The 72,089-nt window shown below is 29.0% G+C and overlaps 2 protein-coding genes and 1 pseudogene across 2 annotated transcripts; 2 read left to right on the top strand and 1 right to left on the bottom strand.

Annotated features, from left to right (window-relative positions):
* Positions 1-15,353: 15,353 nt before the first annotated feature.
* LOC145936927 (acyl-CoA Delta-9 desaturase-like) lies at positions 15,354-64,616 on the top strand. Its single transcript, XM_083039591.1, has 6 exons — positions 15,354-15,591; positions 62,271-62,450; positions 63,354-63,484; positions 63,570-63,775; positions 63,887-64,066; positions 64,193-64,616. The coding sequence occupies exons 2-6, from the start codon at positions 62,294-62,296 to the stop codon at positions 64,524-64,526; spliced, it is 1,008 nt and encodes a 335-aa protein (XP_082895717.1). The 5' UTR covers positions 15,354-15,591; positions 62,271-62,293; the 3' UTR covers positions 64,527-64,616.
* On the bottom strand, positions 26,087-33,232 carry LOC145937443 (uncharacterized). Its single transcript, XM_083040461.1, has 2 exons — positions 32,757-33,232; positions 26,087-26,291 (listed from the first exon to the last, which is right to left on the bottom strand). Exons 1-2 carry the CDS (start codon positions 33,230-33,232, stop codon positions 26,087-26,089), a joined length of 681 nt encoding a protein of 226 aa, XP_082896587.1.
* Positions 59,563-60,031, top strand: LOC145937493 (protein GVQW3-like; annotated as a pseudogene).
* Positions 64,617-72,089: the final 7,473 nt, after the last annotated feature.

Genomic DNA, 72,089 nt, shown 5'->3' with positions numbered 1-72,089 from the left:
TTTTGATCGAAATTTTATCTCTCTTGCTCTCTCCCTCTCTCTCTTTCTAACTAACAAAATGGAACTTAGAAATTTAAAATTTTGGGCGAATCTATAGATTAAGTAGTTTCAAAACTTAGCTAATCTGATTGCTTAAAGTATCAAAGTAGTTGTTAGATTGAAATGAAAATTGAAATGGAAAGTAGAAAAAGAATTTTGACAAATATTCAATTTTTACTTTGTATCTTAAATAGGCGCAATAAATAAACAGTAGTTTTATTACTTGGAGATTAATTGGAAGGGCTTTCGACAAAATTAGCAAAATGTTAGCTAGAGATTGAAAATTGAAATAAAAAGCAGGAAAAAAATTTTCATTCGGAACTAAGTTAAGTTAGGTGTACACGTGGAGAAGATCGAATATCTGAAGGATTTGAGAATACTGAATAAAGAGAGAGAAAGAGAGATAATACACTCCGCAAAATAATTAAGGGACCAAAGAAAATTGTCTAAAAAATAGACAAATTTTAAATAGCTGTAACTTTGTTTAAAAAAATGAGAATTTAAATTCTAAAAAAGGGTTTCAAAGCTTGAAATCTCTACTTTCGAAACGTCACAGCTGTTTTTCATTTTTTTAAATTCTGGTAATTTTTATATACAGAAAACAACAAACTTAACGAAATGGAAAATTTTCTTCCCACTTTGTAGACGTGTCGCATGCACAAAAAAATTTGAAAAAATTTTTTGACTTTTGTACGTCAAAGCCTAAAGTTTTCCCTGCAAAATCGTTTTTTAAAATTCAAATTTCGATTTTTCCTTCCCAAGTTATTGAGAATTGAAGAGAAAGTGGTCATTTTCATTTTGATCATTCATAACTCCGTTAAAAATCATCGTACAGCAATTTTAAAATTGGATTCTTAAAGCTGAATTTTTGCTCTATAGTATGATATAGTGGCCGAATTTTTTTTAACACGTGAACTTTTTTACAAATAGGTGAAAATAACGAAAAAATTCGCGAGTTTTCTCTGTTTTGTTTAAATTTCGAAAAAAATTACGCAAGGTGACTAAAATAATTTTTATGGACGCAAATTTTTGTGCCTTTTAGTACCTCAAATTTGATGAAAAATCACAGACTTGCTGTGATAATTTCTTTATAGTGATCCGTATGTTCAAAATGATCGATGCATACAATATGTTAAAAAAACTTGATTTGCTTTGATAAAAAATTAAAAAAGTAAAATCTGTGGCAGAAAAATCTTTTCTCCACTTTCTAACATAATTTTTTAACTTGCCTCAACATAAAATTTAGAAAATTTAAAGTTGCATTCATTTCCAAAATTACCACCGACATCAGCTTCACTCAAAGTTCACCATGTAGAGGTTGTACGATTGGATTTGCGCTTTGTATTAAAATTTGCCTATTTTTTAAACAATTTTCTTTGATCCCTTAATTATTTTGCGGAGTGTAGAATAGGCGATAAGAGAAATCAAATATCAAATAAAACTTAATTTTGCTATTAAGGCTCCTGGGTGCTCATCGCGGCCATATTGGATTGTGACGTCAGAGGCGAGAAAGCACACGCTGAAAATTCTTAGATGCCATTTTTTAATGAAAAAATATTTCGATTAAACAGCACTTCAGATGGCTTTAGCACACTCTTAAAAAACCCCGAAAATTAACCTTTTCCCTTTATAATCAATCAACATCTGTAAAATGATCGAGATATCAGACTTTGACATGCGGAATGACTGCGCATGTGCAAAGACCAGACGGACTGGGCTTCATAATATTACATTTTACAGCTGTTGATTGATTATAAAGGGGAAAGGATAGTTTTCGGAGTTTTTTAAGAGTGTGCTAAAGCCATCTGAAGTGCTGTTTCATCGAAATATTTTTTTATTTCGAAATGGCATCTAAGAAATTTTAGCGTGTGTTTTCTCGCCTCTGACGTCACGATTTCGACATGGTCGGCAAGGAGCCAGGAGCCTTAAGAGATTTTTATATAGACGCTACATTCGTAGGATATCTTTGCTGAATTTAATTTGCGCAGGGTGTGTTCTTAGATTTATTACTTACATACCTTTGCTTGTGGCACATTTACGTTTTTATCGAAGTAAATATAATAATAAATGCGGTTGCAATGTGGGGCAACGAAAAGATAAAAAATCGACTGGGAAATCGAACGAAGCGCAGCGGCGTTTTCTTAGCTTGACATAAAGAGGAGGTCACGTGATCGTGCGGTGTGTTATACAGGAACACGATATGTGTATGTGCATACATTGATTTATGAAGTACATATTATACATACGTACTTCGTTCGAGTTTCAACCTCTATCGATATCGCGATTGAATCGCCGCTTAAAATGTCAGACGCGCGCTCGCGATTCGCGGTAAACGCAAATAGGTAATTAATAACTCTGCGCCGAACATTTTTGCCTATACACGCACGCACGAGAGGCGGCTCCGAGTGTAGTACAACAAATCGTTTTTCACACCGTGCTTCCCGCACGCTTCGGTATGTGCGGTATTATTGCATTGCAAGCTAATTCGCAGCGGAGTTGATTAATCTCGCCGTTGTATAGGATTAATATGTAAGCGATCTATAAAATCGAAGATCAAATATATAAAATGTATAAAAATTCTGCCATAGGTATTAGAAATAGAGATTTATAGAGACTTTATTGAGCCTCGCGCAATGTGCTATTTTTTTCAATTTATGCGCAATGTCCAATGTACGAAAATATTTAATAAAGACGAGTATTTATTGTATATAAATATTTTGTATTTTATTTCTATTTTTGCGATTACACTTGTATTAAGTATACTAATTTTAAATTTAAATTTTGAGGGATTTTGGCCAAATATACAAATTTTTGAGAAGTAGAGATTATTTTCTCCAATTAATTTCTGTCTTTTATTTTAATCTTTTATATTTTCAAATTTTCTTTGTAAAAAGGTGTAAATGGTCAAAATAATTTACATGTTTTATAAAGTCTACGAAAAAAATCAAGATCTTCGCTCTCGAAATTTCGAAATTAATTTTTAAAAATTTTTATTAATTTTTTATATAGGTATAAATTTTTATATTTATAAATATATCTTTGAGAATGTGAAGATTTTTGTACATAAATTGTACATTTCTCTCAATATATTTTTCAGATTTAAATTTAAAATTCGTGTGTATCAAATAAAATAAAAAAATATATATTTTCAACGAAAAAAATAAAATACATGCCACGCTAGATTAGGAAATATCAATCTACGAAATTAATTTTATTTACTGTATGCAAATATTTTGTATTTTATTTTAAGTTTGCGATTTCTAATATTAGGTATACTAATTTTAAACATAAATTGGAAGAATTGGAAAATTTTGAAAAACAAAGATTATTTTCTTCAATTAATTTTTTTTATTTAAATTTTTTACATTTTCAAATTTTCTTTGTAAAAAAATGTAAATATTTTAAATAATTTGCATGTTTTATAGAATCTATAAAAAAGAATCAGATCTCTATTTTGAAACCAATTTCTTAAAATTAATATTAATTTTTATTATAAATAAATAATATTTTTATTATAATAAAATTTGTATTATAATTATAATTTATATTATAATCTTTATTTTAATAAATACATCAATTTATGAGAATTTCAAGATTTTGCACATAAAATTTCTCTCTCAATATATTTTAAATTTAAATTAAAAATTCGTGTATTAAATAAAATCAAAAAAATAATAGATATATGCAATAAATCAAGTAAAATATTTTTATCACGCTAGATTAGAAAAATGATATGCTGGCGTAAAATAGAATGCATCGCGCGATTATGCACTTTGTGCGTCAGTATCGTCGCGTGCGTACATACACGGTCACGCGTGCGAGCGCGACATCAATAGCGTATTCCGCGTGTACTCTATGCAGAGTAACGCTGGGTATTTCGGGCATTGTCTTATAGAAATAGCGCAAACGTTTGATTACGATTTTAGGATATACACAGCGGATATACATATGTATAGTTTACGGGCCTGTAACGACTTTCCGGCATTGTTCTCAACAAAACCCGGACCGCCGACGGTTAAATCAATAATCGGCGCCGCCATTATTCGCGGTCGCTAAATTGTTGTCTGATTGTGAGCCCCGGAGAGAGAGAAAGAGAGAGAGAGAGAGAGAGAGAGAGACGGGCGTTGCACACGTGTCTGTGCGTTCCCGTTGATTTATGCGTACGCATTTCGCATTATAGTACTTATTAAGTTGTCCGAGCGAACGAAGAAAATAATATATCCGCATCTCTTTGTGCTTAGATATAGTAATTTGATGTCTTGGGCCGAGACGGAGAGAAAATACTACCAGGAAAATGCCGCATACTTCAATATTATTTGAGCTATCTTTAAAATCAAGCATCGTGGCCGTGAAAGCAGCGCAAAATTATTTATTTGCTTCTCGACAAAAGTTTGAATTTAAGTTTTATCGAACAATATGTTATTGATGTACATAATTAATGAAAAAGGATATAATTTTTTTCAATGTAAAATAAAGAATATAATAATTATATTAAAAATATATAATATATACATATATAAACAAAATATGATTAATTATAAAAAAAACATAATATTAACATAATATTAAATTATTATTAGCCTGCGTAAGGTCAGATATACAGAAACACGAAAGGCTCTATGAATTCAAAATAATAATATAAAACGGCTTATGAGAGTCACCGCTTGTGGTATTAAAATATAAAATAATATAATAAAATAATAATAATAATAAAAAATAATATAGGGTAGGTAGTCTAACAATGAACCATTGCGATATTTCGTAAATGTGACTTTGCCAAATTGTGCTGTTGTCATGCATTTTTCATATTTTTGTTGTAATATCTATTTTTTTCATTATTCTATAGTTTTGTACGTATACTTGACTTTATAATTTTGTAAGCAATTTTTTTCTATTCCATTATTTTATCGTATTATTTTAGAGATTATCGGAAAAAATAGTCTACAATGAACCATTTTGATGTGGTAAACAATGAACCATAGTTGTCATTGTCAACAACAGTTTATTTTATTTTTTTGTAACTGACTATAGTTGCTACAATAAATAATAATAAAAAAAATCTGAGAAAAAGTCTGATTAAAAATAATAAGAATATTGAAAATTTGATTATAATCTTCAAATAATAAAAACAACATAATTAAATTAGCTTTAAATTCATATTATCCTAATCTTTTTTATTATGTCTTATAATTACCTCTTCCCTAAATGAACATTTTAAAACATAATAAAACTAAAATAACTCTAAGAATTCACAGTATAATATATGTGGTTCATTGTTTACACACCCCTGTACACAATATACCATTTCACATTTTTTAAAATAAATTAAAATTGCGGTTAAACTTGAAAAATAACTTATGAGTTATCTTCTACATTATGTAGCCAACTAAATTCATAAACTGTGTGCAAAAACACAGATCTCCAGCTCAATAATTGAGAAAGAAATAAGCCTCCGAAAATTACATGGCTCATTGTTGGACTACCCACCCTAAATAATACAATATATATATATATTATAAATATAATGCTGCTAATACAATATATATATATATATATATATATATATATATATATATTGTATTAGCAGCATTATATTTATAATATTAAAAAGTTAAATTTGATGTTTATTCATCATTATGAGAACTTAGATTTTATGTTTTTATAGGATCGATAATATAGGATACTTTTTACAATATATATACATATATACATTCTATTATTATTATTATTATTATTATTATTATTATTATTTTATTAATTTACCTTTTAATAATTTGTGTAAAATCAATATAATACAGTGTTACATAAAATTGATGCAAGATGTATGTTGTGCGAACGCTAAGATGAATCAGTTGATCCTCTCGCTGAGAGATATCCAGCATGCGATCGTGCAAGTGTTGCATTGTGTATCGTGTCGTTGCAAGGCGTGGCACTTTGCACACCAAGGAAGCATACTGATACGCCGGCGGTGATAGCGAGAGAGCCGCGGATTGAGGCTCCATCGCGGGCGGAATGTTCGTGCTATCCTGGTACCGCGGAAGCATTTCAGAATTAGTGACAGCCAGTTGCGCCGCGTTTGCTTCGCGTGACACATTGACACACGCTTCAGACTCGTCTTTTTCTAACAAAGCAATCAGGAGATAGTAATTGTATATACGAGGGCAGTTCGATAAGTCAATGACTTTTACAAGATATGGCTCTCAAATCGCAATCTAATTTTATTTCTGATATTTACCATCTTATTTAAGTATACACACCAAGTTTCAAGTAGATCTGTCAAATAGAAATTTTTTGACAGCGTTCTAAAGCGGATAAGTTTGTGTTTTTTGCTCAAATGGAAAAAAGTGAATTTCGTGTGCTAATAAAACATTACTTTTTGCGTGGAAAAACCATTAAGGAAACTGAAGAAAAACTAAAAAAGTATTATGAGGACTCTGCTCCGTCGCATGGAATGGTTCACAAGTGGTTCACTGAATTTCGTTGTGATCGTACAAGCACGAATGATGCCGAGCGCCCGGGACGTCCGAATGAGGTCACAACTGAAGAAACAGTCAATAAAATCCATGATATTGTATTGGACGACCGTCGAGTGAAGATACGCGAGATAGCCAAGATGGTAAACATCTCAAACGAACGTGTTTTTAATATCTTGCATAAACATTTGGGCATGAAGATGCTGTCGGCCAGATGGGTGCCGCGCTTGCTCACAATCGACCAAAAACCACAACGAAATTCAGTGAACCACTTGTGAACCATTCCATGCGACGGAGCAGAGTCCCCATAATACTTTTTTAGCTTTTCTTCAGTTTCCTTAATGATTTTTCCACACAAAAAGTAATGTTTTATTAGCACACGAAATTCACTTTTTTCCATTTTAGCAAAAAACACAAACTTATCCGCTTTAGAACGCTGTCAAAAAATTTCTATTTGACAGATCTACTTGAAACTTGGTGTGTATACTTAAATAAGATGGTAAATATCAGAAATAAGATTAGATTGCCATATCTTGTAAAAGTGTGACTTTTCGAACTGCCCTGACTTATCGAACTGCCCTCGTATATGTATATATATACATATACGATTTGCAGATACATTAACGAATTCCCCCTCCCCCCTCTGACAACGATAATATGGAAGAGAGGTTCGGCAAAATTATTTGATACTTTTCTTAGTATCAAGTTTATTTAGCTTTCATTTAGAGAACATTTAGAGAAATGATGAATCTTTGATTCTATTTTTACTTTTTTTAAATTTTATATATTTTTGCTTCTTCATAGAAAAAGCTTTGTTTTCGTAAAAAAATTTTTCAGATTTCTATGCCAATCAGAATGTTTCAAAACATCATAAAATCACATTTTTGAAAAATGTCCGTAGTGTGTGTGCGTATGTATATGTATGTATGTATGTGCCCATCCATTTTTAAATTCAAATATCTCAAGAACTATTTGACTTACAGCGCTCCAATTTGATATACAAGTAAAGTAGTACAACACTTTTATTTACTGTCATTTTTATAAAAATTTATATTGTGTTTTAAATTTTAATGCAATTTTAATTTTTCAATAAATGTTTGTGGGTGCTCTAACTTTAGTGAATTCTAAGATATCGGGATAAATTTTCTTACCTAAATAAACTATTATTAAAGGATTGTTGGTATTGAGTTTAGATTCATTTTCTATAAAATTTTGAATTTTTAAGAAATATGCATTTTTAAATTTTCGCAAAGCTTTCGAATCGAGCTAAATTTTTTTACACGAATAAAGTATCATTAAAGGATATTTGAATTTAGTGAGGATCGGTGAAAGGGTTGATATTTTTTATAAACATTTAAATTTTTCAAAAAAATGTAAATTTTTAAATTTTACGAAAGAAGCATACGAGAGTGGATACATATATACACACATACACATACATATACGTGACATTTTGAAAAATATTACTTTATATGAAAAAAGTGTGCAAATTGGCAACTTGCACAATGCTTCTTTACCATTGCTATAATTTAAAAACTTTCTTAATGAGCGAAATTAAATTGTGATCAAGCAATGTGCAAGTTAAGCTTCCTCTATGAGGAAGCAGTAATTGAAAAATCATCCTAATTAGCGAAATAATATGTTGAGGAAGCAATGTGATTTCCATTTGCATAATTTCTTATTTTTTTAATTAAAATTTTATTTTTTCTTCAAAATTTTCAATTTAATTTAGAAGAGGAGATCAGATTCGCCAGTGAAATACTTTTGTATCTCACAAGTTTCAAAGCAAGTCGAAGGATTTTAATACTTATTCAGAATATTGTAATTCTTATTTTATTCTTATTAGTCATAAATATTTATTAAAGGATTTAAAGAATTTTGAAAAGTTGTTACACGCAAGTCGTATTTTTTATTTCGATTGATCTGTAAATGAAAAGAAAGAATATAAAAAAAATATCAGCGAAAAATTAAAATAGATTTGATAACATTTTATTTTTTCAAATTATAAACTTTTATATATCGAAATTTTCTAAGATTGTTTCAGATACAGCATAAATTCTAATTAGAGTGCTTAAATTAATTTAAAATTGGTATTACAATATTTTAATTAGGAATTTTATTTATTAGAATTTTCGAGCTAGATTTGAAACAGAAACAAAGCAGAAATTCGCATCTTTTTTTTTAGTAAATTAAGTAAAGTAAAATCTAATGTTTTAAATATTATGTTTAATTGTAATGTAATTAGTATTCACAGAAAAGAATTTTGAAAAAAAATATTAAAGAAAGCAAAAATGGAATCTGTTCTAGTTTCCCACTTAAAATCGCGTTTCATAAATACTTCTGATTTGAATCCTTCTATATTTCCAACCGGAATCTATAATTCTTTCGGAAAATCTGACATATCCGTTCATTCTTTATCGTACTTAACTGTATCTATAATAGCGCAGATTTACACCGATCGCGCGGAAACAGCTTGGAAAAATACATCGCATATAATCCTCTTTTAAATACTACTGGTCTATATTATCCATTCATCTGACGTCAGAGAAACTCGGTTTTTTAGCGCGATATTTTTCCACCGCGGAGCGAGTCACACGCGTCTTCGTAAAAAACGGAGGATATATAACAGACCTTCCATAATCCTGTTTTCCGCCCGGTTCATCCATCCTCTCGCTATCTCTCTATAACTGTATTTCGCTAAAATAAAAACCGGCGGCAATATCGCGCCAGAGAGACTCGCCACGCAAGTCCGTTCCTTTCACACCCTCTTTTCTGTACCGCGGTCGTTCCTTTGACCGATCCTCGGAGACGCTTCGTCTTCACGCTCGACCTCGCGGTACCGCGATTGTCGTAAACGATAAAACAGTGCACACACATACACACATATACTGTTATTTTGATATGTACATTTACCACTGCGCAGCAAAGCTCGCGATCTGGTATGTTTGGTTCCGATTCTCATGAACAGACTCATGTTTGAATCCTTTGACAGTCTTCGGAGACTCTCTCCTTATCAGATTTTTCTTCGTGTTTTTTATCTTTAAATTATATTTCACTGAAAAAAATAAATTTCTCATTTTAAGAATTTCCCATTTATTTTAAAATACCCTGATTTAAAATAGGCGTCGAAAAAATTATTGTTAAGATAAAGCTCCTCTAAAAATTAATATCAGATATATTGGATTTCCTAATTTATAAAAATGTAAACAAAATGGAATTTATTTTTACATTAACAAAAAAGTAAATTATTTTGCGGGCAAAAAAGATCATAAAAAAAGTATAGACATAGTACATATATAGATTATACATGAGACATGAGGCCTGGATCCTGAACAATTATAAATTATGTTACACGTTACTTACTGAACATACTTCTCTTAAGTCGCTCAAGCCTTTTATTTTTGAGCCACTTATTAATTTCACCCCCCTCCCCCCATTTTTCTAATAAATTAATAAATTATTCATTATTAACAAACACTACACTGCACTGTAAATTGCAATTCTACATAATCATATTGATATTGCAACAATATGATCACATAACGGTTAACAAATGAAAAAACATCCGCATAAAAAATATATGACTGTTTGTTATTAACAAATTGTTAGTTTTAGAGAATGTTCTAGAAACAATTAAGAAAATATTTGTTAAGAGAGATTTTTATAGTATACAGTCTTCTTACTTTGAAAATACAATTGTTTTTCTACTATTTTCATTTGTACCACGATTTCTGAGATACATCCTATATAACAATACATAGCTTATATTTTAATAAATCGTAAAATATTTCCTGCAGGGAAGAGAAAACATGCTTCTTCTCTATTTACGATTTATGTATTTAGACATTGCGTGTCCATTAATAAATGTAAATTGCCTTCACGCGCGATCGCGGAGGGAGCAGAGGTTCAACTCCAAATTAATTATACTCACGCGATACGCGCGCGAATCTCGCGTCTCATTTAACGGACGTTGATAAACGCTGTCGCGTCTTCTCTTCGGCGCCCTAATTCTCACGCATGTTGCAGCCGTTGCTACTGCACGAGAGGAATGAATTCTATCTGGAAAACTATACATTACATACGTATTACATATATATCCAAACGATTTCATCGGGGGTCGCGCGCAGGAATTCGCGCTCCTCTACAAAAGCGGAGCGAAATAATTATTCGCGTCGCGGTGGGAAAATTATTCTCAGCGGATTGATCGCACCGGAAACGCGCGTGAAGAAAAAAACAACGTGCAATGAGCCTCGCCAACTCGTTTGCGAGAGATATCGATTAATCCTTTCACTGCCACACAACACCTTTTTTTTTATTTACGGCGGAAAACACGGATCGCGGTCGATCGCTTTAAAGATTGCCGGAAACTCCTGTCTCCTTCGATCGCGATCGAACTGTAAACATTTGACGATCTCCGAATCAATCTCGCGGCGATATTTTGTTTGCAAATTTTGTAAAATGGAGAAAAGGTAGGGGGAAAGTACACTGTAAAAATTTTTGTGTAAAATTACAACTATTATAGTGGGCAATTTTAAGACCCACTATAATAGTTGTAAATTTCCACGCGTTTGTAAATTTGCAGTATATACAAGTAAAAAATTAATTTCCTCATTTGTAATTAAGCTGATTGCAAAAATAAATTTACAATATGTATGTAAAATTATAAAACGATAATGTAAAAATATTTTTTATAATTGTATTATTAAACATATTATTAAACACAATATATTATTAAACATATTATTATTAAACATATTATTAAACACGATATATAGAATATTACTGTTGTATTGAGTAATATTACAAAAATTTAGATAATTACATAAAATCTTTAAAATATCATATTATTTCGCGTAAGTTTCCATATAAAAGAAGATATATTTACATAATAAAAGACAAATCTACATAATTTTGTGGAATTACATAATTTCTGTAAAATTACATGATTTCTTATATTTACAAGAGTAATCATGTAATTTTTACACCTATTATTTGTATAAATTTACTAAATTTTTTTACAGTGTATGCTAAATCGTACCGTTCGTTAAATTGTACTTCTACTGTATTTCTCAAACAGAGTTAAAATATTTTAAAGTGTTAACATTGTATCGCAGCTAACCTCACTCGAATGCCGCAATGTTTGTTTCCTTCTTAAGCGATCCGTTGATGAATGACGTTAATAAATTTATTTTGTGTAATTTTCATGTAATATTCGGCACCCCGTGCCTAAACTATCACATTAAGAAAGATAAGCAATTAAGTTTATTAAAGCATTTTTTCATCTTATTTAATTTTCTGCATATGAAAGCGTTGAAAAATCGGCAAAATGTTTTAAGATTAATTTTTTATTCATAAATTTGACAAAGCAATGGAAGTTTGATGAAACGTACTACTAACTTTTCCTATCGTACTGGTACAATTTACTAATAAACTTATTTTTTTTTATTTAGGCATAGTTTTTTTTTCTTAATATTTAGATGGACAATTGAAGAAAATATCAAATTTTGTAATTATATTGAGATAATACTTATTTATATTTTTGTGTGATACAAAAGATATTTTTGTTAAATTTTTGAAGATAATTTATTGTAATAAATGTGGCATTTTTATAGACATGTTTTGTTGCAGATTGAGAACTTTTATAGAAAATAAAACTTTATTTTTGTTACAATTTTAAAATTTTATTGTTAGAGGTACAATTTAAAAACTCATGGGTACAATTTAGCAAACTGGTATTGTAAATCTTCCGAAATACAACTTAAAAATTTTTTTAATTTACGATATAAAACAATGATAAATTTGTGTTAATATTTAGCGTATATTGTTGACAAAGAACCATTTTCAAATGAATAAAAAAGTTTCTTTGATAGTTTTATTGCAATTTTAATATTTACCTTATAGGGGGTATGATTCAGTATACTTTCCCCACTTTTTCCTAAATATTAATAAAGTTCTATAAGTAAAAATTTTCTTGTTTTCAAAAAAGTCGTCACAAACAGGAGGCAACTAGAAACGGTAATAAATGAATCGGTTTTGAATAGAATAGTTCTGGCGAATAATGACGGGCCGAGTAAATCGCGAAGTCACTCCGTCGCGGTCTTTACCTCAGAATGAATCACGTACTCTCTTGGCGGCAGGCAAGAAACGATCGATCTAGAGATCGATCGATCGTCGGCACGACGCGGCGATATTACGCGTCACTCTCGTGAGCTCGATTCCGGCGCTTGATTTCTCGAGCGCCGTTTTTTGACGACACGCCGGCCCCGATATCTTACGGTTATATCCTCGCTTAGACGAACGTTTGACTGCAATCTCGTCAGCTGACTGTCGTAATCGCGCTTATGATTTCACGCGCACAATGTATCTGGTTGATACTTACATAATGCATTCTAATAAGAACCTCTGAAGATTCAAAATCGAGGATAATCGAGAAAAAGAAAGATAACATTTTCGCTGGAAAGAAGATGATCATGATGTTCAATAATTCTTTAACTTTGATAAGCAAAATAAGATGCAGTATCAATTAGGATTATTTTGGAATAATTTTAAGAAATAATTAATAAAATTAATAGCGCGATAAAACGATGTATTATATTTTTATTTACTCACGCGAGTTACATTTTTTATATCTACTTATCCAAGTACTTTTTATAGCAAGTAAGAAAGAAATATTTAAATTTTACAAGTCCTATTAGAATTTTATGATTAATTGCTCAAACTTTTACTCGAGATTGATATAGACGCAATGATATTGGATGCATTCAATTTGCCTTAAGGAAAAAAATTGATTTTTACACAGTTGGAAAATTTGTGTTTTCTTGTTAAAAACGGTTCCCGTTAAAATTTTTGTGTTAAATATTTAACACATTTATGTGTTAAATTAACATATTGCTGTTGTGTTAATTGAACTCGAATGTTAAATTATTAAAATAACTGGAAAAAAATGTAAAAATAACACAATGTGTATTTACTTTTAATTTTACACAATAAATATGTTCGATATTATTAGTGACAAGATTTATCTGTTAAAATTTACAGAAAAAAATGTTAATTTTACTTTATAATATAAGTGGGGATGATAGAATGTAAAATTAACAATTTTTTTAGTTAATTTTTACATTAAAATTATGTTAATTTAACACAAAATTTATTTTAAGTTTACTTGAAGTTTGCATTTATTTTATGTTAAAATATTAACACAATATTCGTGTCATTTAACATATCCGTATTATGTTAAATTAACACAAAAATTTCTGTGGACCGTTTGGGACATGTGATATTTGTTAAATTTAATACAAATTTTTCAACTGTGTACACAGTTGGAAAATGTGTTTTCTTGTTAAAAACGGTCCCCGTTAAAATTTTGGTGTTAAATATTTAACACATTCATGTGTTAATTTAACATGTTGCTGTTATGTTAATTGGACTCAAATGTTAAATTATTAAAACAACTAAAAAAAGTGTAAAAATAACACAATGTATATATATTTTTAATTTTACACAATAAATATGTTCCGTATTATTAGTGACAAGATTTATCTGTTAAAATTTACAGAAAAAATGTTAATTTTACTTTATAATATAAGTGGGGATGATAAAATGTAAAATTAATTTTTTAGTTAATTTTTACATTAAAACTATGTTAATTTAACACAAAATATATTTGAAGTTTGCATTTATTTTATGTTAAAATATTAACACAATATTCGTGTCATCATTTAACATATCCGTATTATGTTAAATTAACACAAAAATTTCTGTGGACCGTTTGGGACATGTGATATTTGTTAAATTTAACACAAATTTTTCAACTGTGTACCTAAAAATCAGAAAAAAAATATCGGATAGGCGTTTCATCCTTCGCGCGAAATTGCTCTGTCGTGAGTTATGGCGCGACGATGTTTAACCATGGAAAAAAAAAAGACACAAAGAAGTGAGGAAGTTTTTCTCTTTGGTGGTGAATTTCTCTCGCCAGCTGCTATCTTAAAACCGTCACGAGAAGAATCGGTCGACATCTCGACGTTGTGACAATTTCGGCGGACCGCAATATCTTTTGGACAAGAACGACTAATAGTGTTTCGTACTTTTGCGTTAAGAAGAATTATTATTCGTCTTTTCTTATATGTATGAGAGAAATATATCTTACGACATATAAATCTATCTTTCATCGAGTTTAATTTCAACCTTTATTCTTTAGAGCAAAAGGCACCTGTGTCTTTACCGAAAAAAATTTTGTATTCTCGAAGTAAGAGGACTGTATATAAAATCTCTCATAACAGATATTCTTAAATATTTCTAGGACATTCTCTAAAACTAACAATAAAAATATATTCTTTATTAACAAAGGGCTCGCATGTTTTTTTATATGGGCCGTTCATTTGATGGTCATATTATTACAGCGACGGATTATGTAGTGTTGCAATTTGCAGTGCAATGTAGTGTTTGTTACTGAATAATTTTATTAGAAAAATTGATGAAATTAACAAGTGACTCGAAAAAGAAGACTCAATGACTTAAGAAAAGTGTTCACAATTGTCTACATTTTTATATAACTTAGGAATATCTGATACTAATCTTTAGAAATTCACCTCTTAAGATAAGAGGATTTTTGCACCTATTTTATAGAACAGGATATTCTAAAAATAAATGGAAAATTCTTAAAATGAGAGTATAATTTTTTAGTGTTTAGTCTTTTCTTATGTCCCGCCGGAAATTCTCGGCGGAATTTTGTTGCAAGTGTGACGCAATCTTGCGATACTCTTCGCGAGGTATCAAGAAACCATCACGGTATCGTTCGGCGCTCCGACAAAGCGAAAAAAAGAAGAGAAGAGCGCGCGAGTAAAACGAGAGAGATAGACAGCAGAGGGAGAGACTTTGTATCGGTTGGCAAAGTCGAGGCTGCCGAGCCCACGATTTGACATTGCTGACCCGTCTGGCGTTTCACGATACACGAAGGGGTCGCCGAAGAAGAAACGACGAGGAGATCGCTACTTGAGCGAGGAACCCCATGTACCGCCGTGTTAAGTAGGCGGCACGATCCCGACGGATTAATCGCGGAAAGTGTGAAGCAAAGCGCACGGTAGGTCTATCCGGCAGCGAACCGTTGCTAATTCGCGACCGAGGAGCCGCCATTGAACGCCGACACTCGCGCGAATTTAAGATTCCTGTATCGCACACTAAGCCGCGAAAGAGGTATCCATCAATGTGATGCTGGCTTGTGCACTTCGAGTAATTTATGGAGAATCTTTCCAGCGTAAACGCGAAGTTTGATTCACGACGAAAAATTCAGGGTTTGACTAAGTGGGCCCAACCCAATAAAACCCGGTGGGTTTTATTGAGTTAAACCCACTTTAAAAAACTTACTTAAAAACCCATTTATAAAACCCATCCAAAAATGTTAAAAATTTAATAATATTATAAATGAAGTATTTAATATTGATTAATTTTTATTTAATTTTTCTTATTTATTAATGTAATAGAAGGTCTATTACATTAATAAATAAAAAAAATTAAATAAAAATTAATTCATAATAAGGAATTGTGCCAATTAAATAGCCAATTTTCTTAATCATTAGCGAATTATAAAAAATTAAATTAAAAAAATTAAAAAACCCAACAAAATCCCAAAAAACTCAATAAAACCTAAAAAAACCCAATAAACCCCAGAAAACCCGGTTAAAAAAAAACCCACTGGGCTGGGCTTTTTAAAAAAAACCCGGTCAAACCCTGGAAAAATTGAACCTGTTTAAATTTAAAAATTCTAAACGTAATAAAAACAGGGATTTTTTTATTGCATAATTAACTTTTGGAAATTTTTATCATTGTTAATGTTAATTTCCACCTATACAGGGTGTCCCATAATTCGCGAACCACCCGTCAGTTGCAGGTAGAGCATGTTGAACTGAATAGAAAAGTCCTCTACCATTTTGCGATTTTCGCAATAATTAATGAGAAATAAATTAAAGAAGATCAGCCAATTCGCGTGACGACGGCGAGAAAAGACAGCCCAGTTTCATATCGTTACTAAGCATGCGGCGAAAAGAAACAGTATAATGTTACACGGTTGCTAAGCGCGCGATGAAGCGGGGAGGAGCGCTTTACAAAAGACAGTAACTACATACGAGTAGCGCTAACTCTGGACCCTCGAGTGGGCTGTCTCTTCTCGCTGCACGCTTATCATCGCTCGAATTGGCTGATTTTCTTTAATTTATTTCTCATTAATTATTGAGAAAATCGCAAAATGGTAGAGGACTTTTTTACTCAGTTTAACCTACTCTACCTGCAACTGACGGGTGGTTCGCGAATTATGGGACACCCTGTATAAACGTTGAATATAGAAAAATCGTCTTCAATTTTTAGCTTTGTATTCGAGATTATGGATATTAATTTTTTTATATTAAAAAACAAAAAAAAATATATATATATCATAACAAAATCTTCACGAAAGAAAAAAATACGCCAAGTATATAAAAAAGAAATCGACATCGCATAATTAATGGAATTTTTGTCATTGAATGTATATATTAATTTCTACTTACATCGAATAATTATCAAAGGGAAACACCTCGAAATAAAACCTAATCTCATACTGTATTCTTGAAAGATATTTCCTTTCTTTCTTATATTCTTTGAGAGATCAATCTTTGATAACAACGAAGAGATATCTTTAACGTTCAATTAGCCCGTTGCTCGATGTGTACGTTGTACAATGTAGTTATCGATAGGTATACCCTTTTATTCGAATAAGTAATGGATAGGTTAGGCGTGCAGGAGTAATCCGAGAGATATTGGTCGTAAAGTGCGCGGCGCGCGGAATAATCTTGAAGCTCGAATGATATAGCGAGTTTTGCTCAGGCGCAAACGCATCCAGGCGTTGCTAATTCTAACGTATGTATATGTAACGATGTATCGGAATGATACCCGATTCTCTATCTCACCACTCTTGGGAGGAGAACGTGCGAAGGTGGACTTTGCACTCGCGCGGTTAGCACAACCCGATTTCATTATATTATATATTCATATACTTTTAACGCACGCAGCAAAACCATTTTCGCGGAGTCGGCAATTAATGCGCTGCTTCAGGGGGAAGGGGGGGGGAACAAGGGGAAGGGATTTAGAGAATTAGAGCGCCGCGCCGTTTAGAAAATCAATGTACGCAAGATGTTGCGCTTAGCAAATTGCACGCATGTATATATGCTGCAATTATAATTTCTCGGACCTTTTGCAAAACTCACAAACTATAGTTATCTCGTTGTTTACGACTGGCCAGTGATTAGTGAGTCTAATCGGGTTGCAAAACATTGCAAAATTGAATAATTAAAACCGCGCGCAAACTTCACTAATTCGCCGGTTCGCGAAAAAGTTCGGCTGCATAAATTATGGTTCGCTGTGATTAGCGAATTCGTAGGAGTTTTGACAGAAATATGAAATAAGCAATTAGAGATGAATTATACAGTTATTAATTAATTGCTGTAATCGTGTATTATGAAAAACAAATTTAATTTCTCGATGTTTCGAGCAATAATATTTTTTGGAAATCCCGTTTTTCCCGATTTATGGGTATAATACTAAAACCTTCGATTTTTATTCTGAAAAAATTGCAAATTAGATCATTATAAATCTTTCAAATTGTTTTTAATTATTTATTCAAACTGAAGAATTTTTTAAATCATTAAATACAAATTTTTGCTATTAAAATTCAAAATAGTAGCACTGATATGAAAAATGACATTAAAAATTCGGATTTTTGCATAAAGTTATGTATATATATAGAAAAATGTATGTATACATTTTTAATTCATCTGAATTTTTTAATTAAAATGTATCAAAAGCAAATAAAAGATGTATATTTGATAATCTAAAAATCCCTTTGAAAATTCTAACAACATATACTTAACTTAGATTAGATACAAAATAAGACTTCTTCTACTTCGTCACGTAATTACAACATGATAAAATACATTAAAATAATATATTTTTATCACTTAACCCAAATATTTTCAAAATTGTGTGATGGAACAATTTAAATTCTAGAGTTCATGATTTATTGACCTTATTCTCTATAACTTATTGCCTTTAGCACAAGATAAAAACGCAACTAATTTGAAGCGTTTATGAAGCAATTCGGCGAACCGGAACGAATCCGAAACGTCAGAGTTGCGATTGATTCGTAAAGCGTTCTTGCAAGCACCTTCACCTGGAAGAGTGGACATCCTTGAATATCTCTCTCTCTCTCTCTCTCTCTCTCTCTCTCTCTCTCTCTCTCTCTCTCTCTCTCTCTCTCTCTCTCTCTCTCTCTCTCTCTCTCTCTCTCCTCAGCTTTTTTTCATCATATCAATTATCCTCCATAACGGATATTCTCAGTGACTTGAATTAAGGGGAAACATATATATCTAGAATAGTCAAAAAGATATCTATTTTGATGAATTTTTTTGCAGAAATTATTAATTTTACTTCAACAGGATTTTTATTAGTATTTACGCGCATATTGTTATTAATGAAGGTTACATATAATTTTAATTAAAAATATTAAATAGCGCCGGCACAATTCATATCAATAAAACTTGTCTATTTTTGTAATGATTTGCCATCGCAAATCAATGATTAATGATAGCCATGGTAGCTTTTAGTTTATCTGAAAAAAGCAAAAAAAAAAAAAACAATAAATTATGGAATAATAATTATTAATAAATCTATATAGTCTTCATCGTAACCAATTTTCAAAAATTTTTAATTTTGGTAAACTTCTAAAAGATACTTCAAAAATATGATTTTTTGTAAAAAAATTTTATTTTTTACTTAAAAAAACTACTATTTTAAAAAAATCTCTCACGACTAACAATAAGGCTGCATACTTTCATGTAGAATAAGTAGAAAAAAGAATGAAGTAAATTCGTATTCTATATTATTTCCGAGATATTTTGATTATCGTTTTTGAATAGGCATAATTTTGGGGTAAATGTTTAAAAGTTTTTAATATACCTTAAATTGTCTAAATCAACATAAAAGTAAATTTTTTCAATTTACATGAAATTATGTATTTTATGGTTTTAATTTATTCGAAGCATGAATGAAGTTAATAAATCGAAAAAAAAGACTTGACCGACTTAAGAGAAGTTTTCATAAGTAACGTGTAATATAACATAACCATAACTTAATTTAATTCTTCAAGACCCAAGTTTCATGCCTCATGTTCGATCTATATGTACTATATTTATATTCTTTCTTTGTTTGTATGTTGTAAAATGATGTATCTTTTTGTTAATGTAAAAATGAATCCCATTTCATCTACATTTTTATAAATTAGGAATATCTAATATTAATCTTTAGGATTTCTATCTTAAGGTTAGGGTTAGGTTAGATTAGGTTAAGAGGTTAAGGTTAAGATTAAGGTAAGGTTAAGAGAATCCTTCTGGCGCCTATAGAACAGGGTATTCTAAAAATAAGTAGAAAATTCTTAAAATGAGAATACCAGTATTTTTATTTACTCGAGGATCATCATATCGGGGAAGACCAGTTATTAATTATGCTTGTCGGATACGGGTCAATATCGTTTATCGACAAACTCAATCATCATTCCTCGAGCCTGCCCCTCGCTGACATGATCTCGATCCGTGAAACTTAATAAATGCGCAACGCGGATATTTAAAAAAAAGTTTTGCGAGCGAGATTTCGGAGAGAGCTATACAACGAGAGACGTACGTTTGCGAATCAAACACGACCTCGTGGGTACCGTTTGGCAACATGCTATTGTATGTAATATCGCGTCTTCGACATGTGTTTGCGCAAAAATTATTATTCCTCCGGCCAATGGGCGGTTGTAAGAAAATATTTTGAGATACACAGCGTTCAGAGGTGATTGTGACTTCGTCATTGTTGTTGTTGTACTCACGCTGCCGTGTTGCCGAAATATCTCCCAAAACATACACTCCGGATTCTTCTCTCTCGTTTTTACTCTTAACCAGTTTAAAGGAGGCGCTCGAAAAGTGGACGTCATGTTGTGATGGTTAAAACGACGAACACGAATGAGACGCGCCGCTGACCTCCTTTGTAATCTTCATTCGAGGCTCCCCCTTCATTAATTTCGCCTTAATTCGATCGCGATCAGATCGGATCTTCTCTCGCAAGTATAATGTACGCTTTTACTCTCTTGCGGCATACGAAAACATATTTATTACAGCTGGTCAAAATGTTCGATAATTCAACTTTTTCCGGTAATCGGTAAATGCAATTAGGCAGAGAAAGCGCTGATATACTTTAATCTCAGACTTTCATGAAGCATCATTATAGAGATTACTCGAGATTATTCTGAATACAAGCGTGAATATTATAGATGTAATCGTAAAATGAAAGGCTTCGACATACAACGAATTATGTTATTTGACACATGTGAATGTCTTTTTTTAAAGTATAATTTAAGAAGAGTCAAGAACTTAATTTTTGAACGCGAAAAAAATGTTAATTGCTTATTACAAATTACTCCATAAATATAAATAAAAGTTACATTTTGAAAATAGTTTATATATGATATTACGAAAAAATAGATATCTAAAGTTGCAAAGGAGTTTATTTATTATTTATTAAAAAATGTAGAATGATAAAATAATTTTTTTTACAGATCTCTTGTAGAATTGCAAGATATAGCAATGATATTCTTTGTCTTAATAAATAAATAAATTATTATTAATTATTAAATATTGATTAAACTTTAAATTTAACTTTAAAACAAAAAAAACTTGTTGACAAAATTGCGCCGAAAAAATCAATTTTTTGAAAATTTTTGTTTTTTTAAATTTTGTAAAAAATATATTAATGATATTTTTAGGTATAATTTGGAAGAAAATTTAATTAGAAGAATTAAAAAAATGCATTTATTTTACAGAGAGCGTGGAAAAAAAATTAATGTAAACTTATTTTAGCTACCAAAAATTGCATTTTTAAATAGTTTTTAATTTAAATGACAAAAAGATCTTGAAAGATTGTTCAATTATTAAAATCTGAAAATCGATTATTATTTAAAATCCAATGTTCCTTTAATTTAACGTTCTGCGCAAATTCTCGTTGATTAGATATACTAGCTCCAAAAATATAAAGTTTGTAAAAAAGAAAATTAAAAATTACAAATTAAAAGATGCAACAGAAATACATCTTATGTAATGAATATGTAAGGAAATGATTTTAAAGCACAAAATATTTGTTATCGTTACTTTTAAAAAAAAAGTAGAATTTTTTTAGTGCATACATGTGATGAATATTTTCTTTTCGTTGTTACATAAATGCATTAATACGCATTAAATACTGTTGTTTTGATTTTCTTATGTGTAAATTTTTAAGTTTATTATTTGCTTACACGAGAATCACAGATATAAAGATATACATATGACAATATGGTAGTCGATTTTTTTATAGCGTACGCAAAGAAAACAATTTCGCAACAACGAGCAATCTAACTTCAAGTCTCAACAATCAATTTTGTTTTGGCGGTCAAATGTCACTTGTAAGAGACAGACCGAGGCGACTTTGAAATCAATTTTGATTAATTTCTTACCTCCATCACAATTTTACCGAAGAGAAGCGATAACCGAGATCCGCGTTTATTCTTCGCCGTCCGATCATTTTGTTTTGTCATTGTGACTACGACAGCCGATTAACATTTAAATTCGATAGAGAAATTATCACGTCCGTCAAAACGTGGCGGGCGTGTCAGCGGATTCAAGGAGGCCCCGTAAAACCGTGACACGCGTGATGCCGTTCTTGGGAAACGGGGCCTCTCCTCCTTATTGAAACATATATCTTGGGATATTGAGAGGCCTCAAGAGCAACGAGCGGGTATACAGGCTCGTAAATCATTCGGGTCCGAGTTTCTTCTTTCCCTCCGTTCGCGCACGGAGCTTCGCTGTCCGTAAATTGGTTGCGCGAATTAACTCGATTCGTTCGGCTGTCAGTGGAGATTCGTCGATTATTGATTTCCCGCGATAAAAATTCATCGAAATTATTGGAGAGGAGAGATTAATAACGATTACGCGCGAATATATCGGATATGTGAGAAAACAAACAAAAAGGTCGATTCCGAGTATAGACTTCTATCTATTGAATCATATATTTGACGGTTCGAACTCGCCATGTGATTCGTTTTGCACTGGTTATCCGCGATTCAGAAAATGGCCTGGCGCCATTACTTTTGGAAACGTATGCAGAAGTTTTTCTTCTCGCCAGCTCGAGAAAGTAAATCGGAAGAGGGTAATTAGTAGCGAGATAAACGATTTACAAAGGGAAGAATAAACGTGCAGCATTAACGTACAATTTTACGATACTCTTTCTCGTTTTCTTTACAACTGCGATATTATTTTCGGAGAATTTTGCATCGGAGGAAAAAGAATCGCTTCAGTATATTATTACCGATGTGCTAGCTAAATAATATGTACATTTTTTATATTGAAAAAATTTTATTCTTCTTTTAAGAATTTTCCATTTATTTTTAGAATACCTTGTTCTAAAGTAGAAGCCAAAAGAATTAATCTTCTTACCTTAAGAGGGGAATCTTCTAAAAATTAATATTTTTAATTTAGAATATAAAAATGTAGACGAAATGGGACTTATTTTTACATTAATAAAAATATATTTTACAGCACACAGGCAATAAAAAGAAAGCATAGACATAGTACATATAGACCGAATATGAGGCACAAGATCTGGATTCTGAACAATTAAATTGAGTTATGTTACACATTACTTACTCGTAAATATTTCTTAAGCCGTTCAAGTTGTCTTTTTCGAGTCACTTATTAACTTCATTCTTCCAATAAACTTATTTCGCTAATTAAGATGGTTTTCAATTATGACTTCCTTATAGAGAAAGCTTAACTTGCACATTGCATAATTTTAAAACTTTCTTAATGAGCGAAATTAAATTGTGATTAAACAATGTGCAAGTTAAGCTTTCTCTATGAGGAAGCCATAATTGAAAAATTATCCTAATTAGCGAAATAATGTGTTGAGGAAGCAATGTGCAAATTTCTATTTGCACACTTTTTTCATATAAAATAACATTTTTCAAAATGTCATGTATATGTATGTGTATGTGTGTATATATGTATCCACTCTCGTATGTTTCTTTCGTAAATTTGAAAATTTACATTTTTTAAAAAATTCAAAATTTATAAAAAAATCAACCCTTTCACCGATACTCGCTACATTCAATATCAAATATTCTTTAATGATACTTTATTCTTGTAAAAAAATTTAGCTCGATGTCTTAAAATTTGCGAAAATTAAAAAATGCACATTTCTTAAAAATTCAAAGTTTTATAAAAAATGAATCCTTTAACCGATCATCGCCAAACTCAATACCAACAAACTTTTAATAATAGTTTATTTACGTAAGAAAATTTATCCCGATATCTTAAAATTTACAAAAGTTAGAGCAATCACAGACATTTCTCATAAAATTCAAAATTATATAAAAAATGAACCCTTTCACCGATCCTTGTCAAATTCAATACTAACCATCCTTTAATAATAGTCCATTTATGTAAAAAAATTTATTCCAATATCTTAAAATTTACGGAAGTTAGAGCAACTAAAACATTTTTTGAAAATTAAAATTGCATTAAAATTTAAAACACAGTATAAATTTTTATAATAATGACAGTGAATAGAAAGTGTTGTACTACTTTACTTGTATGTCAAATTGGAGCGCTGTAAGTCAATTAGTTCTTGAAATATTTAAATTTAAAAATTAAAATTAAAAACATACATATATACATACACACGCACACACGGACATTTAAAAAAAATGTGATTTTTCGATGTTTTGGAACATTTTGAACACATTGGCATATAAATCTAAAAAAAAAATTTTTTTACGAAAACAAAGCTTTTTCTATGAGGAAGCAAAAATAAAAAAAAATTATAAAGAAAGTATAAACATATTATATACAGACCGAACACGAGGCACGAGATCTGAGTCCTGAACTATTATATGTTATACGTTACTTATTTATAAATATTTTTCTGAAGTCGCTCCAGTCTTCTTTTTTGAGCAATTTATATCAATTTTATTTATTCTTTTAATAAACTAAAACCATTCAGTGACAAACATTGCACTGTATTGTAAATTGCAACACTATAACAATATACATTGCTACAACAATATGACCATATAACATTAAATGGACAATCAGCATAAAAAATACACAATGATTATTTGTTATTAATAAATAGTATTTTCTTTTAATATTTATAGGATAGTATGGAAGCTTAAGAAGGATTTTAATATATAGTTTTCTTACATCGAGAATACAATATTTTCGATGTATAAAAGATGTTAGAGAAAAAGTAGCAAATTCCAAATATTAATTAAAAAAGAGTTATATAAAATCATGTGTTAGGGACTGAATAATAAAAACTGCTTGTAAACGTAATAAAATTAATATATTATAAATCAAGAGATAATCAACAGTATCCGAAAACAAAAGTGCCTAAAACTTTGACTTAATTAAAAAATTACAGAAAAGAGTGATTTAATTAATGTACTGGTAATTTGGAATATTTAAAATTACACTCTCATTTTCTAAATTGTTTTTTTTTGTCTTATATAATCATCTTTTCTCTTATAAATTATTGTTTTATTATAAATCTTCAACATTTACTATATAACAGCTCGTATAAAACTTTTTCTTTTCGATGGAATTGGATTGCATATTTATTTGATAAAATCTTGTGAATGTCAATTTTATTTTTGTTTAAAGTAAAACAATACAGTCAACATGGTGATCTATACCGTCATTTGTCGCTGCTCTATTTATATGCGATGTTTCAAGTAGATCACTAGTTTTTTTTATATCTCTTCGAATTATCAACAGTATTCAGAGTTTGCTATTTTTTTTTCTACTTAAGGCTCCTGGGTGCTCACCGCGGCCATATTGGATTGTGACGTCAGAGGCGAGAAAGCACACGCTGAAAATTCTTAGATGCCATTTTTTAATGAAAAGATATTTCGATTAAACAGCAGTTCAGATGGCTTTAGCACACTCTTAAAAAACCCCGAAAACTATCCTTTTCCCTTTATAATCAATCAACATCTGTAAAATGATCGAGATATCAGACTTTGACATGCGGAATGACTGCGCATGTGCAAAGACCAGACGGACTGGGCTTCATAATATTACATTTTACAGCTGTTGATTGATTATAAAAGGGAAAGGATAGTTTTCGGGGTCCTTTAAGAATGGCTAAAGCCATCTGAAGTGCTGTTTCATCGAAATATTTTTTTATTTTGAAATGGCATCTAAGAAATTTTAGCGTGTGTTTTCTCGCCTCTGACGTGACGATTTCGACATGGTCGGCAAGGAGCCAGGAGCCTTAAACTCTGATTACATCTCTCAGCAGTTTAATTTCGAAGCAAGACCGTTAAAATATAATTTAGCAATCACATTACATATGCGCTCTATATAAATCTCTAAAGAGAAGAAGAGAGAGAGGGGGAGAAAGAAAGAGAAAATATCTTCTTAGATAGTCTTAAATTACAACTAAATAATCAGCATATGCATCATGCGCGCATATGATTCATACAGTTACACGCGTTTTAACACGCTCGAGAGGGTTAACGCTCTATCCGGCTTTTGATCGCATTCGATGTAATTTTTTTTTACAACCGAGTCTCCGAGACTTGGTCTATGGTTAAGTCCTTTTTCCAGTCGTTGCATCCGCGCAACCGGGTCCTGCAACTGCTGGGGACCGGTATAACCAATCGATCGATCGCTCCTTTCGAGAAAACGCCTGCAACGCCCGCGTACGTGCGTTTATGCCAAGGAGAGAACCGCGATAAGCGTCGACAAGCCGCGATGCAATTATCGATACCGCGCGATCGATGGTTTTTGCAACGCGCCCGATCATAATCGCCCGACTTATCCTTTCCTCCCCTTTTACATAGAATTAGTTCATCAGCGCAACTCTTGGCCAACGCACAACTGGCCAAGGAATATATACGCTATATATAGAGTTATGAAATACTTGGACAAACTTTAAGGACGTATTCCTTACATCAAAATAAAGGAAAAAGTCTATAGGAAAGTATGCTAAATCGTACCTCTACTGTATTTCTTAAACAGAGTTACAATATTGTAAGATGTTAATGTCGTTGTATCGCAGCTAGCTTCACTCGAATGCAGCAATGTTTGTTTCCGTCTCAAACGATCTGTTGATGAGTGGAGTTCATAAATTTATTTTGTGTGATATTCATTTTTTGTGTGATAAGCATTTTTTATTTTATTTAATCTTGTATATGGAAACGTTGAAAAATCGGCAAAATGTTTTAAGATTATTTTTTTATTCACAAATTTGACAAAGCAATAGAAGTTGATACGATTTACTGAATTAATTTTTTTACTTAGGTATTAGTTTTTTTTTATATTTAGATGGACAACTGAAGAAAATATCTAATTTTTTAATTTTTTAAATTGAGATAATACTTATTTATACGTATATATTTTTTTATGACAAAAAGTATTTTTGTTAAATTTTTCAAGAGAATTTATGATTATAAATATGACATTCTTATAGATATGTTTTGTTGCAGACTGAAAACTTTTGTAGAAAATTAAACTTTATTTTTGTTCCAATTTTTTAATTTTATTATTAGAGAAAAATTTATCATCAATAGTATATTAAAAACTCATGAGTACAATTTAGCAAACCAATATTATAAATTGTACCAAATATTAATTTTCTTAATTTTTAATTACCGATATGAAATAATGATAAATTTGTGTTAATGTTTAGCGTATATCGTTAACAAAAAACTATAGTTTCAAATGAATAAAAAAAATTTTGTTATTTCTTTAATAGTTTTATTGCAATTTTAATATTTACCTTAGGAGGTACGATTTAGCATACTTTCCCCTATATACGCACAGTCAAAAATTAGTGGTTGCGAAATTATAGTAAAACAAAGTTAATGTAAACATTATTATTAAATAATTATAAGTAAGCACTCATAACAGATGCTAAAAAGGACCACTATTTGATTGAAGACAATTGATACCGCGGAATAAGAATTCTTCTATTTATCTTTTTTATTTTTTTTTATATTGTAATTTTTGTATCATCATTTTTGTGTTCAGGATAAGTCGAATAATTATTTTGCGCTATTCTACTAAAAGAATTTCTTCCCTAAAGGAATTTAATCAAATAAATAAATAAAGAAAAGAAAACGAGAAAAAGACAGCAGCTTAGAGTTTAGGTTAATTATTTCCTAATGCTTGTTTTTTTTTGTATTATTGAAATTGTGAAATTAATTTCGTTAAATATCAGAGAGCAGAATTAAATTCTGAAACATGAGAAAGACAAGGCTATTAAAATCGTCACATTTTTTTCTGAAATCTATTTTTTCTTAGATACTGTGTGCGTCATACAAAAGTACTACTATCGTTGTATTAGAATGTGCGCGTAGCATGCAATTTATATATCGCGCTGACTCTCGACTATCGCATTTTATGAGAGGTGTTTATTTTTTTTGCAGCCTCGCGGAATTCTTATTCTAGACTCCTGCATGTTGCGGCGAGATTACCGCGTTTCCACAATATCGTTCGCACGCATTATGGACGTATATAAGTGGTAAATCAATTTTCTAAGATTGCGTGATACATCCACGGACAGTGTGTCTTTCAAACTTAATAGGAAAGAAGCTTGAATTATATATGCGCGAGTAGAGACAGACGACCGGAAACTTACTCATGCCCCGGTCTCATTATGCGCTGATTGTATACGTACGAGAGGATCATAGAGTTACGCACCTCGGCACTTTTGTAATCTGGTGTTTTCATAATGCGACTGTCAGATGGAGACAAAATACACTCGCCGGCATTAAATCCAAGCACATACGAAAGGAAAGAAGAATGGCATTTTCTGGAGCAGTGCGTTGTTTAGAAACACGATCCACGATTCGCAAGAATTTTATATAATATTTAATAACTGACAACTGATAGCAAAATGCTAATAGAGATTATTGTGTTTTTTTCATAGTACTCTGCGCCGAAAAAATTATATTCTCGAAATAAGCGGACTGAATATTATTATATAAATATAAAGGATTGAAAGGAATGAGCTAATATAAGAGCCAGTGCGTCGGAAATAAAAACGCAATAAAGATTTGTGCACTTATTTTTTAATTCTTCAAAACGTTTCGGTCTTTCTTTGGACCATCTTCAGCTTGATGTGTATTACAGACTGATATACTCAGTATTGTATCAGTATTGTATCATACATCAGTTTGTAATACACGTTAAGTTGAAGATGGTCCAAAGAAAGGATCGAAATGTTCTGAAGAAATAAAGAATAAGTACACAAATCTTTGTGGTTTTATTTCCAATGGGCTCTTATTAGCCCATTCCGTTCAATCCTTTATATTAATACATTAGAGTCTTCTCTTCTCATTATAATTTATTGTATACTATAAAACCTTTTAACAGATATTCTTAAGTATCTTTAAAAAACCTTGCTTCTTAAGTACTTTTTGTAAAACTAAGAATACATTATTTGTTAATAATAAACAGTTATATGTGTTTTTTTATGCGAACTGCGTTTTTTTCATTTTGCGTTATACGGTAATATTGTTGCAGATATGTATAATAGAGGAAAATATGATAAATCGTACTGTTCGTCAAATCGTATCTCTACTGTATTTCTTAAACAGAGTTAAAATATTTTAAGGTGTTAACGCTGTTGTCGCAGCTAGCTTGAATGTCGTCATGTTTGTTTCTTTCTCAAGCGTTGATGAGTGACGTTCATAAATTTATTTTGTGTGATTTTCATGTAATATTCGGCACCCTGATGTGCCTAAGCCATCACACAGAGAAAAATAAGCAATTAAACTTATTATTAAAGCACTTTTTCATCTTATTTAATCCTGTATATAGAAACGTTGAAAAATTGGCAAAATGTTATAAGATTATTTTTTTATTCACAAATTTGACAAAGCAATGGAAGTTTTTGGTAAAACGCACCACTAACTTTTTTTTTATATCGTACTGGTACGATTTACTAAATTTATTTTCTTACTTAGGCATTAGTTTTCTTTTTCTTTATATTTAGATGGACAACTGAAGAAAATATTATGAAATTTTATAATTATATTGAGATAATACTTATTTATATTTTTGTGTAATACAAAAAGTATTTTTGTTAAATTTTTCAAGAGAATTTATAATTATAAATATGACATTCTTATAGATATGTTTTGTTGCAGACTGAGAATTTTTATAGAAAATAAAACTTTATTTTTGTTACAATTTTCTAATTTAATTGTTAGAGATACGATTTAAAAACTCATGGGTACAATTTAGCAAACCGGTATTGTAAATCGTATCTAATATTACTTAAACAAATTTTTAATTTACGATATCAAATAATGATAAACTCATGTTATGTTTAGCGTATATCGTTGACAAGGAACCATAGTTTCAAATGAATAAAACAATTTTATTATTTCTTTGATAGTTTTTTTGCAGTTTTAATATTTACCTTAGGAGGTACGATTTAGCATACTTTCAGTTTTATATAAATAGGGTATTAAAAAATTAGACCGACAAACTTTGAAGGGAGAAAGAAGACTTTAAAATAAACATTTTTTGTTAATAATAATTTTCTCTACAACGCAACGTTTAGTTTTAGTACTACATGATAGTTTTTGTTCAAGATTAAAATATAATTTAATTTTTCCACTTATATGTTTGTTTATGTTTAAGTCACAAACTCTTATTATATTACTATGTATAGTATATAACATTAAAAACGTCGTAGAGAAAAATAGTATTAACAAAAAATATTTATTTTGATGTCTTCTATTTCTCTATAAAATTTTTTAACACTCTGTATATACATTTACAAAATACAAAATACAACTGTCACTTCTGCTACTACAATAAAATATATTTTCTTCTCAAAATGAACACATAAAGAAATAAACAAATTAAGAAAGTTTTTGACGGAAGAACTTCGAACCGAACATCCGCTCGTAACATATCGATATATTAACGATCGAATTAGAAGCGCTAAAAAAAACTAGAATAAAGAAGGCGCGGTGTAATTACGGAGCGAAACACATATGAACGCCCGCGGGGCCGGCTTTCCGTATATACAGCTGTCTTACGATCGTAAATAAAACTATTTATATGAGCGCGTCCGTGTTGTTGGCACATATACATATATCCCCCGTAATTATGAGCCGCAGCGACGAAAGGATCCGTGAAGTATCCGGCTTTGATGGATTAGGCCGATTCGCGGAAGCGTGTTCGACGCCGATGACAGAGCCGCGGGGATCGGCGAGGTGCTGTGCACGTGAAGTGAAGATCGATTAGCGTGCATCGATGGAGTAGGAATTGAAACACGGAATGGTAATCGATCGTGCGTTCCATTCGCGCTTGATTTATAACGATTTTTGTCCGTAATAAGGAGAAAAAAAGGTCGCTGAATGATGGCTCGTCAAACGTGGGTGCGCAAAACGAGGGAGAAAACCAATGAGAAACAGTTTTACGTAACACGAAATCGGTAGTTTCCGGTGTAATATCGGAATTTCGACAGGTTCCTTTCGATTTCTCGATATTGTAGCCATTTGAAAGAAAAACTATTATTTTTCCATATTAAGGCTCCTGGGTGCTCACCGCGGCCATATTGAATTGTGACGTCAGAGGCGAGAAAGCACACGCTGAAAATTCTTAGATGCCATTTTTTAATGAAAAGATATTTCGATGAAACAGCACTTCAGATGGCTTTAGCATACTCTTAAAAAACCCCGAAAACTATCCTTTTCCCTTTATAATCAATCAACATCTGTAAAATGATCGAGATATCAGACTTTGACATGCGGAATGACTGCGCATGTGCAAAGACCAGACGGACTGGGCTTCATAATATTACATTTTACAGCTGTTGATTGATTATAAAGGGAAAAGGATAGTTTTCGGGGGTTTTTAAGAGTGTGCTAAAGCCATCTGAAGTGCTGTTTCATCAAAATATTTTTTTATTTCGAAATGGCATCTAAGAAATTTTAGCGTGTGTTTTCTCGCCTCTGACGTCACGATTTCGACATGGTCAGCAAGGAGCCAGGAGCCTTAATAGAATAATAAATTCTTTAAATATCGCTAGTAAATTAATCAAAGGATCAATATTGAAAATAATCGACCAAACTAGCACAAATTTTTACACTTTATTAAAAGTTATGACGTTTCGACCATATGGTTGTGGTCCTTTTCAAGTATACACTAAAATAATACAATTGAAAATTAAACTTATAAATCTAAACGGTTTAAAGATAGTAATATGCATAGAATAAGTTGGATATAAAAAGAGTGCATACGTTATAAATGTGAATCTTAGACAAGCATGTTCAAATAAAAGATTCGCTCAACACATGTTGTCAATATTAAAGGCGAGAACGTTAAGTCAGTAAGAAACCTTATCAATAACTAACAATATTAGAAAACTTATTACACGACCTTTATTATTTTATCATAAATATTATTTAAGCTCCCAGTGTCCTTTTGAAGATTAATTGTACTCTTAAATTTTTTGATGTAGAACATTTCCGCAATTTCTCTTTTACGCACATGTTTCTCATTATGTAATATATTTAGTTTAGTCCAATCAAATTCATGTCCATATTTTATTTTGTGTTTACTTATAACAGAGTGATTTGTTTCATGTAATTTAATATTTTTAAAATATTCGTTCGTACGAATCCTTAAATGTCTTTTAGTTTGTCCAATATATGATGCATTACAATCTTTACAATCTAATTTGTATGCAACATTTGTTCGGTCATCTTTATGTAAATTGTCTTTGCCACGTTTTATTAACATATTTAGTTTTTTATTAATTTTATAAACGACGTTCAAACCAACTCTACGTAAAACTCGACATAAATCTTGACTCGTATCTTTAACATATGGGAGTGACAGAAAGGACGTTCTATCGAATTTCCCTTGGTTCAAATCTATATCGTTATTGTGATTGCGATTTTTTAAAAAATTAATTCTTTTTTATATGTGTCGTTTAATAATGTGTTTGGGGAAACAATTGTTAAGTAAAATATCGTATACTAAATCAATATTACTATGGTGGAATCTATCATGTGATAATAAAATTGCATGATCTACAAGATTATAAATAGTAATATTGATCTTATATTTTGGAGGATGGTTAGAGAAAAAGTTAATATATCTTCCAGACGAAGTAGGTTTCCTGTACCAATTAGTAATAAGTATATTATCCACGCGAGTGATCGTTGTATATAGAAAACTGATGGACGAATCAACCTCAGTTTCATACGTGAACTTCAGGCGTTGGTGGTAATTATTGAAAGTCGCTAATATCTCACTCAATTTTTTACGCGGTACTATGGCGAATATATCGTCTACATATCTATAATATATAGGTACCGTGAAACTTAACGACTCTAAACATTGTGTCTCAAGATCATCCATTACCATATCAGCGAGGATGGGTGATAGGGGGGAACCCATTGGTGTGCCGAAAATTTGTTCAAAAAACTGACCATTGAAAATAAAACTGGTTGAATCTAAGACTAATTCTATTGCGTATAGGAACTGAGTTAAACTGAAATCTGTGTTCTTAGTAATATCGTTCCAACGTTTTTTAATAGCATTTAACACTAATTCTTTGGAAACGTTTGTAAATAACGCACTAACATCTAACGATATCATTATATCATTATCATTCATAGAAGTATCCTTAATATTTTTCGACCATATGGTCGAAACGTCGTAACTTTTAATAAAGTGTAAAAATTTGTGCTAGTTTGGTCGATTATTTTCAATATTGATCCTTAATACTTCTCAACATTTTACGTAAATAAAATTAATTTTTTTTATCATAAATATACCATGATTTATTGCGAGAACATTAAAAAAGCGCATCTTGTAAATTGATCGACTAGGTTCCAGTCGTTTGATCGCGAGTAGTTAAAACGACTCAAAGGTTTGAGTTAACAGGTTAATCAGCGAGGGACGAAAATCGTGCCAGCGTTTACAAACATTACGAATAAGATGTAATATAAATTCTTCTGGGTAAGATTAGTAATATAAATTCATGCGCGCGTACGAAAGGAATTTACATATATCTGGAATAAATAATAAACGCCTACGTCACTCCATCATTGACAGCCAGATGATGGAGATTAACAGTGTTGACGTATTGTAGGTTTTACTTCATTGTAAATTTTACCTCGCGGGAGTTTAGTAGATGTCTCAATCAAGTGACATATACGTTGAAAAGTGTAGAAATATAATGTTCATAACTGTAGATCGCACGCGAGCATAAGAGACTCTAGGAGATCTTCGAGTTCCCGAGGGTACACAATGGGATAAGGATAAAAGATCGAAGAATAGTAAATAGAGAGATAGATTGCGCAAGTAAGAGTCTATATTCGTATAAAAGCGCGATAAAAAAAAATTCTCGTTAAAAGTATCATAGGAAAGAATAAAGGTGATTTAAATATTCTAACTCACTAATTGGAATTTGTGTTCTATTTGAGTTAATAGCTATATTGTTAATATTTCTGATTTTTTTTCTCTTTTTTATGTTAAAAAGTTATCAACTATAGAAATTGATTAATTAATAACTATTTAGACTTTTTGTATAAATATATTTCTTTGTAAAATGCTATTTTATCGTATATTTATTCTATATAAAATTTTAATATATAAATATTAGTGGAATAGATTTGCATCCATGGAAAATTAATATAGCTTTAGTTAAAAGTTAAGAAACATTGGGAAAAATAGAACAATTTCTGCTTAAAAAAGTATAATGTAAGTTATATATGTAATCTTATGCTTTTCTTTAAATATGATTTTTATTTCTTTAAAATCTTGTGAGAAAATGATCAAAGTTTGTTTTAAAAAAATCAAATAAGTTTTTCTTAGTAATAATATTATTAATGATAATTTTGTTAAAATTATTTAATTATTTCTCTTATAGTTTACTCTAAAAACTTTTCATCAAAAATAAAAAAAATTGCCTCAAAATTAAATGCCAATAAAAAATGCTACATTTAATAAAAGAAAAAACATATTACATGTATAATTTAATTTTTGGACAGAAATTTTGTTTGTAAATCAACAGATCTTTTTAAGAAAGAACAACACAATTATTTGCGAAATACGCTGCTATCTGTTATCTAGCACATTGATAATAATGCATTGATCCGATAATTTTTTCTGACTCGGCAAAAAGAAAGAGAAAAAAAAAACATTTTATGTATAATAAATTATACGAGATATAGTTCCATTATCGCAATATTTTTCGCGTATCGGAGACAAGACGAGATCGAGTCTCGAGCGCAGGTCTCGTGAGATAAATCGCAGAAAAGACGAGCGAAATTAATTACGATATTTCAGACACGAGTCTTTTGCGAGAAGAGAAGAGTAGAAGGGAGGGTAAAAAGTAACTCTGCGCGCGATGTATTATTCGCGATATATCAGACCAGTTATCATGATACTTATCCGCTTTTTAGCGAGAGGCTAATGCGATGGATGTAACGAGCCTCGGTGAAATGTCAGAAGCTTCTGGGAGATGTAATTAATTCTATCGGAGCGCATTTTACTATCCAAAACGAAGTTCTAGCCTGAACAAACGGCTTTCTTAATTTAATCCCTATTTTTATTACACAGTGGTATACTTTATTAGCGTCAATACAGATAGTACCCTCGAAAAATCGTATTCTCATTTTAAGAATTTCTCACTTGTTCTTAAAATAGCTTGTTCTAAAGTAGACGCCAAAGGTAATTTTCTTCTCAAATATTAAATTATTATCAAATACTCTGAAGAACATGCTTGAGTTTCTTAGTTTTTCTAGAAATTATAATGAAAAAAAGAAATATTTTTGCTTGCAGATTTAATTAAAATAATCAGAAGGATTTATAATGTGAATATTTGTGTATCACGTTAATATATACAAAATATTTAGGGTAATTCCATTTAAAAAAATTAAATTGACTTTAAAATGACCTTGAAAACCGTCGCCTACAAACATTTCTAACATTAACTTATTTTCCCCTTGAAATACTGCAATTTTTATTTGAAATATTTTTTTCTAGAAACAATATTTTTGGAGATAAAAATTTGTAACGTTTTATTTTGAACACTCGGTATAATAAAAATAATTGGCAAGTAATGAGAATTTGCGATTTGAAAAAAATGCACACATTACAAAATATTTAACAAGAATATAATTAAAATGCAATACTCTAAAAAAAACTAATAAATACAAAATTTTAAAATATCTCGTAAATATACAAAATATCGAAGTCATTTTATGAAAATAAAAAAAAATTTTTAAAGAGAAAAGAAATAAAGAAAACAAACAAAGAAAATAAATTTATAATTATTATTTACTGTCAGACTCAGGTAACAAAAATTTCTAAAATTTCTTTAAAGCTATGACTCGATTGCGTGGCATATAAATTTTCAAATAGATGAGATAGTTATATGATAGTGGAAACGACCTTTCTTTAAAATAATATTAAAACACAATATCTTAAAATAAATCTTACAAACAGTGAAAAATGATTGTCTAAAAAGTTTTTTCAGAAATTTTGGGAAAGTAACTCTATTATTTGTTACCAATAAGAAAATAGGAATTTTTATCCGTTTTCTCTGATCATTAATATACATTCATATGCACAGTTGAATAGTTTGACACGTTTGGCCTCAAAGGCGGTGCATCCAGTCTTTTCAGTCTTCACATAAAAGACAATTCGTTACGGACGCATCGCAGTGCTAATGGAGTAAACTTCGTGCGCTCTTATTCGTATACATATAAGTATACAAATAAATTTAATGATATAAAACCAAAGTAAATAACGTCCATTGCGAACTCTTTTGTGCATTATTGAATTTTTTCGATGGTTTCGATAACATCCTTGCCCGACGAAGTGAGTGTTATCATTCTGGGAGACGACAGGCATTGAGGATGCCTTGAGTTTTATTTCCACGTGTAAAAAATTTTAGCATATATTATCGAACAATAACAAGTTTTGGGAGAAGAAATATTACGAGAGGTACTTTCTTATTTAAAAAATTTCTTTTATTTATTGTTAGACGACTTTTATTTATATATGTTTTTTAGTTTTTTATAAATTTCTTAAGTTTAAAAATTTTTTTTATATTAATTTTAATTTTTACTGAATAAAATATCTCTGCGAAAATAGTAAAAAAAATAAGTTATTATATGTTATTACATTATTAATTGTGCCTATTGTTTTACTGCATATCGAATTTGCCTCACAATTTATTACAAACGTAATGTTATATATAGAACTTATTATACAAACGTAATATAAGATTGAAAATTAATAAAACTGAAATCTTAATGCATTTAAAAGTATAATGATTCATAACATGTTACGTGTCAATTTTAAGCAACGCATCGTTTCATAATAATTATTCGCTATTGTTTGTGGCTTGTGACATCTTGTTATCATAAATTATAATTAAAAATTTTTTCCTTGTCTAGACTTTATTATTACATAATGTGAGCATAAGAGTCAAATAGGACAAAAATTAATTTTCTTTGACTTTGCATTTTTCAAATCAATCAAAACTTTTCACGTGAAATATACATAAAATAAGAAAAAGTATTGTATACGTATTGTTTATTTATCCAAAATATTTTTTGTAGAAATTATAAATAATAAAATTTTCGTGAAGAATAGAGAAGTTGTCAAATTAAAAAATTAATATCTCTAGTTTAGTATCTATTAGATAAATTTTTTTATATAAATAGTTTAAATTAACAAGAAATGGCAAATTACAATTGTTATAAATAATTGAAATGTATAAATGTTTAATAATTTAAAAAAAAATCACTTTGTAAAATTTTTAAATAAATGCAATTTTATTCTCGATTTTATTTTGAAAGTGTACATATTTTTCATTTTATAAAGAATTAATGAACTCTATTTCTTATATATTTTTAATAAATAGGGCGCCGTCGCTGACTCAAGTAGCTTGACAACTTTTTCAGAAATTCTTTTAGGAAGATGTACAGTATAAATCACATAATTTATAATGTTGAATATAATCCACATAAAATTGAATATAATCCACATAATATAAATCACGTTTTCGTTATAAATGTTTACATTTTGAAAATTGTGCGGTGAAGATGATTTACTTAGATCTATGCAGAAATAATTTACATTGCCAAAATTACAAGTTTGTTAAACTTATTAGGAAAAAAAAGATAAAAGTAATACCTTGACCGACGTTTCTTATTCAATAAAAGTAAACTAAAATAAAGACAATCTTACAAACTCAGGTCATAAACCGAGAAGGTTGTCGTAGGACGCTGAAAGTCTGGATCTATAGAAAGAAAAGCAGCTTTTAGAGCAGTTGCTTACTATAGTGGCACAATATTTTCAAGCGTATATATCCTATTCGGTCATAAGAACATGGTTAAATAATATTGCTCAAGAAATACGACGTCGCCTTAGAAATGAATATCCTAAGCATTCAATATTTTCGACCTCTGTTGAGCAATTTTCATTTTGGAGGGAAAACAATATTTATGACAATTACTGGAATCCACAGAAGCAAAGCAAATTATGGGTATACTTGAAAAATTTATATTCTCTGATTTAGACGTCCATCAATTGATATCATTAGATCTAAATGAAGACGAATATATAAATTGCGTAAGTTATTTTGAATTATATCGAATATTATAATTATTTAGATTATTATGCGCTAAGACAGAGCATAACTGTGTTTTATATCTTATAAATGTTGGATATAATTTTTCTAATATATAATTTCTAAATATTTCTATATATGCTAGTTTCTATATATTTTTTAATATACAGGGTGTTTCTAAATCTATGTCAGAGATTTTAAGGGCGTATTCTAGGGATTATAATAAGAAAAAAAGTTCCTATAAACCAAAAATGAAAATTAACAGCGTCCCATATCTCCCTTTTAAAATCAGATAAAATTGTCAAAAGCACATATAAATGAAGGTCACTATTAATTATTACGCTGTGCAAAATTTCAATGATCTGTGAAAAAGTCTCCGAGAGCTATAATACATTTTTCGATTATTTCCTCCAACTTTAGGGGTTATAACTCGGAGGAGAAGCATTTTATGACTCATGTTTATGCGAACTTTTTTTCTAATTTTAACCCCTAAAATACGCCCTTAAAATCTCTGACATAGTTTTAGAAACATCCTTTATAATTTATGACATAGATTTCAGAATTTGTTCGAAGGTATCTTCTAACTATTACGTTTCACAGTGCAGCCAGAAGACTTGGTATACACTGCGTTGTAGTACCAAGTGATATTCAATTTCGTTCTATTGAAATCTCATGGAATCCGAAATAGTAAGTATAATTTTAGCTTTAGTAGTAAGTATTATTTTAGCCTTTCAGTATTTCTGGTTTTTATTTCTGATTTGTATTCATATTTTCTCATATACATTATATAAATACTCTCATAAAGATTTGATTATATACATATTAATATATACATATGAATACACACACACACACACAAAATAAAGTTCACCATGTAGAGGTTGTACAATTGGATTTGCGCTTTGGATGAAGCTGATGTCGATGGTATTTTTGGAAATTATATGCAACTTTAAATTTTCTAAATTTTATGTTGAGGTAAGTTAAAATATTAGAGATAATTTTTCTGCTACAGATTTTACTTTAAAAAATTTTTTTATCAAAACAAATCAAGTTCTTTTAACATATTGTACACATCGATCATTTTGAACATACGGATCACTATAAAGAAATTATCACAGCGTCTGTGATTTTTTGTCAAGTTTGGAGTACTAACAATAAGAGACACAAAAATTTCAGGCGATAAAAGTTTTTTGATTCATTTTGCGTAATTTTTTTTCGAAGTTTAAACAAAAAAGAGCAAACTCGCGAATTTTTTCGTTATTTTCACCTATTTGTAAAAAAGTTAACAAGTTAAAAAAAAATTCGGCTACTATAGAGCAAAGATTCAGCTTTCTAGTTTTAAAATTGATTTACAATGATTTTTAACGGAGTTATAAACAATCAAAGTGAAAATGACCGCTTTGTCTTCAATTCTCGATAATTTGATATAAGAAAAAATCAAAATTTAAATTTTAAAAAACGATTTTGCAGGGAAAACTTCAGGCTTTAACGTAAAAAAGTCAAAAATTTTTTGAAATATTTCTGTGCATGTGACACGTCTACAAAGTGAGAAGAAAATATTTCATTTCCTTAAGTTCGTTTTCTGTATATAAAAAGTACGAGAATTGAAGAAAATGAAAAACAGTTGTGACCTTTTGAAAGTAGAGATTTCAAGCTTTAAAACCTTTATTTAAAATTTAAATTTTTATTTTTTGAAACAAAGTTACAGCTATTTAAAATTTGCCTATTTTTTAAGCAATTTTTTATTTTTTACAGAAAAAATTTTTTATTGTCACATCTCCGATAAATTTATAGAAGTGCTTGTTGCTCAATTGACACAGATTTACAACAATATTTTTCAAAAGTTTATTACATACAAACGCTAGAGAAATCATAGATCGATTACAATTAACACTCTTTATGTATGTATATATGTATATGAATATATTTGTTTCTTTATTGCAGTAATGCAGAAGATTTTAAATATACTGAATATTTATTTTATCTATATATAAATATATTTAAAAAAGTAATATGTATTATAATTATTATATTATTAAAATAATATTTTAACTTCTTTTATGAAGATTGTTCTTTATAGAGATCGCAAAATTAAAAATACAATATTAAGATCTTTTATGAAGAGTGTTCTTTATAGAGATTGCAAAATTAAAAATACAATATTAAGATCTTAATATAAAAAATTAAATTGAAAATATTGAATTAAAAATATTATAAAATATGAAAAATTTTAAAAATATAGAATCATATTCCTTTAAGTCTTTCTTAAGGTTTATTTTAACAACTAGTCAAACTCTGACATCAATGAATTGACTTGAGTTTTCACAACTCTTCTTACAACACTTCTCAATATTGTAAAAAATAAATATATATTTATTTTTGTAGATTTGATTGAATTAATTAGAAGGATTTGTAGTGTAAACATTTGTATATATATATATATATATATATATATATATGTATATATATATATATATATATATGTGTATATACATTATATAATATAATATATTAATATGTAATTAAAATTAAATAATTATATAATTTTAAAAAGATTATTGTAAATTTAATAACTTTGATATTCTGTAAATAAAAGACTTTGAACAATTTTTTCTCATGAATAAAGATTATGTTATATAGACACATTCTGTGATTCTACTTTGAGTTTAAAATTAAGTATTTATTTAAATATAGTATAATAAATATAATAAAACTCATAAGCAAGCAATCAAAACTTGCGCTTAAAAAATGAGAATTATTTTTCTAAATATTTCAAGAGATTATAATTGATACACAATATTTTAAGAAGATCTGTATATAATATTTTGTGACGTATAAATGTAGAATTTCGAAAGTCTCTTATATCAAGATAAAAAGAAATTGTAGAAATAAAAAATTTAGAAAGAAAGCAAAGTGGAAGCAAATTGAAGATATAAAATTAAAAATGTTGTCCATTGCCAATCACAAATAACAAAAATGTACAAAACTTTTGAAAAGTTGTCGATTCCGTGATATCCTATTCAAACTTTTAAGAAGAAAGATATACATGTGTATGATCTGACAATTAAAACGGCCATCAGTATAGATGAAACAACAATTGGAACAAAACTATAAAGTCAAAAACTTCAAAAACAAAATGAAAAGTGATTGTTTAGTTTCTTTTTCAAGAATATATCCTGCCTTCATTTATTATATTTATTATTACATAAATTATTATTATTAATTACAATATAGATTAAATTTATTTCAAATTCCTCTAAAATACACATAAGAAAAATGAGATTGAAAGTAGAAGGAAAATTTTCGACTCGAAATCTGTTTTATTATATTGATATTGATATTGATGTGTATAACTGAAATATTGCACAAGAAACTTGCGTTTCAGAAATCCTTCACTTAAAAAAAGTATAATTAAAATGCAATATTTTAAAAATACTTTATTTAAATATAAAATATAAAATTTATACTTTATTTAAATATAAAATATAAAATTTATACTTTATTTAAATATAAAATAATATTGAAACGAAATTTTAAAATCATAAATCTCACAGACGCAGTGCAAAGCGATTGTCTAGGAAGTTTTTCCAGCAACTTTTGGGACCTGACTTTATTGATCACATTGTTCTATAAGATCAAAGGGATTTTTGACCTGCTTTTCTGATCATTAACACACACACACAGAGTCAAACAGGTTGGGACTTTTGTCTATTGCACTGTGCATTTACAGCCTACCTCCTCCATTGGCTGTATTTGGTATTTGGTTGCTGCGTCTACAAATTAGGCATCTATGCCTCGAGGGTGAGAGTATCTACCATTTTTCCAGAGGCTTCACATGAAAGGCAGTGTTCGTGGCAGACGCATCGCAGTACTAGTAGAGTGAACTTTGTGTGCGCTTACATTCGTATACATATAAGTATATAAATAAAATTACATGATACAAAACCACCGATGGCTACGATAAAATCTTTGCCCGATGAAGTGCGTGTTATCATTCTGGAAGACGAGAACATCAGCATTGAGGATGCCTTGAGATTTACTTTCACGTGTAAAAAATTCCGGCATTTACTATCGAACAATAACAAGTTTTGGGAGAAGAAATTTTACAAGAGGTACTTTTCTATATATTTACAAAAATTTATTTCATGTAATCGTTTTTTATTCAAAAATTTTTTATAAGATACTTAATTTAAAAGTCTTTTTTTATATTAATTTTAATTTTCATTCAACGATATATTTCTCGAAAAACTAATAGTAATAAAAATAATATTAAAGTTATTATGTAATGTTACAATTGTTATTAATTGCACTCATTGTATTACTGCATATTGAACTTGCTTCTGATATTACAATTTAATATGATTGTAATAAAGGGCTGCAATTTTAATAAAAAATTGTTATAATAATCAAATAAAGCCGAAATCTTAATGCATATAAAGGTACCAATCGTAACCAGTTTTATAAAGATAGTTCATTGCTCGTGGCTCATGTTATTATAAATTTTACGCTTTTTTTGTCTTTCTATATTATTAAATTATAAACATAAATGTCAAATCGGATAAAAATCGACTTTCTTTTTCTTTTTTAAATTAATCGAAACTTTTTTCACGTGAAATATAAATAAAATAAGAAAATATGTATTTATTTATTCCAAATAATTGTTCTCCAGAAGATATAAACAATAGAATTTTCGTGAAAAATGAAGATGTTGTTTCAAATTAGAAAGTTAATTTCTAGCTATATTTGTTGTAGGAATATTTAAGAAATGCATTTTAAAGCTAATTAAAAAAAATTTTATTTGTAATATAAATAGTTTAGTTTGAAGAAATTGTTAACTTTCCAATTGTTATAAATATTTTAAATGTTTAATAACTTTTTCGTCAAATAGTACATTATGTAAGATTTTCAAACTAATGTTATTTTAATCTAATTATTTTAAAACTACACATATTTTTTATTTTATGGACAATTAATAAATTTTATTTTTTTAAATATTCTTAGTAAATAAAATGCTGTCACTGAATTCATTTAAATTGCATAACGCTTCAATTTCTACGAAAATTCTTTGTAGGAAAAATGTGCAGTATGAATGATATAATTTATAATGTTGATTACGAATCACATTACGCAAATCACATTTTTGTTAAAAATGTTAGAATGTTTTCAAAAATTGACAAAGGAACAAGATAAAATAGGGTGACAAGTGTTAGGGTTTTCATTCAACTGTAAAAGTAAACTGAAATAAAGACAACCTTACAAATGGTAGTAATATAAAGACTGAGAAGCTTGTCGTAGGGTTCCAAAAAGTCTAAGGGCCAATTTCATCAACGTCGGTTAAGGCTCCTGGTTGCTCACCGCGGCCATATTGGATTGTGACGTCAGAGGCGAGAAAGCACACGCTGAAAATTCTTAGATGCCATTTTTTAATGAAAAGATATTTCGATTAAACAGCACTTCAGATGGCTTTAGCACACTCTTAAAAAACCCCGAAAACTATCCTTTTCCCTTTATAATCAATCAACATCTGTAAAATGATCGAGATATCAGACTTTGACATGCGGAATGACTGCGCATGTGCAAAGACCAGACGGACTGGGCTTCATAATATTACATTTTACAGCTGTTGATTGATTATAAAGGGGAGAGGATAGTTTTCGGGGTTTTTTAAGAGTTTGCTAAAGCCATCTAAAGTGCTGTTTCACCGAAATATTTTTTTATTTCGAAATGGCATCTAAGAAATTTTAGCGTGTGTTTTCTCGCCTCTGACGTCACGATTTCGACATGGTCGGGAAGGAGCCAGGAGCCTTAACTTTAATCTCCGGTTAAACCATATCTTTGTCTCTTTTCAGGTTCTTAAAAAGAGACAAAGATATGGTTTAATCGGAGATTAAAGTTAACCGACGTTGGTGAAATTGGCCCTAAGCTTATAGAAATTTTCAGGTAAGAATTATCAGAGTAATAACATCCGTTACAAAAAAAATTCCTGCTATTTAGAACGTAAAATAAAAATAACTGTTATATTATAGAATATTACAATAATTTACTTTACTGGAAATATCGCACAATTTTTAAAATATTATAACAAAAATGTGATTTGTAAAATGTTTATTATACAAATTTAACATTATACATATATTATGTTTATACTGTACATACTACATATTTCCGAAGAAATCGACATGTTACTCTACTTGATCACAAGGATGAAACGATAGCTTATTTATTTATTAAAAATATGTGTATAAAACATAGAATTCATTGTTTCTTCAAAAAATGTGTACACTTTTAGATCAAAATAAAAAATAAAATAATATTATTTCAAAAATTTATAAAAATGTACTTTATAGTAAAAAACAATTATTAAACATTTCAATTAGTTGTAACATTTGGAAATAATAATTTCTTGCAACAAACTATTTGTATAATAAATTTTGCTTAATTAGCTTTAAAATGCATTTTTAAAAATATTTAGCGACAAATATAATTAAATATATTAATTTTTAAAGTTGACAATTCCTTTATTTTACACGAAAATTTTATTACTTATAACTTCTGCAAAAAAAAATTTCGAACGAATAAAAAATACGAATCTCCTTATTTTACGTATATATATTTTTGATAAAAAATATTTCCTTTGATTTAGAAAAAATTAAGTCAAAAAGCTCGATTTTTCTCATTTGTTGTCCAATTTGATGTAGAATTACACCTGAAGAGACTAATTACTTAAATTATTAGTAAGTAGTAATGTATATATAAATGTTATATGTAAAATATATTAATTAATTTGGCTAAAGAAACAATTTTTATAATTTGTTTATAATTTTTTTATTATTAATGTATGTAATTAAAAAATTCATATATATTTCAAAAAGTATATTGTTCAAAATTGATTACTAATATGGCGTTGTTTAATATAATTTTTTAGAATTGTCTATCTTAATTTTAGGTGTCCTACTGCGAGAAAAAAATATAACACAAAGGAACAGAAAAAATTATTTGAAGATATAAATTTTGAGGAAAAAATAAAAGCAAGTATAAAGAGCTTCAAAAATCTGCAGTATTATGTGTCTCTGATGTCTGATAATAACTTAACCAAAAAGAAAAAAATTAGATTGCAACGTCTTCTGCGTTCCACAGCTGAAGATTCAATAATGTATCACTTTACTCTGGACGAACTAAATCGAAATATTTCTGCACATTCACAATGGTATAATTCAACAAACTATGTATATTGTTATTAACATTATAATTTAGAGTAATCGTATACTTAATATATAAATTTTTTTCAGGCAAGAGAATTTCAAGTTGACAAGGAGATATAACTTCGGTCTAATTTCCTACTATCTAAAACATTATCGGTTTATATACAAGCTAATCGAATTTTTGAATATGCCGAAAGAAAAGCAGCTTTTAGAGCAGTTGCTTACTATAGTGGGACAATATTTTCAACCACATATTTCTTATTCGGCCATAAGAACATGGTTAGATGATATTGCTAAAAAAGTACGACGTCGCCTTAAAAATGAATATCCTTCCCATTCAATTTTTTCGACCTCTGTTGAGCAATTTTCATTTTGGAGGGAAAATAATATTTATGACAATTACTGGAATCCAACAGAAGTAAAGCAAATTATGGGAATACTTGAAAAATTTATATTCTCTGATCTAGAGGTTCATCAATTATTGGATACATTTGATGTAGAAGAAAAATATATAAATGTTGTAAGTTATTTTGATTTATATCAAAAATATTATAATTATAAATTATTATGCGCTAGGCGAGAGCATAGCTATGTGTTTTAAGTCTTATAAATGTTGGATATAATTTTTCTAATATAATTTATGATATAGATTTCAGAATTTCTTCGAAGATATCTTCAAACTATTACATTTCATTGTGTAGCTAGAAGATTCGGCATACATTGCATTCTAAAACAAAATTATTGCAAACGTGTTATTACAATCTTTTGGAATCCGAATTAGTAAGTATAATTTTAGCTTTAGGGCCCTTTCAATCTTTCTAGATTTTATTTTTCTATATTCACACTTTCTCATATATATATTTGAATATACATATTTGTATATAACACACACACACACACACACACACACACACACACACACACACACACACACACACACACACACACACACGAACAATATAATATCTTTTACAACAATCAATATTTTTTGTTTATTTTACACATAAACACATTTACATATTTAGGTAAACTCAATAAGAAATTAATATGAATGTACATATGTGCATATGTATTACATAAAATAAACAATTTTACATTTCTAAAGCAATATTATGTTTGTATAAATAAATGATCAACAATTATTTCTATTTATTATTTTTGCAAAATGATTTAGCACATATTTTAATAGAAGGTTTTATTTTATAAATATATCTTATTAGTTATATTTTATAAATGTTATTAATTTTTTAAATAACTCTATATGATATCTCATAAAAAATGACAAAATGTTTTCATATATGCAAAATTATAAATGTGATATTTTAAATAAAATTATTATTAAAAGAAATGTTAGGTAACTTTTTTATTTTTTACAGAAAAAACTTTTTACTGTCACATCTCCGATAATTTTTAGAAGTGCTTGTTGCTCGATTGACACATATTTACACATAACATTTTTAAACAGTTTATTACAAATATTAGAGAAATCGTAGATCGATTACAATTAACACTCTTTATATATGTTTGTATGTATATAAATATATATATTTTTTCTTTATTGCAGTAATCCAAAAGATCTCAATTATACTGATTATTTATTTATGACGGAGAAACCTGATCTCCTTTATCCGTCAAATATTGTCAAAGGAAAAAGTAACTCTAACGAAGAATTTGATCCATCAATACATATAAAGGTTAGTAATTTCTTATATGTAGCTTTTAATAATTTTAACAGTGGTTAGAGATAACAAAGTTATAAGTTTTGTAAAATAATACAAGTGCATGAGCCAGTATATTTTATATGCAATGAGTAAAAATAAACCTCTTTTGTTTATAATCAAAATTTTGTTTACATGTTACATGTCTTTTTTTTAGATAATGTTAGCATTAACACGAAAGATAGCGTTTGGTTTCCTCCAAGAACTGGTAGATCATAAAATATTTTGCAAGTGGAACTTCAATTCGTTAATTGATAGTTTATACGATTGTATATCTACAAGATTTAAAAATGTAAAATGTAATGAATTTAGATACCGAAATATTACAAACACAATAGAGGTAGTATATTACACATAATATTTTAATATTTATATAATATAATATAAAAAAATTATTTTAATTATATTTATCTATATTACATTTTCTATACTTGCACAGATTAAATCTGACAAAATAAAGCAATCAAAAAGAAGGACAACAAGCATTAAGTTTGCAGTTGGAATGATTGTAACGCATTCATGGAAACATTATTATTATTCTGATAGTGATGTAGAAATAAATGATCACGATGGCGTAATAGTTGGGTGGCATACTCAATGTGAAGATATTTACAATTATAAATTGAAAGAAACTTGTATGCTTCCATATTTACGTAATTGCAACGAACATAATTATCATATTTGCACAAGTGGAAAATCTGCAGATATCAATCAACCGCATTATATAATACTTACTGAAAATAATAAAATATGTTATGTGCAACAAGGTACGAATATTGATAATAATCACTCAATATGTTTTATGATTTTTTGTCAATATAAACTATACCTTTCTTTTTATTTTAGATCGCATATCGAAATGTTCACCAAAACCGATCAATAATATAGAAATAGGACGATACTTTTCTAGATTGGAAGGAATTTATTATGTGCCAAATAAAAGCTTGGAAGAAGAATATCCAAGCGATACCGCTGCAATTTTCGAAATGTTTCTCAATCAATAGATTATATTTTATTTTAAAATATACAATTCTCTAAATAAAATATATAAAAATTTTAATTATTATTTATTTAAATTAATATTTTATCAAAATAATTTAAATAAAATATATTAATTTTAATTATTATTTATTTAAATTAATATTTTATTAAAATACATTAAATAAAATATATTAAAATTTTAATTATTATTTTATTAAAATAATTTTTTTACTTTTTAATTATAAGATGTATTCTCTAGAGATCGCAAAATTAAAAATATCATACTAAGATTGTAATATAAGAAATTAAATTAAACAAGTGTGCAAATTAGAAATTTGCATATTGCTTCCTCAGAGAGCTCTTCGTCAGAGAAAGCTTGTTTTGAAATTAAATCATAATTATTAGTATATAATAGTTTGGCTTCTTTATAGAGGAAGCATTATGAGCGAAATAAAATGTTGAGGAAGCAATGTGCAAATTTCTAATTTGCACACTTGTTTTTTCGTTTATTTATCTTAAATTTTTTTAAATAAATAAATATGATTTTTTAAAACGACCAATAGAGCCAAGCACGAAAATTAATTCTAATTCTAAAAATTAGAATTCATTTTCGTGCTTGGCTCTATTGGTCGTTTTAAAAAATCACATTTATTTATTTATTAAATACTGAGAGCCGATAAAAATATTTCTTAAATTTATTTATTTGCGTCTGGGCCTAATTCATGGCGCTATTTACTAACATCCATTATAAGGCAAATGAAAAATATAGGATCGAAAGGGTCTGAATAGCTTAGTGGTAAGAGCAGTCGCCCGGCAAGCGAAAGACGCGGGTTCAATTCCCGCTTCAGCGACTTTTCGGACCTATATTTTTCTCGCCTATTTTCCCGTTGTAAAGTTCGAGGATTATGAATTGATGGAACTTAGTAATCTCAAACCAAGAGATACAGTTCTAAAAATTAGAATTAATTTTCGTGCTTGGCTCTATTGGTCGTTTTAAAAAATCATATTTATTTATTTATTAAATACTGAGAGCCGATAAAAATATTTCTTAAATTTATTAAATTTTTTTGTTTTTTATTAATACCAACCAACCTTTAATGATAATTCATGTAAAGAAATTTAGCGCGATATCTCAAAATTTATGAAAGTTAGAACAATCATGCCTTTTTTTTTAATTCAAGATTTTATAAAAAAAAACCCCTTAGCCAATCGAAGCCAAATTCAATACCAACCAACCTTTAATGATAATCTATTCATGTACAAAAATTTAACCCGATATCTCAAAATTTACGGAAGTTGGAGCAATCACACTCTTCCGTAGATGGATACATACGAGGGTGGTTTGAAAAGTCCGTGCAAAAATGAAAACTACTTAATTTTTCGGGATAAACTTTTTTTATTTTTCAACGTAGTCTCCTTTTAGGCTTATACACTTCGTCCAACGCTGCTCCAGTTTGTTGATCCCTTCCAAATAATAAGATTGGTCCAACTCTGCAAAATAGGCATTCGTTTCCGCAATCACCTCCTCGTTTGAATAAAATCTCTTTCCCCCCAGCCATTTCTTCATATTGGGGAACAAGTAGTAGTCCGAGGGAGCCAAATCTGGAGAATAGGGGGGATGCGGAACGAGTTGGAACCTTAATTCCATCAATTTTGCGTATAGGAACTGAGTTAAACTGAAATCTATGTTCTTAGTAATATCGTTCCAACGTTTTTTAATAGCATTTAACACTAATTCTTTGGGAACGTTTGTAAATAACGCACTAACATCTAACGATATCATTATATCATTATCATTCATAGAAGTATCCTTAATATTTTTCGACCATATGGTCGAAACGTCGTAACTTTTAATAAAGTGTAAAAATTTGTGCTAGTTTGGTCGATTATTTTCAATATTGATCCTTAATAGAATACTTCTCAACATTTTACGTAAATAAAATTAATTTTTTTTATTATAAATATACCATGATTTATTGCGAGAACATTAAAAAAGCGCATCTTGTAAATTGATCGACTAGGTTCCAGTCGTTTGATCGCGAGTAGTTAAAACGACTCAAAGGTTTGAGTTAACAGGTTAATCAGCGAGGGACGAAAATCGTGCCAGCGTTTACAAACATTACGAATAAGATGTAATATAAATTCTTCTGGGTAAGATTAGTAATATATTCATGCGCGCGTACGAAAGGAATTTACATATATCTGGAATAAATAATAAACGCCTACGTCACTCCATCATTGACAGCCAGATGATGGAGATTAACAGCGCTGACGTATTGTAGGTTTTACTTCATTGTAAATTTTACCTCGCGGGAGTTTAGTAGATGTCTCAATCAAGTGACATATATGTTGAAAAGTGTAGAAATATAATGTTCATAACTGTAGATCGCACGCGAGCATAAGAGACTCTAGGAGATCTTCGAGTTCCCGAGGGTACACAATGGGATAAGGATAAAAGATCGAAGAATAGTAAATAGAGAGATAGATTGCGCAAGTAAGAGTCTACATTCGTATAAAAGCGCGATAAAAAAAAAAAATTCTCGTTAAAACTATCATAGGAAAGAATAAAGGTGATTTAAATATTCTAACTCACTAATTGGAATTTGTGTTCTATTTGAGTTAATAGCTATATTGTTAATATTTCTGATTTTTTTTCTCTTTTTTATGTTAAAAAGTTATCAACTATAGAAATTGATTAATTAATAACTATTTAGACTTTTTGTATAAATATATTTCTTTCTAAAATTACTTTTTACCCTATTTTATCGTATATTTATTCTATATAAAATTTTAATATATAAATATTAGTGGAATAGATTTGCATCCATGGAAAATTAATATAGCTTTAGTTAAAAGTTAAGAAACATTGGGAAAAATAGAACAATTTCTGCTTAAAAAAGTATAATGTAAGTTATATATATAATCTTATGCTTTTCTTTAAATATGATTTTTATTTCTTTAAAATCTTGTGAGAAAATGATCAAAGTTTGTTTTAAAAAAACCAAATAAGTTTTTCTTAGTAATAATATTATTAATGATAATTTTGTTAAAATTATTTAATTATTTCTCTTATAGTTTACTCTAAAAACTTTTCATCAAAAATAAAAAAAATTGCCTCAAAATTAAATGCCAATAAAAAATGCTACATTTAATAAAAGAAAAAACATATTACATGTATAATTTAATTTTTGGACAGAAATTTTGTTTGTAAATCAACAGATCTTTTTAAGAAAGAACAACACAATTATTTGCGAAATACGCTGCTATCTGTTATCTAGCACATTGATAATAATGCATTGATCCGATAATTTTTTCTGACTCGGCAAAAAGAAAGAGAAAAAAAAAACATTTTATGTATAATAAATTATACGAGATATAGTTCCATTATCGCAATATTTTTCGCGTATCGGAGACAAGACGAGGTCGAGTCTCGAGCGCAGGTCTCGTGAGATAAATCGCAGAAAAGACGAGCGAAATTAATTACGATATTTCAGACACGAGTCTTTTGCGAGAAGAGAAGAGTAGAAGGGAGGGTAAAAAGTAACTCTGCGCGCGATGTATTATTCGCGATATATCAGACCAGTTATCATGATACTTATCCGCTTTTTAGCGAGAGGCTAATGCGATGGATGTAACGAGCCTCGGTGAAATGTCAGAAGCTTCTGGGAGATGTAATTAATTCGATCGGAGCGCATTTTACTATCCAAAACGAAGTTCTAGCCTGAACAAACGGCTTTCTTAATTTAATCCCTATTTTTATTACACAGTGGTATACTTTATTAGCGTCAATACAGATAGTACCCTTGAAAAATCGTATTCTCATTTTAAGAATTTCTCACTTGTTCTTAAAATAGCTTGTTCTAAAGTAGACTCCAAAGGTAATTTTCTTCTCAAATATTAGATTATTATCAAATACTCTGAAGAACATGCTTGAGTTTCTTAGTTTTTCTAGAAATTATAATGAAAAAAAGAAATATTTTTGCTTGCAGATTTAATTAAAATAATCAGAAGGATTTATAATGTGAATATTTGTGTATCACGTTAATATATACAAAATATTTAGGGTAATTCCATTTAAAAAAATTAAATTGACTTTAAAATGACCTTGAAAACCGTCGCCTACAAACATTTCTATAACATTAACTTATTTTCCCCTTGAAATACTGCAATTTTTATTTGAAATATTTTTTTCTAGAAACAATATTTTTGGAGATAAAAATTTGTAACGTTTTATTTTGAACACTCGGTATAATAAAAATAATTGGCAAGTAATGAGAATTTGCGATTTGAAAATAATGCACACATTACAAAATATTTAACAAGAATATAATTAAAATGCAATACTCTAAAAAAAACTAATAAATACAAAATTTTAAAATATCTCGTAAATATACAAAATATCGAAGTCATTTTATGAAAAAAAAATTTTTAAAGAGAAAAGAAATGAAGAAAACAAACAAAGAAAATAAATTTATAATTATTATTTACTGTCAGACTCAGGTAACAAAAATTTCTAAAATTTCTTTAAAGCTATGACTCGATTGCGTGGCATATAAATTTTCAAATAGATGAGATAGTTATATGATAGTGGAAACGACCTTTCTTTAAAATAATATTAAAACACAATATCTTAAAATAAATCTTACAAACAGTGAAAAATGATTGTCTAGAAAGTTTTTTCAGAAATTTTGGGAAAGTAACTCTATTATTTGTTACCAATAAGAAAATAGGAATTTTTATCCGTTTTCTCTGATCATTAATATACATTCATATGCACAGTTGAATAGTTTGACACGTTTGGCCTCAAAGGCGGTGCATCCAGTCTTTTCAGTCTTCACATAAAAGACAATTCGTTACGGACGCATCGCAGTGCTAATGGAGTAAACTTCGTGCGCTCTTATTCGTATACATATAAGTATACAAATAAATTTAATGATATAAAACCAAAGTAAATAACGTCCATTGCGAACTCTTTTGTGCATTATTGAATTTTTTCGATGGTTTCGATAACATCCTTGCCCGACGAAGTGAGTGTTATCATTCTGGGAGACGACAACATCAGCATTGAGGATGCCTTGAGTTTTATTTCCACGTGTAAAAAATTTTAGCATATATTATCGAACAATAACAAGTTTTGGGAGAAGAAATATTACGACAGGTACTTTCTTATTTAAAAAATTTCTTTTATTTATTGTTAGACGACTTTTATTTATATATGTTTTTTAGTTTTTTATAAATTTCTTAAGTTTAACAATTTTTTTATATTAATTTTAATTTTTACTGAATAAAATATCTCTGCGAAAATAGTAAAAAAAATAAGTTATTATATGTTATTACATTATTAATTGTGCCTATTGTTTTACTGCATATCGAATTTGCCTGTAATGTTACAATTTATTACAAACGTAATGTTATATATAGAACTTATTATACAAACGTAATATAAGATTGAAAATTAATAAAACTGAAATCTTAATGCATTTAAAAGTATAATGATTCATAACATGTTACGTGAAATTTCAAGCAACGCATTGTTTCATAACAATTATTCGCTATTGTTTGTGGCTTGTGACATCTTGTTATCATAAATTATAATTAAAAATTCTTTCCTTGTCTATACTTTATTATTACATAATGTGAGCATAAGAGTCAAATAGGACAAAAATTAATTTTCTTTGACTTTGCATTTTTCAAATCAATCAAAACTTTTCACGAAATATACATAAAATAAGAAAAAGTATTGTATACGTATTGTTTATTTATCCAAAATATTTTTTGCAGAAATTATAAATAATAAAATTTTCGTGAAGAATAGAGAAGTTGTCAAATTAAAAAATTAATATCTCTAGTTTAGTATCTATTAGACAAATTTTTTTATATAAATAGTTTAAATTAACAAGAAATGGCAAATTACAATTGTTATAAATAATTGAAATGTATAAATGTTTAATAATTTAAAAAAAAATCACTGTAAAATTTTTAAATAAATGCAATTTTATTCTCGATTTTATTTTGAAAGTGTACATATTTTTCATTTTATAAAGAATTAATGAACTCTATTTCTTATATATTTTTAATAAATAGGGCGCCGTCGCTGACTCAAGTAGCTTGACAACTTTTTCAGAAATTCTTTTAGGAAGATGTACAGTATAAATCACATAATTTATAATGTTGAATATAATCCACATAAAATTGAATATAATCCACATAATATAAATCACGTTTTCGTTATAAATGTTTACATTTTGAAAATTGTGCGGTGAAGATGATTTACTTAGATCTATGCAGAAATAACTTACATTGCCAAAATTACAAGTTTGTTAAACTTATTAGGAAAAAAAAGATAAAAGTAATACCTTGACCGACGTTTCTTATTCAATAAAAGTAAACTAAAATAAAGACAATCTTACAAACTCAGGTCATAAACCGAGAAGGTTGTCGTAGGACGCTGAAAGTCTGGATCTATAGAAAGAAAAGCAGCTTTTAGAGCAGTTGCTTACTATAGTGGCACAATATTTTCAACCGTATATATCCTATTCAGTCATAAGAACATGGTTAAATAATATTGCTCAAGAAATACGACGTCGCCTAGAAATGAATATCCTAAGCATTCAATATTTTCGACCTCTGTTGAGCCCCGATTATTGCATAATTGCTCCTTCACAATCACCTAAATTTTAATTGTAAATTTTAATAGAATATTTGTTAGTATTTTCAAAAATGCAGCGAGGAAGAGGCAAGCATCTAATCGTACAGATTTTATTAAAATTTTGGAAGAAAATTTTATTTATTGTTACGAAAAATCTCGTTGATTCGATGCTACGAAGATTACAGACAATAATCGACTCCACGGGATACCCGACGAAATATTAATTATGTTTTTATTATTAAAAAATCAGGGTGTACATACAAATATTTTATGTGCCTTCGAAAATTATTATTTTTTGTTATTTTATTGTTTTTTGAAGTATAAAATGTTATAATTCAAAAGTTTAGTTGTTGAGATGTTATTAAGCATGAAACAGTTTATAATATAAACAAATAATTATTTGTTTTTATTTATTATTAAACAGAAATAAACTATTTTATGTGAAAATTTCTAGTGTACGTATACTTTTTACACCAACTGTATGTATACAAATACACAACAAAAAAAACCATAAAAAACAAAAATTTCTTTGTTTTGTGGTTACGAATAATAAATAAAATCACGATAATTGCTTGGAAAAAATTTATTAAACAATCGCTTTTTATTGTTTTAATATTTAATTCAATTAAATTTACAAAAAGATATATATTTTTTTTATAATTTGTAAACGGTGTAATGAAAACATTAATTTATAAAATATCTCGTAAACTATTCATTTTTTGGCCATGTTGCCCTAATAACTTTTTATAGTGAATATTGCGGGGAATCGATTTATATAAAAAAATTTAGATTCTATTTAAAAAATTAGAAATTCTATTTAAAAAAACATAAATGACCTTCAAATGACCTTGAAAAAAATATATATATGTATATATATACCGGGTGAGGCAATAATTATTAGCACCTTAAATATCTTTATAAATATTGATTTTAGACAAAAATGTTTCAAACAAAAGTTGTAGGGTTTCGAGGGGGACATAGCATCGTATTCAAGAATTGCCCTTCAGTGGCGTTTTTATATATATATATATATATATATATATATGTATATATATGTGTGTGTGTGTGTGTGTGTATGTATATGTGAATTTTTATATACCTATGTGCATGAGAAAGTGTGAATACATTATAATAAAAACAAGAAAGAGCCCTTAATCTAAAATTATATTTACTAATTCGGATTCCATAAAACATCAAAATGATTATAGCTTGATATTGCAACGCAGTGTATACCAAGTCTTCTGGCAATAATATGAAATGTAATAGTTAAAAGATTCTTTCAAAAAAATTCTAAAATCTATAACATATATTATATAGAAAAATTATATTCAATATTCAAATGATGTAAAACACATAGTTATGCTCTCGTCTAGCGCATAATAATAATCTATAATTATAATATTTGACATAATTCGAAATAACTTACGCAATTTGTATATTTTTTGTCTTCCAAATCTAATGTATTCAACAATTCATGGACATCTAAATCAGAGAATATGAATTCTTCAAGTATAGACATAATTTGCTCCACTTCTGTTGGATTCCAAAAATTGTCATAGATATTGTTGTCTCTCCAAAAAGAAAATTGCTCAAGGGACGTCGAGAATATCGAATGCGTCGGATTTTCATTTCTAAGGCGACGTCGTATTTCTTCAGCAATATAATTTAACCACATATATACTAATAACCAAATAGGATATATGCGGTTGAAAATATTGTGCCACTATAGTAAGCAGCTGTTCTAAAAGCTGCTTTTCCTTTGGCATATTTAAAAATTTAATTAACTTGTATATAAATCGATATTGTTTTAGATAGTAAGACATTACGCCAAAGTAATATGTACTCGTCAAATTGTAATAGTGTTGCCTAAAAAAATTTATATATTAACAGTATGAATACATTAAATTATAATATTAACAGCAATATATTGTAGTTTATTGAATTCTACCATGGTGATTGTACAGAAATAATTCTATTCAGATCATCCAAAACAAAGTAATACATCATTAAATCTTGAGCTGTGAGACGCAGAAGACGTTCCAATTTATTTTTTTTGTATTTTGTTAAATTATTATCGGACATCAGGGACACGTAACACTGTAGTTTTTTGATACAGTTTATACTTGCTTTTAATCTTTCTTCAAAATTTAAATGATTAAAATTTTTTATCTGTTTCTCTGCATTATATTTTTTTCTCGCAGTAGGACATCTAAAATTAAGATAAAAAATTCTAACAAATTATATCAAATAACATCACAATATCAGTAATAACCTTTATCTTTTAAAGAATATATGAATTTATTAATTACATACATTTTAATATTTAGAAAATATAGATATCAATATGGATGTTAGAAAATATAGATAATAATATGGATGTTTGTTTATTTGATATAGAAATGTAATTACTAATTTAAGAAATTAGTTTCTTTATTCAAATTAATTTATTATTAATTTGTTATATGTGATATACGATTATATATGATTGTTAATTTTCAAAATCAATTTTTTCATGAATGATTCTAATAATCGAAATTGGACAAAAACCTTTATTTCATCTTTTATCTAAACATACGAACATACGAACATCAAAACATTTTTCTTCAAAAGTGTATGTACATAAAATAAACAATACGTACTTTTTTATTCATCCAAAATATTTTTTTGTAGAAGCTAAAAACAATAAAAATTTTGTAAGAAATGAAGGAATTGTCAATTTTAGAAATTAATATATTTAATTATATTTATTGTAGAGATACTTAAAGAATGCATTTTAAAGCTAATTCAACAAAGTTTTTTATATAAATAGTTTAAGTTACAAGAAATTGTTATAAATAATTGAAATGTTAAATATCTAATAAGAGAAAGAAATTTGTATATAATTCAAATAAAAAGAAAGATATATATAATTTAAATAGAGAGAGAGAGGTGGGGGGGAAGAGAGAGAGAGAGAGAGAGAGAGAGAGAGAGAGAGAGAGAGAGAGAGAGAGAGAGAGAGAGAGAGAGAGAGAGAGAGAGAGAGAGAGAGAGAGAGAGAGAGAGAGATATTTATTAGCTTTCTCAGCTATTTGTAAAATACAAGTCTAATTTACATTAATCACAATATACTCCTTTAACTCTCGCTTAAACGCTTCCAGTTCTTCGATTCGTCTTATTTCAGCTGGTAAGGCATTGTACATTTTCACTCCCTCATAAAACATACTCTTCTGTGCACTCGTTGTTCTACGAAACTGTACTACAATGTCCCCGGCTTGCCGTGTCTGTCTTTCATTCTCATTTCTTACTATTGTTAACTTATTTCTTAATTGATCCGGTAACATATTCTTTAAAATCTTAAAGATAAATATACACACATTATAATTCAGCCTCTGTCTTATGGACATAAACTGCAGCGCTTGCAGCATACTCTCCACTTTGATATATCTATCACATTGCAATATGACCCTCATGGCCCGGTTATGCGCTTTTTGCAATTTATTCAGTTGTGTTTCTCCCATATCAATTAACAGCGTCGCACAATACTCAAAGTGAGGCGCTATGATTGACTTATATACATATAATACATCCAGTGTATGCCGATATGTAGTTACCTATTCTATTTAAAAAACTCACTTTTTTCCCTATTTTCTTTAGCATATAATCACAGTGGTCCTTAAACACCTTAACCTATCGTCAATAATTATGCCTAGATATCTCATTCTTTCCACACGCTCTATCTCCGTTCCATCCAAACATTTCAGTGTAATGTTACCTCTCAGTTCTTTTCTTATACTTCGAACTATCATATATTTCGTTTTCCCTGCGTTCATTTTTAACTTATTTGTATTCATCCATCTTTCCACTGTAACAAATGCCATATTCATTTTTCTTTCTAATTCCGCACTACTCCCTCCAGTCACATACACTAGCGTATCGTCTGCAAACATTTTTATACTACATCCCTCCGGACAGACTTTAATTATATCGTTTATATATATAATTATATATATAATAAATAACAAAGGTCCTAATACAAATCCTTGTGGTACTTCATATTCTGTGGCCAATAATGTAGACCATTCATTGTTAAATCGTACCTGCTGTGTTCTATTCTTTAAATATGATCTTAACCATTCTAAAGCTGTTCCTCTAATTCCGTATTGATATAATTTCTCTAACAGTCCTTCTCTATCTATCGTTTCAAATGCTCGCTTGAGATCCATGAAAATTACTCCCACCATTTTTGCCTCACTAACTATCAATTTCCATTCGTCAATGACTGTTTGAATCGCTGTTTCACACGAATACTGTTTTCTAAAACCTGACTGATGTTCTGTTATAATACAGTTATCTCCTAAATACGCCTTAATTTGCTTTTTAACTACTAATTCTAATACTTTCTCAAATATTGGTAACATATTAATAGGTCTAAATTCACTTACTTTTCTGGCTTTTTCTATTTTTGGAATCGGTATTATCGTAGACGTTTTCTAACCTTCTGGACAGCAACCTTCCCTCAAAGAGTTATTTATTACGAGGGTGGTTTGAAAAGTCCGTGCAAAGTCAGAGAGATGGCATCACTGGTGCGTATCGGGGTTATTTTTAGTTAGTAGCATCTCTTGGAAGAACACACACCAAGTTTCAGCCAGATCGGTCTATTTCTCTGTGTTTGGCGTTCGTTTGAATCGAGAAAATCGAGTGATTTCCAAAAAATGGATGAAAGAGAATTTTGTGTGTTGATAAAACATTACTTTATGAAAGGCAAATCGCCTCAGAAGACTAAGGAGAAGCTTAATAAACATTATGGTGAATCTGCACCTTCGATTAGAACAGTTTATAAGTGGTTTCAAAATTTTCGGAGTGGCCATATGAGCACAAGTGACGCTGAACGTTCTGGACGCCCTATTGAGGTCACTACTCCAGAAATCATTGATAAAATTCATGATATGATGATGGATGATAGAAGAGTGAAGGTGCGCGAGATTGCTAGTGCTGTGGGCATCTCGAGTGAACGGGTACATAATATTTTGCATCAACATTTGGGCATGAAAAAGCTATCCGCAAGATGGGTGCCGCGATTGCTCACAGTTGACCAAAAACGAAATCGTGTGAGGTGTTCCAAGGACGGTTTGCAGCTGTTTCAGCGGAATCCACAGGACTTTAAGCGTCGTTTCGTCACTGTGGACGAAACATGGATACACCACTACACGCCTGAGACCAAGGAACAGTCCAAACAATGGGTTGCCAGCGGGGAGTCTGCACCAAAGAAGGCGAAGACCGTTCTTTCGGTCGGGAAAGTTATGGCGACTGTCTTTTGGGATTCGCAAGGAATAATCCTCATCGACTATTTGGAAAAGGGCAAAACTATTACAGGTGCATATTATTCATCGTTATTGGACCGTTTGAAAACCGAGCTGCAAGAAAAACGTCCACGATTGGCCCACAAAAAAGTCCTTTTCCATCACGACAACGCACCAGCTCACTCATCTGTAGTTGTAGCCGCAAAATGATGGAATTAAGGTTCCAACTCGTTCCGCATCCCCCCTATTCTCCAGATTTGGCTCCCTCGGACTACTACTTGTTCCCCAATATGAAGAAATGGCTGGGGGGAAAGAGATTTATTCAAACGAGGAGGTGATTGCGGAAACGAATGCCTATTTTGCAGAGTTGGACCAATCTTATTATTTGGAAGGGATCAACAAACTGGAGCAGCGTTGGACGAAGTGTATAAGCCTAAAAGGAAACTACGTTGAAAAATAAAAAAAGTTTATCCCGAAAAATTAAGTAGTTTTCATTTTTGCACGGACTTTTCAAACCACCCTCGTATATCAATAAATTCCTCTTTTATTACATAAAATACTGCTTTAAGTATATCACTAGTTAATCCCTCTTCCGTACCTTTCTTTTTTGGTTCCATAACAATTTTTTGTAAATGCTCTATTCTAATCATCTCAAAATTTTCCATTATTCCCTCGCTTTCAATAACAAAAATAATTCTTTTACCTGGACTTCCTAACTTATCTCTACTTATAGATTTTACTATGTTATCAATACTCTGTATATAATATAAATTAAATTACAAATATAAATTAAATTTAAAAGAGAGAGAGAGAGAGAGAGAGAGAGAGAGAGAGAGAGAGAGAGAGAGAGAGGGAGAGAGAGAGAGAGAGAATCACAAATATTACTTTTAAACATTTTTCGAATATGAGGCATTGTCATTAATTCGAAATCAAGTAGCATAACTCATCGATTTCTTCGGAATTCTGTCGAAAATATGTACAGTATGTTTAAAATAATACATAATGTTAAATATAATCAACATATACAAATCATTTTTGATATAGTATTTTCAAAATTGTGCGGTATATTTCCAGTAAAATACATGATTGGAATATTGTATATAATTTGACCGTCACTTCTACTTTTCGTTTTTAATAGCAAATATTTTTTTCTTTGTAACGGATGTTATACCCTAAATGTCCTTTTTACCTGCATGTGAATTTCTATAGGCCCAAACTTTTGGAACCTACCACTAACTTCTTGGTATTTAATTGATTTAAATTTATTAGATCGCCGGTCAAGTCATCCCAAAATTATTCACTATTATACAAGCAAATGCATATGGATAAAGATAAAGATGACTATTAGGAAATTGTATACGTCAGTGCTCGGAATTAGTTGACCTTTTCAGGTGGATATCTGAAGCCTGGCCGTCGAGCCTCGAACGGTAGTTGGGGACCGAAGGCGTCGCTTCAGATATCGGTCCGAAAAGGGCAACTAATTCCGAGCACTGGTATACGTGATATCGATATAAATATACGCTGCAGTGTGTTATAAATGCAGTTATTGTTTCCCACGCAATTCATGTAGTCACACGCGTCTTAATCGATCGATCAATTCATATGTGTGATAATGGCACGTAATTAAAATTCAAATTTGAACATTTCATAGTGCGATATTCAAGTGAATCATATTTAAATACTGGTTAATCACAGATGTACAATAACCAATTATTTGAAAAATAATTCGTTTGATTTATTATATACATATATTAGTTATGGTTTGCAATTTTTAAGCAAATTTACATAAGAAGTTTATTTTATAATTTATTTTACAGTCAGAATTATCTGAACTTTGTATGCAAATAAGTTTTTATATACTTGATAAAAAATTCTTCTGGTATGGTGGAGCGAACTGTTAAATAACTTTTACGCAGAACGTTATATATGTTTATTAGACAATTTCAACTCTAAATAACTTCAATAACACGCTCTTAATGTATGAACATCGAGTCATGAAATAACACACCCTATATATTATATATATGCGAATTTATAATAGCGATAAGTAGGAAAATAATAATAATAAATAATTACGGTTTCATCATAATTGTTTTAGAAAATTACTATGCGGTTTGTCATGATAAAGAAAGATTACACTTATTAGCAAAAATATGTGTTAGATATTTTTAGCGTGATATTCGAACTTATTTGACGTATCTATTATGAAATCTGTGCAGAAGGTTCTAATAACCTGGTATCAATGGAGGTATCAATGAAAGATTCACAAAAACAACAAATCAATTACAAATGGACACCTGTTTGGATAAAAATAATTACATTAATGTACATTCATCTGGCCGGCATCTACGGATTATATTTGGCTTTCTTCTACGCTAAACTTTGGACAATTATTTGGTGTAGATATTTCTTATCTCTATTATTATTATTATTATTATTTGAATATATATATATTTTTTTTTATCTAATTATTATTATTTATATATATTTTTTATCTGATTTGAGTTATATACATTTATTTTTATTGACTTTATTACCAAAAGTCCTGATGTCCTGATGTAACTTTAATATAATATACAGGGTGTTTCAGGACGAATGGTCAACATTCTAGGACATAATTGTATACATTATTTTAAGCAAAAAAGTTTATATAACAAGATTATATAATATACATGTGGCCCTATTCTGGACGGTTATAAAAATACAATGTATTTAGTTTTAAGAACGAATACATTCATTAACTTATTAGAACCAAATTCAATGAAACAATTACATGAAATTTTAAGCTTATGATATATTTGAATAATTGATATTAATAAATAAACAATAATTTCAGTTAATTAATAATTTTAGCATGAATAAATTTTAATTACATCAGAAATTAAAAAGTTTAAACTAACACAGAACTTATCAAACGTGACCTAAATTTAATATAATTGTTTCATAGCATTTGGTTATACTTACAATAAGTTAAGAAATGTATTCATTCTTAAAATTAAGTTGCATTTTTATAACCATCCAGAATAGAACACATATTTATATAAACTTTTTTGGGTAAAATAATATGTTCAATCATGTCCCCAGCTAGAAATGATTGGTCGAATCGACGTCGATTCAAGCACCATTTCTCACTGGGTGCTAGAATACTGACCATTCCTACTGAAACACCCTGTATAATATATTCAAGAGAATTATGTAGCGAAAAAATTACTATTTAAATTATTTATAATATATAATTTTTTGAATCATTAAAATTACATTAACTTATCGGCTTATGTTGTTATCGTTCTTTATAATTTCAGCCTACGCCTTTTATGTCGCCGCGATGGTAGGCACCGTAGCTGGCAGTCATAGGCTATGGACCCATCGAACTTATAAAGCAAAATGGCCGATGAAATTAATTCTGACAATCTTCCAGACCGCTGCTTTTCAAGTAAGTACGATTCTAATTTTTCTTTTTGTCCTTTTCTTCTCTTATCGCGGTTATATTCATTTTTTTCTAAATTTTTATGTTTCAGGGTCCTATTTATGCGTGGGCCAGAGATCACAGAGTGCATCATAAATTTACGGACACCGATGCAGATCCGTACAATGCGCGCAGAGGATTCTTCTTCTCACACATTGGCTGGCTATTGATTGCCAAACATCCGGATGTCCTTAAAAAGGGTGCTACAATCAATTGCAAGGATCTCGAACAAGATTGCTTCGTCGTCTTTCAGAAGAAGTATGTCGATCGAAACTTTTTGCGAAAATATGAGCTATTGTTATCTGTTAATGTTTTATCAATTGTTATCTGTTAATGTTTAATCGATTTCTCTTTATTCTCTTTATTCAGGTATTACGCATTTTTGGTACTCCTCTGCTTTATTTTGCCAACATTGATTCCTTACTGGGTGTGGAATGAAACTCTGTCGAACGCATGGCATCTCATCAGCTTTTCGCTCTGCTTAAATCTCAACATGACCTTTTCGGTGAATTCCGTTGCTCATATTTGGGGAACGAAACCATACGATGGGTACGCATTTATTTTGTTAAAAAAAAAACCTCGAATAAAATTTACGTCAATTGTTTATGATCATCTATGGTCTTGTAGATATTGTGTGTATTCCTGTTTATAAATATTTACATGTTTATTATATAGTTCAATATCGCCCGTCGAGAATCCTGGAATTTCTTTCGTGACCTTGGGCGAGGGCTGGCACAATTATCATCATACTTTCCCTTTGGATTACAAAGCCGCGGAGCTGGGACCTTACACTCTGAATTTTTGTACATTTTTTATCGACTTTTTTGCCTATCTAGGTTTGGCTTATGACTTAAAAACCGTACACGTTGACGTAGTCAAGAAACGTATTATTCAGAACAATATGCGATTAATGAAATTCGGTCAGTCCAATTTTTCTGATACGATCCCAACAGGGAATTCAGATATTGAATTGATAGTTCAAAAATCGGACAAACAAATGTCCAAATAAAAGGAAATTGCTCATTTATTATATTATTTAGACTGGTTTATACATGTTTATCGTTATATATTATTTCTTTCATGTAGTGAGGTTAACTGAAACACGTATGGTTTTGGAATTAATAAAGTTTCTTGTATTTTAAGACGAATGTTTATTGTTCGTGCTTTTACCCGCGCCAGCTCTCAATAGCCGGTTTTTTGTTTTCATTTTTTAAAACATTTATTTTTGTGTGTTTCATAAATGATAATTTTACTACGCTCATTTTTAATTTATAAATAAAATCTGTATTATGACTTTATTTTTTAAATCTAAATCTCTAAATATCAGCATTTGCATAACTGAATAAAGGTTAAATAGTTGCATATAACGCAACAATAGACACAATAATCGATCAATAGACTTCACTTCCTTCGTCACCCCCCCTTCACTCTTTCTCTGTCTCTTTGTCGTCTCTAACAACTCTTTCCACTTTATCATCATTAAACTTTTTTTTATTAAACTTTTTTAGTAATATATTGTATTAATCGAAGATTTATTATAAAAATATTTATCAAGCGACTCGGTATAGCGGCGTGTCGCCAAGTATATGAAATGAGACTAACGTCAGAGGTCGCGCCGCTACCAAGTATCTTATCCGGAATTTTTCTGTTAAATGATTTTTCTGTCAAAATATTTTTAGAACTAAAGTCTTAATCGAAAATCTAACGGCACTTTGCTTATATAATGTGAATATAAGCTTTCGATTGCGACCAATTTGAAAATGATTGGTGCGATCAATCCCGAGAACTCGAAAATTTTTACCCAAAAAACGCGAAATTTTTCACATTTTATTTTAAGACTTTCAGCTTTAAAAGTAAAGTTTTTAAAGTGCAAATTTTGATTAGTCTGTTAATTAGTTTCATTATATTACATTATAAATCTATCCTTAGTTTTAAGGTGAAAATTGAATCAGCGAATGTATGTATGTCAATATGATAATCTTTATTTATAAGAAAAATTTTTCCAATTTTTTCCTTTTATAGAATTTCAAAATTTATTTTAAAATTATTTAAGTAAATTTTAATTACTTAATTAACAATAACGTTTTAATAAATGTATCTAATTAACATAATCTTATCAAAATCTTGCATTATAATAATTTATTTTTAACTGCATATTAATATTTTATAAGATTTATAATTCTATATTTATAAATTAAATTTTTATTGCGATGTTAATATTGCATTTTTAACTTTGTGATTTCTAGAAAACACTGTAAAATCTTCATAAAGAAGTTTAAAAATTAATAAATATAATAATTACATAATATAATAATTAATAATTAATTTTAATCATATAACAAATTTGATATTTAATTATTATAACTTTATTATATTTATATTTCGAAAAATACATTTTATAATAAAATATAAATACTATTGATTGGAGAACTTCTTCAGAAGTATAGCGGTATCATCTGGATATTGTTTTGCTAGATTCTCATTTGGTACATAATAAGTACCTCCGAATCTAGAAAAGTATTGTCCTATTTCTATATTACTGATCGGTTTTGGTGAACATTTCCTTATACAAGCTAAAAAAAAATATAGTTTATATTTTGAAGAAAAAAATCATATAAAACATATGTGATTTATAAAAATGCCACATATATTCACCTTGTCGCACATAACATAATATATTATTCTCAGCAAGAATTATGTAATGCGGTTGAATTGAATTATCTCGATGGCCTTTACAACTGTGACAAGTGTAATAATATTCGTCCATATTACAATCGTTACAATTGTAAAAATATTCATGCAAATATGAAAACCTAAAATTTCTGTTGAATGAATATCTGCACAGAGATTCACATTTAAAATACCATCCTAATATTACGCCATCTTTCTCGAGCAAAATAATATATGCATGTTACAATCATTCCAACTGCAAACCTAATTTCTCTATTCCTTCTTTTCGATTGTTTTCTTTTGTCAGATCTAATCTGTGCGTGTGTGGAAAATAAAATATAATAAAAGTTAATTATAATTAAAATAGTTTCTTTTCATATTATTATATGATATTAAAATACATTTTACGGTGTGTAATAAATTACCTGTATTCTCCTTGTAATATTTCTGTATTCAGTTGTAATATCCATATACTTAACTCCTTTCGTTAAACATTGGATTAGAAGATTACCAATGTAATTGACATTCCACTTGCCATGTATATTATGATTTTCCAGTTCTGTTTGGAAAAAAGTGACCATGCAATGTGTTGATTTTATCTAAAAAAAAAAAGTCTTGAGAACAAAATTTTAGTTACAGACAAGAAGGTTTATTACTTTAACTCATTGCTTATAGAATATATTGACTTATTAACTTGACGTATTATTTACAAGACCTGTAATATATGCTTGTTATCTTCTAATTTATATATGTATATATCCGTCATCGCATGTGTTTTGGAACCGCTGGTTTTTTGTCAATGTTTGACGGATAAAGAAGAAGATGTTCTTTGTTCATATGTAAACATACTATATAGTTGGAATTTGTATTACTGAAATATAATGAAAAATTTAAAAATAATATATAAAATATAAAACAATAAAAAATATACATTTATGTACATACATACATCATACATCTATAATAAATGTTAATTGTAATCGATCCACGATTACTCTAACATTTGCAATAAACTGTTTAAAAATATTGTTTGTAAATCTGTCAATTGAGGAATTAATTTCGCTTTTAAAATTTAGCAAAGTTAATAAAAAATTAAGAATAAAGAATTTTATATAAAAAGTAAACTATTACCTAACATTTTTCTTTAATTTTAATTCTTTTTAAATAGATTACATTTATAATTTAGCATATAAAGTTAATTTGTTATTTTGTATGTGTTATCAGAGTTATCAATAAATTAATAATATTTATCAATAAAATGTAATTTATAAAATAAAACTATTTATTAAAAAATGTGCTAAATCTTTTTGAAAAAAATTAATACAAACGATTAGTAATCACTGATCACATTCTTATACAAACCTAATATTGCTTTAGAAATGTGATATTGTACATTTCCTTTAATTCATACGCATATGTACGTTCAATTCCTTATAATATTTTTTATATAATACAAATAAATATAATTTATTATTTGATATTTAAGATTTATGAAAATAAACACTTTGTAGATAAACATTTGTAAAGTATATAAACATGATAATATAAATTAATAAATGTAAAAATAAATTATGAAGTATGTCAACATGTCAAAATAAATTATAAGAAATATCAAAAACTATTAATTTTTACTGATTGTAAGTTTACATATGAATGTGTGTTTATATACAGAACAAACAAAAAAATACTGATTTCTGTACAAAAAATTATATTGTTCTATTTAAAAATGTTAAGATTTAATTTTTGTCTGGAAAAAGGAAACTATGATTGTTATTCTATGTATGTGTATTTACTATATATATATATATATATATATATATATATATATATTAACTGTTATTCTGCAAAAAATATGTTTAAATGCAGATCTTAATTAATGTGCTAATTTTTTTTCATTTTAAAGAGTGTTTTTTGGCGTATTTTCGCTGGTAAGGTTAGAAGTGATTCTTCTTGCGACCCTTTTTTGAAAGCACTCCATTGTTTATTTTGAACATTTTTGAAAATATGTTTTGTATGATCTTCGTCAATTACAACTACATTTTGACACAATATCAATAAAAATATCAATAAAAATACGTGAAATCTTAATTGAAACAATAAAACTGATAACTTTATGTATAAAAGAATTTTTGGTCAGTATTATTTATTTTTAGTCGCGTCTAATATGTTATCGGAATTTTGACAAAATTCTTGCTGAAAGTATGTCAAATACCTAAACAATTGGCATAGGATTTAAATTTTTACAATTTTTTTTTACCTCTCAAAAAAATCACAGCTAAAAGTTACTCAAAAACCCATGTTATTTAAATATAAATAAATAGATGGTCGGTGGCATTTAATATTGAGCTACAGAGCTCGTGTTTCATGGGTATCTTTTTTTAGCCATTTGGGATGAATTAGACAACTGGGAGCGAAAGAATTCGATAAAATCCAAAATAAGCGCCACTCTAATATATATATATACATATGTGAATTTTTATATACCTATGTACATGAGAAAGTCTGAATACATTAAGATAAAAACAAGAAAGAGCTCGTAATCTAAAATTATATTTACTAATTCGGATTCCATAAGATACAAACACAATAATAACAAAAACAATTTATAAGAGTGCTGTGTATGCCAAGTCTTCTGGCAATAATGTGAAATGTAATAGTTAGAAGATTCCTTCGAACTAATTCTGAAATCTATAACATGTATTAAATTAGAAAAATTATATTCATTATTTAAATGATATAAAACACATAGTTATGCTCTCGCCAGCGCATAATAATAATCTATAATTATAAATTATAATATTTGACATAATTCGAAATAACTTACGTAATTTATATATTTGTTTTCTAAATTTAATGTATTCAAAAATTGATAGAAATCTAAATCAGAGAATATGAATTCTTCAAGTATAAACATAATTTGCTCCACTTCTGTTGGATTCCAGAAATTGTCATAGATATTGTAGTCTCTCCAAAAAGAAAATTACTCAAAGGACGTCGAGAATATTGAATGCTTCGGATTTTTATCTCTAAGGCGACATCGTATTTCTTGAGCAATATCATTTAATCACATACATAATAATCGAATAGGATATATGCGGTTGAAAATATTGTGCCACTATAGTAAGTAACTGTTCTAAAAGTTGCTTTTCTTTTAGCATATTTAAAAATTTGTTTAGCTTGTATATAAACCGATATTGTTTTAAAAAATGGGAAATTAGGTCAAAGTAATATCTACTTGTCAAATTGGAATTGTATTGCCTGAAATAATTTATGTATTAACTGTACGATTACACTAAATTATAATGTTAATAGCAATATAGATTATTGAATTCTACCATTATAATCGTGCAGATACAATTCTATTCAATTCATCCGATACATAGTAGTACGTCATTGACTTTTCAGCTATAAAACGCAGAAAACGTTCCAAATGATTTTTGTTACTTATCCGAAAGTTATTATCCGACATACGGGATGCAAAATACTTTAAATTTTTGATACACCATAAACTTGTTCTTATTTGTTCTGTAAAATCTAAATAGTCAAAAATTTTCTCCCGTTCCTCTGTTATAATTTTTTCTCGCAGAAAAACACCTAAAATTCAAATAGAAAATTTAAAAATTTATATTAAACAACATCATATTATTAATAAATTTTGAACAATACACTTTTTAAAATATATATATAATTTTTTTAATTACATACACTTTAATATTAAAGAAATATATAATAATATGGATTTTAAGCTTAATTGCTTATCTTTCTCAATGTGATAGCTTAGGTACGGAGTGCCAAATATTACATGAAAAGTACACAAAATAAATCTATTAACGTCACCCATCAACGGATCGCTTGAGAAGAAAAACAAACATTGCATTCGAGTGAAGTTAGCTGTGATACAACAGCGTTAACACTTTAAAATTTTAACTCTGCTTAAGAAATACAGTAAAGATATGATGGAACGAACGGTACGATTTAGCATATTCTTCCATATATACACAGGGTAAGTCTGATAAAAAGTTTACCATGTTTTTCTCGAAAACGGTTAAAGATAGGGGAAGACATTCATTATCAAAATTGTAGGATTTGAAAAGATCTTTTACTAATCTTATAACTTTGACTCTGGATGGTGTTGCTAAGATCAGGGCAAGATCATCTTGAATTTTTTAAATAAAACCACATTATTTTTTTTATATAAACTGATTCTTCGCAATATTCTGCATAAAAAGTTATAAGGGTATGATTGTCAAAAAGTGAATAGTTTACGAGATATTTTATTATATTATTATATTAAGAAAAAATAAATTTTCGCTATAACGCACCAACATCCGCGTAGAGCTCTTATAGATAAAAGAAAACACATAGTTGTAAAAAAAAGTATGCAATTTGCAACATATTTATTTTAAAGCAACTATGTTTCCTTTACACCAATTGATTGGTCTTATTATTCTGTGCATAAAAGTATTACAGTAAGATTACCAAAAAGTGAATGTTTCACAAGATATTTTATATTTTATGTCAAAATACTGTAAACTTCAAGTCTCATAACTCGAAAAGTACTTAATAAAAAATAACTCATGTATAGTGTTTTGGAAAGCTCTCGAGATAAGCTACAAGAGTATGTAATAAAAAATGGGGGGTTCCATTTAAAAAATTCAAGATGATCTTGCCCTGACCTTGGCAATGCCATCCAAGGTCAAACTTGTAAGATCAGTAAATCGATTTTTTTAAGCCCTACAACTTTTATAAGAAACATTTATCTGTAAAACTTATATTTTTCGAGATTTTTCAGGGTTTCCATACTTTTTCCCCACACTGTATATATACATATACATATATATGTATATATGTATATATACAGTGTGGGGAAAAAGTATGGAAACCCTGAAAAATCTCGAAAAATATAAGTTTTACAGATAAATGTTTCTTATAAAAGTTGTAGGGCTTAAAAAAATCGATTTACTGATCTTACAAGTTTGACCTTGGATGGCATTGCCAAGGTCAGGGCAAGATCATCTTGAATTTTTTAAATGGAACCCCCCATTTTTTATTACATACTCTTGTAGCTTATCTCGAGAGCTTTCCAAAACATATATACATATACATATATATGTATATATGTATATATATATATATGTATATATGTATATATATATATATATATATATATATATATGGAAGATACGGAAAAATGTTTCAGACAAAAGTTGTAGGACTTGAAGGGGAACAGATGATAAAAATATGGACTTGACCTTGAGTGACCTATTAAAGGTCAGGTCAAGGTCATCGATGTTTTTTATAATGGAACCCCCTATTTTTTATTGCATATTCTTGTAGCCCTTGTCGAGACGTTTTCAAGACACCACCTATTGTCTCTTACGCAAGCCGTTCCCAAGATATGAAGCTTTAAAATTGACATACCGCCGGCATTTGCATTTCCGATGTACACCACGGGGAGGTTGTTCAGTCGAATTTGCATATCAAGTAGCTCTAAAAAGGGCCTGGGGAGATTAAAATGGGACACCCTGTATATATATATATATATAGTCGTGTTAAGTGATCGATGATGACGAATGCTGCAGAAAGATGTGCTTATTGTTTCGATGTAATAACTTCATCAATATGTTCTATATACTTCACGATTTTGATAAATCAAACACACTCACGTGTGTTGATAAATTGCAATACAAATAATAATTATCGACTACCAAGCGCTTATGTTATTCATGTTGCGCCATTATTTATTAATTATTGCAATGTATAGACGAGAGATGCATACACAAAATAGTGCTTTTGTATATATGCGGCATATGCAAGGCTATCTGCAGGGATGTAATATTCAATGTAGAAGAACTACACTAACATTTGTATGCCAGCGTTTATACGATTCACATCTGGTAAG

Source organism: Prenolepis imparis, unplaced genomic scaffold (genome assembly GCF_030444845.1).
Source record: "Prenolepis imparis isolate NDT839.2.m4 unplaced genomic scaffold, iyPreImpa1.0 SCAF_6, whole genome shotgun sequence".
Lineage (NCBI taxonomy): Eukaryota > Metazoa > Arthropoda > Insecta > Hymenoptera > Formicidae > Prenolepis > Prenolepis imparis.
Note: the sequence above shows the minus strand (reverse complement) of the source record. Positions and strands in the feature narration are given on the sequence as shown.

Coding starts and splice junctions, on each gene's coding strand:
- LOC145937443 (XM_083040461.1), bottom strand. CDS start 33,232: ATGATATCGTTAGATGTTAGTGCGTTATTTACAAACGTTTCCAAAGAA. Junction 26,292..32,756: donor AATATACTTATTACTAATTG/GTACAGGAAACC, acceptor CGGGCGTTGCAG/GCGTTTTCTCGAAAGGAGCG.
- LOC145936927 (XM_083039591.1), top strand. CDS start 62,294: ATGGAGGTATCAATGAAAGATTCACAAAAACAACAAATCAATTACAAA. Junction 63,776..63,886: donor TTCGTCGTCTTTCAGAAGAA/GTATGTCGATCG, acceptor CTCTTTATTCAG/GTATTACGCATTTTTGGTAC. Junction 64,067..64,192: donor GGAACGAAACCATACGATGG/GTACGCATTTAT, acceptor TTTATTATATAG/TTCAATATCGCCCGTCGAGA.